A 60,948-nucleotide genomic window follows, 5' to 3' on the forward strand; every position below is an offset into this window, starting at 1 on the left:
TTTAATTTGCTTTGACTTCATTTTAACTGCTGTAGCAAAGGCATATCTCAAATTTGGATAAATGAAATGCTTCATGTTATAATCACTGCTGTTATATACTGCCATCTAGTGATTAAAAGTGGAAATGCTGGGTAACGCTCACCTCTATAACATTTTTAAAGACCAGTGTGTAAACCTGCCTGCCTCTATGCACATATGTATATAGAGGCTGGCTTATTTAAAAACAAACAGGAAAAAAATTAATTACGTGCCTCATCAAAAACAATTCTTTCTGATAAGTTTCTCTTTTGTGATTGTTTTTTCACTGTTTTGATGATTTTTTTTTTTTAAACCACAGATTTCTTATCTTTTGTGTTTCATTAAATATCAGAAATATTTCGTGGAGTTACAGTTGTGTTGAAAGAGTGCTGTGAAATATAGACTATTCATTGATTAGCGTGCATGTTTGATACTCACGCCACACTGATGAAGGCTGCGTTGCCGCCATAGAGGAAGGAGCGGTTGAGCACCTGCAGGACGAAGGTGAGGTACTGAAGAGGCAGGTATGGGGTAGAGGCACAAATGGAAAACAACAGGCACTGCAGGGCCGTCAGGAAGAGAGAAAGCACCGTTGCCCGCAGGTCCACCTCCTGCTCGCTCTCCCCTACAAACACAATAATGACTTTATGCCCTTTATGAATCTGCACCAGCCTGAGGGTCTCAGACTCTACAGATGAGACTGAAGATTAAAGTGGACAAAGCTTTGCAGACTGTGTCCTCCGAGTTACCAGACAAATCTTTATATACTGTATACAAGTTTCCTTTCTTCTCCCCTATCATTAGTCAGAAATAAAGTAAAACTATTAAACAAAACTTCAAACAAGGTATAAAAAGACTGGTTTAAATAGCATGCACAAAAACTAAACCATGACATCATTTCATGTAAACCCATCACTGAATGGATTTATGAAAATGAGTCAATCCACACAGGGATGGGAGGTGTTGTCTTTTATTCTACATCAGTATTAGAGTCATGGTGTTACCTTCAGCTCGTGGTTTGCCCTTGTGTCTGTCCATAATGAGGCCGTTCCAGGGAGCACACAGCACGCCACATAGCTGGGTGATCGCAAAGGCATTGGTGTACTGACTCACTGCAGAGACACAAACAAGATGGATAAAAGGCAGAGTCCACCAAAATATGAGACATGAAAGTTCAAAAGGCATCAAAAACATGGAGTTTTAGTTTGTAAATCACTGCACTTACTGTGTAACCTCAGAGTTAAAGATAAGCCAGTTTATTAATGAAGCAGAATTTAGACACTGATGCATTTTCAAAGTACCTAATGCATGTTGATTTAGTAAAATTACATTCAAGTGCTTAGAGCTGAGACAGTGAGTGATGTGGTGTTTGTGCGATTACCCAGTGAGGACTCTCCAGCTGTGAGCCTCTGCAGCATAGGGTTTAGGGTGCCAATGAACAGGTAATGCCTGAGCTGCATCACTGACAGCCAAAGCAGATGCCACATGAAGAACCTGGACAGCAAACAGTCACGGAAACTCTTCTCTGAGAGAGACGGGAGATCACACAGATGAGGAAAAAAGGCAAAGAGATAGGTAAAAATCACTGTGGATAAGTATACCGCGTATGATCGGTTCATTCTTTTTCTTTCCAAGTTGGGCACAGACCTTGCTTTGCAGATGCATCCTTGTTGAGCGGCACTTCCTCTACCTTCTGTGCATCTCTGTTTTCCGCCACCTCACTAATCCGATTGTCCGATTTACCACAGGTTATCCTGAGGTCAAAGTCACAGTGGGGTTAACGGCACACAGAATGGACTGAGCGAGTTCTTTTAGATTTACTTTATGAATTGAGTTTATTGGAATTTTAAATTTTGCAGGATGTTTGCATGGAGATGTGGGAAAAAAAAAGAAAAAAAAAAAAAGAGGTAAAAGTTGAGCATTTAAAGTATTTCCTTATTACAAACCTCATTCAGCCACTAACACAAATACACACAAGTCATTTTTTCCCCCCTATCTCTAAGTGCTTTAACCTAGCATTCACTCTCAGACAGATGCATCAATTTGGGGTTCAGTATCTTGCTCAAGGATATTTTCGAGGTTTGGTGGTGTGTTTCCTGGCACCTCTAGTCTGCATGTCGATCAGCAGACAAACGTTTCTACCTCTTGAGCCACAGGTGAGGAAAATTATGCACAATTCTAACATTTCTGCTCTTATGATCAATTTTAGACTTTGTGTTTATATTGGCGGGGACTCTAGTTCATTAAAAAAAAAAAAAAGCTATCCTCATACTGAGGTTTAACTGTTCTGTTGATTTTAATACAACAGTACGCTTTCATGGATGTCCTCGTCATCATTGACTGTAAAGAGCTCTCTTACTCAGCTTACTGAGTAAGAGCTTTCTCAGTAAGCACTGGATGCATGTTTGATCTGTTTCCTATGAAAACAGGAACTCTCTATGAGGAAACTATTCCGACCACAGCGCTACACTGATTCCTCTTCTTGATTTAGCTATGGCACTCTCCTTTAGCACTAGCTCTGCCCTCCTTGTCCACTCCAGGGTTTTGTTCATTGGCAGCAACACAAACACAAGACAAACTAATCAAAGTAAAATTTAACTCATGCATGATCATTTCATGCATCTTCACTGCAGTTTTTATTTTAGCAACCATGCTGCAAGGTACATTTGGCACTTTCCAAACACATTGGTATGTAAATGTAAACTGACTGGTCCTTGCATAAAGCTCAAACAGAAATGCACTATATAACATTTCTGATTCACCCAGTCACACTTTTTCTGCATCCAGGTGCTTTCTATCCAGCATTCCCACTGATTAAAACTGCGCATCCCTCCTTCTCCTTATGGTCTTTTGTTATTTTAGAACAAATACACTTTGTACTTGAAGTGCAAACGTGTCTGTGACGTCTGCCGTGGATTCATACCCGTATGTGTAGTTATCCGGCAGCGGGTATGGAATCGTTTTCCGAGGCAGCAAGAAGAAAGTCCTGAGCAGGTGAACGACGCTGCAGGCGGACAGAAACAGGAAGGAGGAGCGAAGAGCGATGCCACGTTCATGCAACAGCTGCAGGAGAAGAAGAGATGTGGTGGTGATCATTGGTACACGAGACAGCATCAATATATCCTGCTGATTCTTTTGTGTGTAAATGTTTCTCACCTTGATGACGAGGAAGAGTGCTGAGGAAGAATCAAAGGCCCCGTTATAAAGAGTGATGATGGTGGAGCGATGTGAGCCAAACAGGTTTCCTACCTTTAGGAAAATTGAATTAAATATCAGTGTGGGGGCTCTCTTTAAAATTCTTAGTTGATATTGGTCCCCTCTGCATCCATCTTTCTGTTGGTCAGGGTAAAAATACTGTCTATTGTAAGTTTCTGGACAAAAACACACATTGTCTCTGAAGCACAGACTTTAAGATTTAATTAAAGAGGTTTAACAAATTGATTTAAAAATTACAGCCTCTTTATAGATTTCAATTCTCAGATGCTCAAAAATTTTCAATGTGAGTATTTGTTGGATAAAAGTCTCTTGCGGTCTAGATGCTCTCCCAGACCTCGTGTTATTAACCAGTGCAATCATCTGCGGTCTTTAGGCCTTTTAGTTTTGCCGAGCTGGCTGCAGCATTCCTCCTTTCCTTGTCTATAACAATGTAGCCGTCTGCAGATTTGGGCATACCTAAAGTTTTTGCTATCACTGATAGATACAACTGAAGGCAACAGTCTCTTGTACTGAGAGTTCCTGTGAACAGCGACCAAATGCAAATTCAGTATTTGTACCAAGTTTATCTATTTTCCCCACGAAGGGAGGGGAGAGTAGATAAACTTGGTTCAGTTTTTCAGTTAGGAGTCTAGTGTGCACAGCTGAAGATTATTTTTAAATTCTGTGCTATGGTAGATAACAGCTCGAGCCGACGCAATTTTAGTGAAAATCGTGTCAAAGTCAAACCAAATGTGAAAAATGCAGCTGCCTTACAGCAGTGAGCTACAGCATAAACAGTGCTCCATCTCCTGAACCTTGAGACAGTTTAATGTTTGTCAGTTAGGTTTGAAGCTGAAAGTCTGCACTTCAAATGACACCCAAGTTGTTTGATTTAAAAATCCAGTGCGCGCTGTACAGAGGCAAAACTACAAAACCTGTCACTGTCCAAACACTTGGCTGTAGGTCTTGCTCGAGGGGGAATGTAGAATATGGTTCAAATTCATAAATCATCGTGGCCTCCCCAAGAGGGATTTGTGCAAAAACAAAAAAAGTGTGGTGAAGGTGGTTTCTGTGTTTTGGCTTTGTTGCAGTTTGCTGATAGCCTGAGGAAAGAGTGGAACGTCTTACATTCACAGAACACTCAGATCATAAAAGGTCACAAAGTCGAACCTCTTTCTTCACACACAGTGCTTTACTGACAAAGTGGGCCATAGATGAGTCAGTTAGCAAGTTGTAATCATGTGTCTTTCCAGCTCTTTCAGGTGATCTACACACAGAGCTCACATGCAAAAGCGCATTTCAGAAGTCGAGAGGTTTAAAGGTTTAAAATGTGACAGGTCTAAAAAGGTTTTACTTTCCCAAACAGGAAAATGATCAAACAGACATTCTAGAAAAATATGAGGGTTTTTACAGTTTGGGAAATAGTCAAACGTATAATAAAATTTATTAAAACTGCCTTATGTCACAGCAGTAATCTTAAACTGATCTAGTACCTGCATGTTGGTCATCAGAAATAAGATGCCACCCACAGCCAGGAGGGAGAGAGCTGGGAAGAGCAGGATGGCCAGAACTAAAAAGGAGAAAGAAAAAAAACAAACCATAACAGCTGTAACATTTCTGTTCCTGTTGATATTTATATTTATTTACTCTGATCTTTATTTGAGAACTCTCACCTGAAGTAGAAAAGGCCACCATCACCGTACCTATGGTGTAAAGAAATCTGCAATTGAAAAGTATCATTTGTTATTCGTGCCACACAATTTGCTAAAACAATTTTATGCATTTTTGATCATTAGTGTCCTAATAACTGTACAGCACTTTGGCAAACTGGTTGTTTTGAGATGTGTTACATTAACACACCATCATTCACAAGCAAGTAAATGGGCTTCTGGTGCTGTTTGGAGACCTTTAATTTCCTTTTCTTGGCCTAAGCATCCTCATCTGCACTTGGTGCCTCTTATGCAACTACTAGCATTCCTTGGCTATTTATTTTCACCCCACCCTGTTTAACTGGAAACATATTATGGATCTGTTCAGTGCCAGTCTGTTATCGTGGATTTAGATATTTGGGGCAGAACGCTGCAGAGGTATGTCTGGTGTTCTATTACATGATTAACTTTGAGGAGGGAGGATAGCTTAGTGTTGGATTCCGAGCATCTGGAGGAGGAAAAAAAAAAAAAACATTACTCTGTGATTAATCGTCTTTCCATTTTCTTGCCTTCCCCGCTAAATCTGACATTTGATTGAACTTTAGACGGCATCTCTGGCAGCAGAAGAAAATATTTCCTCAAACTGAAAATGGCTTACTCTACTTTCAAAACAATCTTTGGCTATCGCACATTAATGTGAGTTTTTGTTAGAAATCACGAGGAAACTCAAAGATCAGACAGAGATAGAAAAATAATGCTCATTTCGATTTGGGTCATGGGGTCAAATTCAGATGTTAATCTTTGTGACACCAGTCGCCTAATGTGGACTGTTTTATTTACGTCCCTAACATGTGAGAAGCTGTAATTAAAATACCAGTCTTGTTACTGGAAAACTGTGGTTCCTCCAAATCTGCTGTCAGATCGGATATCCAAGTATTTCAGGAAATTCATGCATCCATCATTCTGTGGTAATCTGAGTTATGGGCCTTAAAGTCCAAATTTGCAGCGCAATAATTCCTGATATCTTCCCTAACAAAAAAAAAAAAAAAAAAAAAAAAGATCTCAAGTAGTTTTCTAGATAATGGAATTTAAAAGTGGATTCTCAAAAACAGATGCTATAAAAATGTCTAACCACCAACTTTAACTCTTGAAATTCAACATGGGAGTAGGGACCAGAAGTTTTACAAAAGTCCTATTAAGGAGTGGATCCTTCCTCTGGAATTGTCAGGAAAATCTGGGATAACATTTTAGTCAAAATATGTCTATTTACCTAAAAACAGACGACCTTTGCAGTTAGGAGGTTTTTTTTTTTTTTTTTTTTTTTAAGTCCATTTTATTTGTGGACAGGATATATTAGAATTACCTGCAGAATTTCAATAAACCATCACATCTCGAGGAAAAACTAATTACAAGTTGCACTGTGCAGTTGTTGCTCAAAAGTTATGACATCTTATTGGTACTGTTTACTACTTTGTCACCTCATTTATCTTAACATGATTGTTGAGCTTTTAGTGCCACATACGAGTATATTTTTCATATGAATGTTCTTGATTAGAATGATTAATTGACTATTTAAGGTGCTGGACTTACATTCCGTAGAGCCGAGTCACTGTAGTACCAAACCGGTCAAAAAGGAAACCATTCGGCAGCGTCAGAAAGTTGTTCATAAAAGAAGCAATGGTGAAAATAAGCGAGAACTGTTCATCCTGTTCGGTGCAATCTGCAGAAACAAAGGTTAGAAAAGACAGAAGCAACAGGTGATCGACTAATTTCCATTCTTCAGCCATTTTCAATTTTTCAGTTATTTTGTTGCTCAAAGTTGTGAAGGTGAGAACATCAAACTGACCTAAAACATGTGTTCCATTGACTCCTGTGCCGTTGACACACAGAGAGCTGAAGTACCCTTCTTCCTTGAGGACAAACACAAGAGAAGCCCAACCAAACACGGCTCCAGCGAAACACAGGCACTCCACCAGACCTGTGGTGAAGGTGAGGCAGCGCTGCACCGATAAACCGCTCCCAGACCCTGGCATGGTCGCACAGGCTCAGGCTCACACTCGCAAGTACGTCACGAACTTGTACACATTCAGAGTGGGCTTCACTCACAGCACCTGCTAAAAGAACCAAACCAAAAACTGCATTTTATTCCTATATTTAAAGAAAAATAAAAAGGATGTGACCATATAACAGCAGTCATTTATTTTGTCTAGCAGTCGTGGTTTGTTTTCATTCCAGGCCTGTTGCTGCATGCCAATCTCTTCCTTATCCCACCTTCCCTGTTTCTCCATCCCTTCCAAATTGAAACGGAAAGACTACAAGAAAGCTACTACAAGAAAATTAAAAAACCCCAGAACGCCTTAAGTCAAAACCTTTTCAGCTGCGTAAGAGCTGTAACTGAAAACATCTGGACACAAAATGTCCTGCTCAAGATTAGGTCACCCCACCAGAGACACATATTGCATAAATTCTTAGGTTACACAAAAAGAAGTTATTCTTACTAAGATTAACCTCGTGTTGCCACAAAGAGGAAGTATTCCACATAAACAAAACTCTGTTGTTCAGTTACGATGACTTCCAGTTCATTACTGTCTTGTACTCACAGTTCAGCCTCCAAGCGTCTCCACAAATGCTCTTAAACCACAAGCTTGAGCCCCTCGCGCTTGCTTTATATAGAACAGCTCTTCCTTCTTCTTCCTCATCAGTTCCCTCCCACCGTTTTTTTCTCCCCTCTGCTCTATAGGAGAGAAAATAGTCTTCGCGGTGCTAGTGGCTAAAGAAAACAAACACTTGCGCACGTATAGCCGGCCAAATAGCAGAGCCACATACACTGTGGGAGAAAGTACAGATGTGGATGCTGGGAGGCTAAGACAGTTTAGCCAAAAGATCATGTGACTCAGACAGGGGAGGGGAAAAAAAAAACAAAAAACGTGAGTGAGTGCCGTGTGGAACCCTCTTTGTCACAGCTGGTGCATGTGGAAAAAAAGAAGATGTGTGATAGGTTTTCTCTCTTTGACAGGCTGTAAAAAGGATGCTGCAGTAACTCATGACTCTCCACGGTGCTCCAGGCTGCTGAGAAACAATGCATAATTAGCCCCTCGCTAAAATTAAAAGGAGGAGAGGGTTCAAATAAGGCTTCTATATAAGGGATTAACTTTGCACGCAAATCCCCCCCCCCAAAAAAAAACCCCGTCATCCAACAAGAACGCAAAGTCAAGTGGTGACACTGAGAGGGAAGAAAGAAAAAAAAAAAAAAAAAAAAAAGCGCGGATAGTTAGAACAGAAAGATTTCACTATTCTAATAACTTGTTACAATGGAGTGAAATTAGTAAAAAGTAAAGCGCCTGCAGCGTTTGATACTGTCTGACTCATTAAAAGAAGAGTCAAAGAAAGCTGCACACCACACTGAAAGATTCCAGGCCAAAAGCCTCTGCTATGTTCATAGATGGCCCTCAGTTTGAATTCAGGGTACAGACACCCTCTCTACTTTTAAGATTAGGCTTAAAACGTTCCTTTTCCCACTCACTCTGCATTTAATCATTAGTCATTCATCTCTGGCTCTCTTCCACAGCCTGTCTTTTATCCATTCTTCCTCCCTTACACCCAACTGGTCGCGGCAGATGACTTCCCCTCCACTAGTCTGATTCTGCTGGAGGTTTCTTCCTGTTAAGAGTGAGTTTTTCCTTCCCACTGTTGCCAAGTGCATCCTCGTTGGGTCATCCAATTGTTGAGGTTTTCTCTGTAGTTTTGCAGAAACTACTGTTCTTCTATATAAATAAAATAGAATTCAATTGATACTAGTGACAGATGAAAGGCTATTGGCAGACTTCAGCTTGTCTAGTTTCTAAAGATTGCACACCACGCTGAAATATTCCAGGGTTTTGGCTAATAGCACTTTGGGAATCATCCTGTTGGGTAAAAATACTATTTTTTGTCTATCAACCTGTTCTCTTTGGCACTTTTTATAGATTATAAAGATAGAAATGGGAATACATTGTGTTACTAACAGCCAGTTCCAAAAACAAAGTGCTTAAAGCTACAATTTAAAGCTGGTTCATGCCAAGTTGTCCGTTATGTGTAAGCAACACTGCTTCATCCCTTGAGTTAGGTTCATTTTAACGGTTGAATGATTCATAGGCTATTGGTAAGAAAAAATAAATAAATAAATAAATGAATCAGACTTTCAGAAATTCTCATCTTTGCCAAAAATGTGAAAAATAAATATTGTCACAAACTTACTTTTCAGAAGGTTTATTCATTTGTGCCCAGCATGATAAAGAAAAATGAGTCATTTCTAAACTTTTCTGCATAAGAAGCAAAGAAGTGAAGCACAATGATTCAGCAACATGACCTCCAGTGGGACATTCTTATCAGAAAGCTTATTCAAAAAAAGTTCCTACTGAAGATACACTCAGTTGCATTATGAGAAACGTGGGAAGTGGTTAGTATTTATCAAGTTTCAAAACAAACACAAAGTATGATTCTCACCCAATGTGACTTTTTTAAGTTTCACTGGTCAAACACCAACTAAACCACTTTAATAAACTACATAATATAATATGATCACGCTTAATCAGTTTGACTTTCTCACAGTCTCTCCCCTGTAAGTGTGCATGAAACTAACGAGTCTGCAGCAGTGGCTGGGTGTCCTCAGGAGTGGGCTGATACACCTCATTTCCAGTTAACATATTTAAGCTTGGTCTCCACCCTCAGTCATTGCCATATACTGTAGTAGTCCACTAATAGTAAAGTCCCTCAGGCCACTTGAAACCATAAATATACAAACTTGTTTATCTAGCATCCCTTGCTCGGATTTGCATTTTCCCCTTTTAGGAAGCCAAACATGGGAAAAACCTGTAAAACTTGCCTGACCCACTCACTCACCTGAATAAGATGTGCTCAGTCGTGTAAAGGACTATTCAAAGATTCTGACCAAGTTCAGGTTTGTTGGAGTGCTTTGTTGTCTCACATAATTCTGTTCATTAAATCCAAATATTCCACAGCGCTCGATTCCTCAGTGTGAACTCTGGCACAACGCATATGCTAGTGGAGCACATTGCATGGTAAAAAAAAAGTGTCACGCTCCTTTCAAATCAGAAGTGCTTTCATCCGACAGCGTGCCATTTTGCAGATATTCAGGCTTACTGCCCAAGTCACGGTCATAAAACACCAGAAAACACACTCATGAAGTTCACACACATTATTACACATCCCAGTTTTTGTACAGCATCCTTAGTATCAGGGGAGCAGTGGTTAGCACCATTGCCTCACAGCAATACAGTTCTGGATTTGTATGTAGCTGCTGCTAGCTAGCTTTTTTTATTACATTGCTGGTAATTCTAAATTGGTAAATGAGCATGACTGGTCATCTCTAGACCTTAGCCCTGTGATTAGAGTAGTTTACCCCGACTCTTGCCCTGTGCTAGAGATATGTTCCACTCGCCCTGCAACCCTGAATTAGACAAGCTGAACATAATGGCTAGACTAATATCCTTAACCTATTAAATAATTCATCTTCTACAGTGAAGGTGAACCTTCAAAATATGTCTTTGGTTTCTAATACATGAGACAAAATTCCATATTATAGCTTCAAGGATAGGCCTTTGTTTTTAGCATCCAAATATTCTTTAGGTCACTCTATCAAAAAGGTTTGCATGAGCAAAGTTCAAAAAATACACCACTGGAACAAGTTCAGTAACATCCATTCATTCTCTGCACTCACCTAAATCCCTCATGCAGGTTTGAGGTTTCACAGTCTTGTTACGACTTTAAAGCTAATGTGCAGTTATAAGAGATAACTAGCTTACCTGATTATTTTGATTCAACCATTTTTCGACACAACACTGAGTTTTATACAAATTGCACTAATCACTCTTTCTCTGTTGCTTGCATTAAACTTCGACTGCTCCAGGTCTTCATGGTTACTCAAAGCAGGTGGCTGAGGGAAGAGCTTGTTTGAAATACAGAGGCTAATGGACCAAACCATTTGTTGTGATACCTGTGGGGTTCATGGATTTTCTTTGTGGTGAGTTTAGTTATTATCCCTGTGATTTTTCCCCTTTGCATCCATAATGGTTTGCTCCACTACTCTAGCTTCATGGTGCTCTCATGTGTTTTAGCTCTCTTTGTTAAAGTGAGTTTTTTTTAAGCAGTAATTTATGAGCAGTGTTTTTTTTAGTTTGCCCTACTTATTTGCTAAATTTATCTGACTCGCATTAAATAGTATTTTTGATGCTTTTATTTAATTTTGATTTAAATAAAACCCACTTTTTCAACAGCACAGCTTTGCCTGCTTGGTCCCCTACAGTCACTAAGGCAGCCTGCACTCAGACCCCAGAGATTATCGATTATAACCAGAGGGTGATTGATTTCCGAGTGTCAGTTTTCTATAGTTTGAGGTTGTTGGAAAGGATGGAGAATGGCCACAGTGACATTACTACAAACAAATAAAGTAATTTGAGTTCACCAACATGTGATTCGTTTTTATTTGCATTTTTGGGTGTGGGATGCCAGGATGTCACTGTTGCTAAAGCAAACGAGAAATCACAGCACATATTGTTGTGTGATCTATGTCAGTTACAAAACATACTGTTTAAGGTCATTCTTATTACCCTATTGTTTTTGTATCAATGGGTTTCTGCTGCTACAGGAAGTTAAAGAGGGTGTTATGAGAGGGCAGAGATGTAAATGGAAGTATTACTATAAAAACACATATATATCACCATCACTACTCATCACAAGACACAGCTCACACACTCATGGCTTGACACGCAACAAGCTTGAGCGCACTTCCTGAAACCAAAGCTTTCTATGTGCATGTGTAAGTGGAGCTATAGCCTCACTGCAAGGATGACCAAAGGTCTTGAAGCACATGACCTCTTTCTGGTGACAGTCCAGAGTCACTATAGTTTAACGTCCCGGTAGTCAAAGTGGACTCCAACTCTAATGGTGAACCTAGGTGACATGATACGCAGGAAGTGAGTGTAACAAGTAAAGAATGATGTGCCACCGTACATTTTATTCACACGAAGGATGATGATGCAGAACGAGACCAAGGGCACATTTCTCTTGACTTTCATGTTTCTGTTCTGCTGCTGTGGCAGATCAAACCTCGCCAATGAGAGACAGATCAAGTTTCTACCTCTACCTCACAAATGACTAAGGAACTACAAACACCACAGTTACCATTATTCGGCACAAATCCCAGGAACAGTCATATCCATGACACACAAACTAAATGTATTTGGTGCGTACCTTTTCTCCTAGATCCTCCATTATATGCTGGCTCACTGCAACCACAATTCAAAGCAGCTGACAGCTGGCATGATGTGTCCAGTGTCCAGCCTTTTGTTGGCCCACCCCAGCATTTTGAGACATGCTACATGAGCTAATGCAAAGTTGTGCAAAATTCGTGAGCCAACGCTCATTTCTTTATAATTTAAGCCAGAATTTCTCGGAATTGTTAAAATTACCCTTGAATAATAGTTTCCAAGGCTTTCTGGAAGTTCTTCTTTGAACATTTGCTGCTTTTTCGCTCATTTTCAGTCCAGTCCAGTCCATGAAATCTTTGTTAAGCCACTTAATACTGACCTATGAGTCAAGTAGGGCCTATATAAAAATGCACCTAACATGCATGAAACATTGTTGCAACTACACATAACAGACCTTTTAGTAAAGAACTAATTTTAAATTAGATATTAAGGCACTTTGTTACAAGCAGCCTGATGCAAAACAGATATTTTGTTCCCATTCCTTTAGTCAAATCTATGAGGAATGCCAAAGAGAACACACTTTGATGCGCATAAAATAGTAATCAGAAATGGTCTCAGTGGAGGAGCCATTTTTAAATAAGGGAAATGTCGAAAAAATGATGAGGTATGCCACATTACACAAGAACTGGACTGAAAATCAGCAAAAGGTCTTGAGGAGTGATGAAATTTTATTATTTAGTTATGGATGGGCCTCACGGGTCTAAGTTCACCCAGTAAAGTCACTGTGGCCCTTCAGCTGAAGTCTACTGATACACATTAACACTAAGTTACAATAATTAATACAATTTGGTAATGAAAAACGTAAACATCCATATTGCTGACAAAAGTGAGCTCAGTTATAATTATTCAGTTAAAAGTAGTTTAGTGCTTCTGCAGCAGTCTTGGTGACTATCATGGCTGAGGATGACACTGGGCGGGCGGGACTATGCAGGTCAGATTCATGCCTCTTGGAAACTACAAAGAGGTCATTCTTCAGCTTGTGCAGCTATTTTAAAGCACAAAGAAACAAGAAAATTGCAAAAGAAATCGAATGGAAATGTGAAATGTAACTTTAACTATTCGATGTGTGGTGAGTTTGCTGTATTTGTCACGAATTAGTAAAATGTCTTAGTTTAAACATTTGATAGTTCTTCTATATTCTAATGTGAATAAAATGTGGGTTTATGAGATTTGGGAATCATTGCGATATGTTTTTATTTGAATTTCACACAACGTCCCAACTGTTTCTGAATAGGGGTTGTAAATCAGCAATCATCCAAACTTTGAGAACCAGTGAATTAATAATAGCATTATGGCGCCCAAAAATGTCCAACTGTTTTATTCATGTGATGTGAACCGAAATAGTGGAAAGAAATAGGTTATGTTTGACAATCACTTAACAAAATGCCACATCCTGTTGGGAAAATTCAAACAACAGCTCAGGAATATAAATATCAAATGGTAAATGGCCTGTATTTATATAGCGCTTTACTAGTCCCTAAGGACCCCAAAGCGCTTTACATATCCAGTCATCCACCCATTCACACACACATTCACACACTGGTGATGGCAAGCTACGTTGCAGCCACAGCCACCCTGGGGCGCACTGACAGAGGCGAGGCTGCCGGACACTGGCGCCACCGGGCCCTCTGACCACAACCAGTAGGCAACGGGTGAAGTGTCTTGCCCAAGGACACAACGACTGAGACTGTCCAAGCCGGGGCTCGAACCGGCAACCTTCCGATTACAAGGCGAACTCCCAACTCTTGAGCCACAATCGCCCCTATCAAGAAGCTACTTTTAGCCGCTCCGCATGTTTTTAAAGCGTGACCGTACAAAGCATTTTTCACTTTTGATCCACCTCCTAATGCAACCAAAATGGATTTGTGTTTCCTCCAAACTGTACTTGTTAGGCAAATATCTAAACCACTACACTGTACGCCACACCAGAATGATAAAAACTTAAAACTTGGAATAACTTTAGACAACAAAAGCACATAAACATTTGTAAACTGTGCTTTTCTTAAAAACAGCCAGAGTTCACAGGACAGTATAACAGGCTGGCACTCGATTGGCAATAAAAATATTAAATAGCATCAAAAAATACACATAGTAATCTTAACATTAAAAAGTTCTCTTAAAGAACTAAACCCACATCAACATCCATTGAGCACTGATTCGACCAGTGCTGTTTACAGGCTTTGGCCTGGCCACTGTTATTTTCTCAAGACCCAAAGACATGGTTGACCTGAGGCAGATTTTGGAGTTTGATGTTTGAGTTTTAAAGATGAGAAGCTCCTCTCTCCAGAGTGACTGGAAGAGTTAAAAACAGACGAAAGGCAACACTAACATTTCCAGTTCCTTGTAAATGTAACCAAACATCTCGCTGAGAGGAAGATCCACGATCCGGAAAGGCACAGTAAGCAGCACTGACCTTCAGACAACTGCCACTGTATCAACTCTGACTCCTGGCCATGTGTGCTCGACTGTGACTGCCAGCTAAGTTAATGTTAACTGGCAAAGTAAACAAAAGAAACAATGTTGTGCGACCAGAAGTTATGTTATTCAAGTGTCACTCCCCAAAAGTTAAGGCAGCAGCATTTAATTATTTTGCATTATATTTATTCATTATTATCTGCTCCACTCACCACTGTCTGCTCTAGCCTTTTTCTCCTCTTCCTCTTTTTCACTCACAGAACTTTAAATCCTCTAAGTTTTCACTGATTGGTTTTTGTTGTTGTCTTTTGGTTTGTTTAAACAGGATCATGCACGTCACAAAACGTGAGTGACTGGAGTCAGGTGGGGGCTTCATAGGGAGTCAAGGTCTCTCCTACTGTCACTGCAAACTTTGACCACCACCCACCAATCAACAACTTTGCAGGTATTGATGAATGGATTTTGTTACAGTTTTTGTTGTAAGCGAGGCTACAACAAAGCTAGATTTTCATCTGAGTCTGCAAAGAAAAACACAATCTCTTTAAAACTTTTGTCAAAAGGATGCATTTCACTATAAGATCAGATCACCAAAGAGGACTTTGGTAATAATGTGCTTCATAAAAGTGATGCTGGAGCTTTTTGGGTGTATCTGGAAGTTTAGAAATTTGCCTGATTATGAATTGAACCAGGCGCAGGTGTCATAATGGTTGCCTTTAGGGCTATGAGCTTTAGGAAAAGTAAATGAGTGTTCTGATAGAAAAACACAAGCATGTATATGATTATTCATGTGATTGGATATAAACATACACACATGCATAAATCAGTATTTTAGTGTGAGTCTTCTGCAGAAAATGACTGTGATCAATCCTCAGAAGTGATGGAAATCTGTGTGTGCTGTATTGCATAACGGGCAGTCAAACACACTCTTCATTCGTGCCAGTCTAAGTGCCAACATCAGCAAACCGTTGGACAGGAAATTGTCACATGTCATCGCATTTATATTTCTTTAAAATTCGATCCCCAAATAGAGAAACCATGGGACATCACACTCACTACTTCCTCTTTCTAAAAACGTTTAGGTAAAAGAAAAAGTTAGTGCCACATGTGACTTATGAGATTAGCTGGTGACAAAAATTCTAAACATAGGATTTTGTCACAAGATTTACAGTTTTATTCTTTAGCTTATGTGTACTGTTCAAAAATGCTGGCAAAAATGCTGGCGAGTTTGGCTTGCACTGTCAGGTTGGATGAGGAAGCTCCTCAACTGAACAGGTGTGACGTTTGTTTGTGACTTCTGAAACCTGAAGTTTGGCATTTTGCCTGCCACCAGGATGTTTTTAAGAACCATCAGTCACGAGTCAGGGGGTGGATCTGACTGTTGATATGGCGGCAACTTCTCAATAACAAGTGAGCTTGAACCTAAAGCACAATCTGCTTTATTTTCTACTGTGCTGTAAAAAAATGATGATCATGTTGTAGTAAATAAGACTTAAAACTATCGACTGAAGCTGTAACCAATCAGGAAAGTATCTACTGAGTTCTTAAATCAAGTGAGCAGTAGGGTAATGTTGTCAAAGACTCCTGCACAGTTGAAACAGCTTCACTTTTTCACACCAAGAGGCCAAATCTTTGTTATTGCATGCGAGGGAGTCAAAATTGAAGTGAATGAGAGTACCTATGACTGAATGTGAAGGTTCACTGGTATGAATAAATCAATGACCATGTGACCTTTGGCAAACGGACAAACACAGACCTAGTTAATGTTTAAAAGTTAAAGAACAGGCGTTTTTAGCTCTTTCCCCCATAAAGATGACTTCTGACGACATTCCCCTGCCCACCCTTAATGATGAATTTTCACACTTGATCTGAGTTTCTGGGATTTTCCAAGGCTAGCTGCAGAGGCAGAGATCGCCCTCACTAAATTCTGATGCAGACCCAGACTTTTTTTTTTTATAAGCAAGCCTGAAACATGACCGAAACTGCTCAGTTCAGAAAACAGCTTCAAGAGTTACTCCTATCAGGTTTTAAAGAGTTCGAAAGATGCTAAAACTCTCTAAATAACAATCTGTTTACTGACAAAAAAGCATTCATATATGCATAATTAATGCTAATCATTTTTTAGTTTAACTCTTTGGACATATCTGTTGCTGAACACCAAGAAAACCCTTCCACACACATGATCGATGATGTAGTTGATGCATAAAAATGCAGTTACTTGAAGTTTATAGGACGGTAAAGAATCTTCTAATTTCATTTTTTTATTCCTTTTAAGACCACAACCACATTCTTCAGATAAACATTGAAAAATAAAGAGAGGGAGCTGTGGATTTTGTCCCAATCAATAATACTGATATAGACTTGGACACAGATATCTCGGCCTCATATTTTAAAAGCCAGAACGATTACAGCAGGAAGAGCAAAGCAGCAATAGTCGCCCTTTTTGTTTGTGACAACAGGAAATGGGTGTTGTTTTAAGACAGACTTGCAAAATTAGGAAACTATTCCTTAAGCACACATACATTCACACACCGTCACTTTATTAGTTACACTATGCTAGTACCTTTTGCCTACAGAACTACCTTAATTCTTTGTGGTACAAGTTGCTGGAATCCCTGCTCAGAGATTTTGGTTCATATTTACATAACAGCATCACACAGTGGCAGCAGAATTGTCTGGTCATGGTCAGCAATAGCGTTCAGGTGTTTAAACAATGCTTACTTGGTAGTCCAAATGTTGCAGCAGAAATCGATAGTCATCAGACCAGGCAATGTTTTTCCAATCGACTATAATTACTATTCAGTTTTGTTGAGCTTCAGTTTCCTGTTCTTAGGTGAAAGGAGTTGTACCTGTTGTGATCTTCTGCTCCTGTTGCCCATCTGCTTCAAGGTTCTGCATACCTTGCTTTATAACCACAGTTTATTTGCATTACTGTTACCCTCCAATCACATCACATCTGAATGACCGTTCACCTCTGACCTCTGACATCAACAAAGTGCTAATGGTTTGTTTGTGCTCTGGCACAAGCAACCACGCAACCTCCAAAGACACTTACATCACATAAGTCTGACCACATCTTTAGATTAGGTCAACCTTAAAAATCGTTAAATTTAAAACAATGAGTGTAGTTGCATGTGATTCTACTAATCAGCTCTTACTCTTTTTATTTGCTGTATGCGCTTAAAAAATACAAGAGGCGTCAGTGTGTTTTTTTAAGCTGTAATCTATTACAGACAGTGTCACTGCTGCTCGGTGCAGTGTCTGCACAGCCAGACTTGTATGATGTTGATGCTCTGTTTGTGTGCACACACAAAACTGCAGGCAGGCCTGCCCTCATTAGAAAACAGCTTCGAGTCTATTTTTAGTCTGCAGCTTTGTCTGAAGTCTTTGTAAGAGGGGATATACACTTACGTGATATTGTGATCTCCTGCAGCGATCCCATTGTCCATTAAATCCACACATTGTTCGTCCTATAACATGAAAGCAGCCTGGAGAAAGGACTCGGGAGGATTCTGCGCTCTCACACACCCTCTTAGTATATGAGTACTAGCTGGTTTGCTGCTCCCAGCTCTGGTCTTTGCTCAGGTCTGAATCCTCTACAAAAATTAATTTCTTAAAAAAAAATCAAATATTTTAATTAGAAAAACTTTAAATACTCTTTAAAACTTGCATTTGCTCGTCTTCACTAAATTCAGCTCCTTGTACTATTCATCTGTCTCATGATGAACTACTAGCTATGTGTTTGTTTGATATGAATACGCCAGCTCACGAAGTGTGCCTATGGTCCTTTTGCGCCACCGTGTGACCATAGGAAAAAAAATGCTCTGAATAAAACGTTACAATATTGTGTCCCTCAGGTGCGAGGGTTATATTGAGTTCACGGAACAATATAGGATTACATGTAAATAAGAATAAAGCCTCACTGGTTTGCATGAGATCCATCAAAAGTGTTGGAAAGCTGGATAAATGAATACATAAATTAAGAATAAAAACAAAAACAACAAATCATTTGCGTTTTTGATACTGACATGTTTACTTCTTCTTGAACGACCTACTTTGACTTAAGAAAATGAGTCAGATAATTGCCTGAAACCACATTTGATCCTGCTCCCTCTATCTCTAACTATAGCTGAGTACTTCTTCCACTGACTTACATTGTAATGTACTGTGATGCTGAAACATCCTCTTGGTATTTATGTGTCCTTTTCCTCCCCGTTCTCCAGCTGTTTCCGGCTCCATAGCTGAATGTTTTTACTGCTGAATCTTTTTGTTTGCTTGTAGTTGTTTACTTCTTTCATCATTCTCACTCTAACTCCAATTCTCTGGTCCTCTCGTTGAATAGTTATTGAAAGGGATTTCTTCTCCTCCTTCCATCACCAGTACTATATTGGTGTGATACTGTGATACATTATTTGTGTTTTGTTTTACATTTTTTTATTGACGCTGAAATTTTCAAACAGACTAGAAATCTGATCAAAGGTGATGCTGTGCCTCAATTTACAACAAAGATCAACAGAACAGTGAGAGGAGAAAAAGGTGCATTAAAGTTGGATTAAAGTTGCATTTGGTTTCAATAAAAATATCATCATCATCTTCATCATCAACAGCAACAAGAAAAAGAACAAACACAAATAAAAATATGTTATCTTCATTCAAACACCTGAGCAGTTTACGCTGAAGCTTGATTCACTTTTCGGGCAGGTGTTTCTTTTTTAGTCATTAGGCTCTGATTGGTTAAGACTGCCCTCTGGCAGCATTTATAACCCTTCACCTCAGGCAACTTTATTACTGGTAGCCTTCAGAATGATGACGGCAGACTACTTCTTGGGGTATGTAGCAAGTGGATTTTAATTTCTGGTCTTCTGGCTTATTATAGTTACTTAATGATCTTTTACAAATGTTTTAGGGGTTCAGTCCTTGTCTTGCTGATCATGCATATATGCAGCCTTCCTCTTGAGAAAGGTAGGTGAAACTTTTCCATATATACAAACTGTATTGCTTAACTTCTATTAATGTTTCCTTCTCCCTCAGGCTATTATCCAGGCACTCCTTATCGGAGAGGTAACACAAACACTGCAGGTAATGTTGCCTTAAGCCAGGGTGGCCCTTATGCATACCCATCCTCTGTAGTTGTACCTTACAATGCTCAGTATGGAGGGGTTGCAGTGCAGCAGCCTGGTGTCCCTCAATATGCTGCCCAGAGCTTGCCAGTATTATACACCGGCTCCAGTTCTTCTGGTCCTGCCCAGGCTGGAGGATACACAACAGGTTCCACACAGGCTGGAGGATACACAACTGGCTCAACACAAGCTGGAGGTGCTGTTCGACCTGCAACTGGTAAATAATGGAGTATTTCATGATACACTACAAACATTGATTGTGAACATTACCAGCAAGTCTTGTGTGGCTTTCTCTTTCAAAAGGTTCAAATGTTGGCGTTTCTACTGGAGGAAGCAGCGCAAATACTAGTGCTAATGTTGCCCTAAGCCAGGGAGGACCTTATGCATACCCCTCCTCTGTAGCTGTGCCTTATAGTGCTCCATATGGAGGTGTTGCAGTGCAGCAGCCTGGTTTCTCACAATATGCTGCTCAGAGTGTGGCAGCACCATACGCCGGCTCCAGTTACACTCCTCCTGCTCAGGCAGGGGGAAGCACAGCTGGCTCTGCACAAACTGGAGGAACTTCTCAACCTGCAGCTGGTACCTACTGTGATGATGCAGTATAAATGCAATCATTAGGATCTCCTGACCAGAATCCTTGGTAACCTTGGCTTAAATTTTGCTTTCCTTAGAAATCAACTGGGCTGTTCCACCTCCCAAGCTCAGTGAGGAATCAACACCCAACCCTCAAAGCCTTGCCTCTAGCACAGCTGATGAGCCTGGTGCTCTTCTACCACCAGTACCTGCGTACCAACCAGGAGAGTTGTCGCACTATGAGAAGGCTGCTGAGGCTGGGGACTACCAGTCAGAGACAGAAGAACTAGGTCGCAGGACTGTCCCAGCTACGATGGAGGCTATTGCTGCTGCGGGTGGACTGGCATCCCCAGGCTTTGCCACGGGACAGTTTGGAGTGGGTGGACTGTGGGGTAGTCCGTATCCTTCTTTTGACTTCTTGTTCCTGACCGGCCAGTACCCTGTGGGCACAGTCAGTCACTTCAGCCAGGACTACGAACAGGGACGGGACTACGCTCACAGCACTCACTACCTGAAAGATCACCCCTACCCTGGCTTTGCACAGTCAGTGGGGACTGTTGGAGCAGCTCAGAGCCTTCAGACTCCCAGCTTGTATGTGAGCAGTCCAGTGGTGGGAGGTTACTACCAGGTTGGCGCCCAAACGGTACCTGCTTCTTCCTACACAGGTGTTACGCAGGTATGTTTCCTATAAGATCTAAATTTTACCACAACTGCATGTCGTAATTGTACTTACACTTCCCTCTTATCTTTCAGATAAGATACTAGCTGAATCCAATCAGCTTACTGAACTGGGCAACACAATGAACTGGTTAATGCTGCAATAGGAATGACTCCATGTGATGCAATAAACTTGGTTTTCAGTGTTTTGAAACAGTGACTTCAGTCTCCTCTGTAGCGTGCGTAGTGGATAGTAATGAAGCTTTACACCCCCCCCCCCCCCCCCGCTACTCAGCAAGGCTCTAGTGCCTGTTCACAAGTCTGTTGTTAAATGCCACTACTCAAATTACTCAATGGGTCAATTGGTGTAGTCAACCTTGGATACTTAATCGTTTAGTCTATAGCTTCTAGTATCTTTGGTGTCTGATACAAAAAGCAAGACCCTGATGTAAAGCCCCAATGAGTTCAAAACTTGGGTAGACTTGCACAAATTTTTAAAACCCTGGTGGACTAATTGGCATGATAAAGGTAAGCTAACAATTCTAGGCATTTAATTTTTGTGGGAAATTAAAGCACTTTAAATAACTAAGACTTTCCAATGGTTGTCTAATAATAAATTGCTTGTGTCATGTTGGGAGGCAGACTTATTGGAATTCATTTTACTAGTTTGCCATACCAGTAGTTCCTTTTCAGGCATGTGACTGGCTTGCAAACTTCAGATTCTGTTGGCATAAAAAATGAACATTTATATTGCATGATGTTGCTGCATTGGAGTAAAACCATAGGACAAGCCTGCTGCTTATCTCAATAAGTTGGTGTCAATGTTTATATTATGCTGCCCCCAAGTGGCCAATGAGTTTCAATAACGCTCCTGTACACCAACTTGTAGCACAGATGAATGCTGTGGTTTCTGTAATCAGCATGTCAAATGAACATGCAACAGTTTGCCGTCAATGATTTGCAGACACTTCCACACAGGTGTTAACAGCATTTATAAATCCACAATACTTTCTACTCTCTCGACTTGATGTCCTCAGCTCCATGTGAAAGACTAACAGCAGCTATGCATTACAGCTCCACTTTTCACATTAACCACCATTTATGAAGTAACTTTACTGCAGGCCACATAAGACCAAAACAAAGAGGAAGACTATTTTGCTAATTTCTAGTTCCATCTTTATTTGTGGATTACTAGAGTAGCTTTGCATGATGCAGTTTAAAATAATCCTTATTTTTATATTATAGTGGTCTTGGTGCACCTCTCAAGTTCATTTCCTGTCTGCAACAAGAAATTTCAGTTCCCTTCCCCCTCCCTTGAAATTAATTTCCTTTGGACTGGCTGCCTCTAGCATGAAAAAGCTTTGAACAGTGTTCGGGTGGGGCTTCTTCTGAACTCACAGCCATAGATGTGTGCCATGAGATGGCCATATCAATGATATCAGTTTTTATTGAGATAATATGGAAATGAGCAACAACAAAAAACAGTTTAAACACTGGCTCATAGAGGTGACTTGCACACATAGTTCCCTCAATATTTGAAACTTTGTAAATATAAAAAATGATCATTCACCACTGTAACTGTAAATTAATAATTTATTTTATTGGCACATAGACAGACTCTTTATTTTTAAGATTTGTGTTAAAGCTCACATTTTCAGCTCCACCAAGGGAGGTGTTTGCCTTGTCAGGTATCTCGGGCTCTGGAGGTGTATGTTTTTGATTTGTGGTTATTGTAGAGTTTGTTGTTTGTTTACTTGTTTCTCACTTCAGTCCAACCCCCAGTCTTCTTTGTGTATCGTGTGTTGTCTGGCTTTTTATTTGCTCTTCATTACTGCGTCTCACTGTTCTGTAACATCCCAGCTAGTCGTAGCAGGCGTCTGTTTCTCTTGGATGTGTATTCCAGTTAAAAGGAAGTTTGTCCTCTCTACTTTTAGCAAGTATTTTACCACATGGGATGATATGATCCTTGAGGTTATTGCTCTAATATTGTAGGGTTTACCTTACAAAGACTACCATGAGTCACTTGTTGTGAACTGCAGCTTCTCTCTGTATGCTGTTCAGAGTGAGCCAACAGCAAATGTAGGGTCTGGTTTTGGAGCTGTTCCTATATTAACTGAACTAAATTATTATAAGAGATCTTCCCTTTTTCCCCATCCCCATGTGTTGCTCAAGAGCAGGGGTCAGTTAACCTTATTCTATTTCACCTATATTTTCATGCGAAAGTACTTTGTAACTGTAGTTGGTCTTAATCTGTTCTGAGGTACTGTTATCCGCACTTGTGGCATGTGATGTGTTTTATAAGGGTCACTATGTTATAAAAAATATATAGTAATTCATTTTAAGCAGTTTCATTTTTTGTTGTTATTGTGAACAACAGCTGTACATTATTGAGATTTAAGCTCTGTTTATGAGAGATGGTTTTAGGACCTGCATGAGACAAATTATTTTATTTCCCATTAAAGTGAATTTTAATTAAACTTCATTTTTATTGCACATTTCTTCCTAACAAATGTATAATGTTGCTGAAATGTCCAAAAAGCTAGAAGTCTAATAAGGGTTGTATTGGCTCAGTGTTCGCACATCTCACAGAAAAGGTCAACAGAACAGTGAGAGATGAACTGGATGCACTGATGATTAGCATAAAACTGCTTAGATTTCCACAAAAATGGAATCATCTATCCAAATAACAAAAACAAATGCAAATGAACCCTTGTTATTTTTCAGAATTCGACGTCTATACCATGTGAGATTGTTGTAGGGTAGTCAGCAGCTCCTCGCACCTAACAGGTGTAACTATGAAGCGAGAATAATGATTCTGCAAGCAGGTCGATCTCAAAGCTTTACATGTCACAGACGTGGCTCTGTTTTTACCTGGGAAATCACTGCAGTAACTTATACTGAACGCTTAACCTCTTTAAGCCAGGTTATGTTGACAGTTTCCATTTAAAAGTGTTACGTCTCCACTGATTCCTTTATTTACAGCATGTTTAAGTGCCCTAAAGACTGTCTGTTGGCTAAATATGTTTTATATGTGCACACTGTTAAGCTGTACCTTTAGTACCTTACTAACACCATAAATAAAACCCAGCTGTAGTTACAGCAGCGCAAATGTACATCACATTATCACTGGGATGTGACATGTGATGCACAAAATGTATAAATGCTTTTATACTTATACTTTATACTATACATTTCTGCCACATGAATCACTTGTCTTATTTGCATCAGTGTTGCATTTTAAATCTTTATTTTTCATACTATTTCTAGATTTTACCATCATTTTATTTTCATCATCTGATAATGTCTTTGATTGGACTCGCTGTCTTCATATAGTAATTGTTGATTGTTGAAGCCCAGTTGATAGCCACTGTTATGATACTCGTTATCTTCGACTCAAGCTTGAGTCACCTTTCCAGCAGGTGTACTCCGTTACTTCGTTAAGCTCTGATTGGTTAAGACTACTTTCTCGCAGCATTTTTAACCCTTCACCTTTGGCGATTGTTCTACTGGTTGCCTTCAGAATGATGACTGCAAGCCTCTCACTGGGGTATGTGGCAGGTGTAGTTGGCTTTTTACAATTGACTGCTTTTTGTAGGCACGTGATTCATATTTTCAAATGGTTTCAGGGGTTCCCTTTTTGTCTTGCTGATTGTGGATATATGCAGCCTTCCTCTTGAGAAAGGTAGGTGAAACATTCCTAAACATACAAAACTTTGTGATAAATCTTCATTAATTTCAGTTCTTTCTCACCCAGGCTCTAATCCCAGCACTCAATACAGGATGACTAATGTAAACACTGCAGATAATCTTGCCTCAAACCCAAGAGGAACTTTAGACAACTTGACTCCTGGACTTGTTCCCTACAGCCCTCAATACAGAGGGGTTTTAGTCCCAGCATATGTCAGCTCCAGTGTTTCTCAACCTACTCAGGCCGGTGGATACACAGCTGGCTCTACATTAACTGGGGGTACTGTTCAGCCTGCAGCTTATAACCAGTGAAATATTTCATGAGTTTAAATGTGCATTGCTCGCATTACAAAAAGGTATTCTTTCTCCTAGGTTCAAATATTGGTGCTTCCTCCGGTAGCAGTAACACAAACACTGCAGGTAATGTTGCCTTGACTCGGGGAGGACCTTATCAATACCCATCCTCTGTGGTTGTACCTTACAATACTCAGTATGGAGGGGTTGCAGTGCAGCAGCCTGGTGTCCCTCAATATGCTGCTCAGAGCTTGCCAGTATTATACACCGGTTCCAGTTCTTCTGGTCCTGCCCAGGCTGGAGGATACACGACAGGTTCCACACAGGGTGGAGGATACACAACTGGCTCAACACAAGCTGGAGGTGCTGTTCGACCTGCAACTGGTAAATAATGGAATATTTCATGATACACTACAAACATTGATTGTGAACATTACCAGCAAGTCTTGTGTGGATTTCTCTTTCAAAAGGTTCAAATGTTGGTGTTTCTACTGGAGGGAGCAGCGCAAATACTGGTGCTAATGTTGCCCTAAGCCAGGGAGGACCTTATGCATACCCCTCCTCTGTAGCTGTGCCTTATAGTGCTCCATATGGAGGTGTTGCAGTGCAGCAGCCCGGTTTCTCACAATATGCTGCTCAGAGTGTGGCAGCACCATACGCCGGCTCCAGTTACTCGCCTCCTGCTCAGGCAGGGGGAAGCACAGCTGGCTCTGCACAAACTGGAGGAACTTCTCAACCTGCAGCTGGTACCTACTGTGATGATGCAGTATAAATGCAATCATTAGGATCTCCTGACCAGAATCCTTGGTAACCTTTGCTTAAATTTTGCTTTCCTTAGAAATCAACTGGGCTGTTCCACCTCCCAAGCTCAGTGAGGAATCGTCACCCAACCCTCAAAGCCTTGCCTCTAGCACAGCTGATGAGCCTGGTGCTCTTCTACCACCAGTACCTGCGTACCAACCAGGAGAGTTGTCGCACTATGAGAAGGCTGCTGAGGCTGGGGACTACCAGTCAGAGACAGAAGAACTAGGTCGCAGGACTGTCCCAGCTACGATGGAGGCTATTGCTGCTGCGGGTGGACTGGCATCCCCAGGCTTTGCCACGGGACAGTTTGGAGTGGGTGGACTGTGGGGTAGTCCGTATCCTTCTTTTGACTTCTTGTTCCTGACCGGCCAGTACCCTGTGGGCACAGTCAGTCACTTCAGCCAGGACTACGAACAGGGACGGGACTACGCTCACAGCACTCACTACCTGAAAGACCACCCCTACCCTGGCTTTGCACAGTCAGTGGGGACTGTTGGAGCAGCTCAGAGCCTTCAGACTCCCAGCTTGTATGTGAGCAGTCCAGTGGTGGGAGGTTACTACCAGGTTGGCGCCCAAACGGTACCTGCTTCTTCCTACACAGGTGTTACGCAGGTATGTTTCCTAAAATGCCTACATGTGACTATCTGCATATTGTAACTGTACTAACTCTTTCCCTCTTCTTTCCTTCCAGATAAAATACTAGCTGAATCTCAAAGGCATGAGCACAAGTTTAATCAATAAAGTCTTATAAAATACTCCTGGTCACTTTTCTTATTAGTAGTGGTGTGGAACTGGCTAAGGTTGGAGAAATTCCATGTACTGTAACAACTGGGCTCAATTTCTGTTAAAAGGCCAAATGCACGCCTGCATTTAAACCTGCCCATGTGGGGTTTATGACCTTAAGGGAACTACTTGGGTTTTCTGTTGGCAACCCGTAGTGGGCCATAAGTGGACACTCTCACTTATGGCCTGGTATAAGCAAGTTTAGCCTGCTCACTCTCAGGAAGGGCATCCAGTGTGCTAAGTTGTAGATCTCTGTTAAGGTGGATCTTACACTGGCAGTAACCTATATAAGTATTTAACGTTAAAAATACTGGAAGGGTTTACTTTCCCTGGTGGGGATTGCAAAGAATGTGGCCACACAAGCAGTACAAGGGAATTCAAGTGACTGAGAAGCCTTTCACCTAAGCTACAGACAATAATTTGAATACTCCACATACATACACATCCTGTCATCTACTAGATTATAGGAGGGTAACTATAAATAGCTGAACTCTCCCTCCCTTTGCCACATGGCTCCTCCTTTCACAAACATCCAAGTTACATTAGCTTTTTTTTTTTTTTTTTTTTTTTTTTTTTAGTCATAATGTACAATAAGGTGTTGACTTTTTTTTTTTTTTTTTTTTTTTTTAAAGTCCCAAAGACGTACACTGACAAGGGGAAGACTGAAGGATGTAGCACCCCCAAAAAAGATGACAGATAAAGTAATGGAGGGAGATTTATTTTTAAAACCACCTGTGTTGTGTTGGAGTTAATGTGAACCGTTTTATTCTATGCCAGCTAACTCAGAAGCTGTCCTAACTTTATTTAATTTCTACACACACACATTATATATACAGGGTGGGCCATTTATATGGATACACTGTAATAACATGGGAATGGTTGGTGATATTAAAGTCCTGTTTGTGGCACATTAGTATATGTGAGGGGGCAAACTCCTCAAGATGGGTGGTGACCATCTTGGATACAACTTTTGTTTTTTCAATAGGAAGAGGGCCATGTGACACATCAAACTTATTGGTAATGTCGCAAGAAAAACAATGGTGTGCTTGGTTTCAACGTAACTTTATTCTTTCATGAGTTATTTACAAGTTTCTTTGTTCACAGCCATTGACATGTCGAAGAGGTTAACACTTGAGGAGCGGATCGAAATTGTGTTGATATCTGGTGAACGCAGTAACCGGGTCATTGCAGCAGATTTCAATGCAAGACACCCTACGAGACCACCCATCTCCCATGCTACAGTTAGCAAACTGCTAAGTTTCGTGAAACTGGTTCAGTGTTTGATTTGCCAAAATGTGGATGCAAGAAAACTGTCACTAATGAAGAAACATCAGTGGCTGTCCTAGCTTCATTCAGCAAGAGCCCACAGCGTAGCACTCGCCGCATGTCACTGGAGAGTGGCATTAGTCGAACATCCCTTCGGCGGATATTAGCTACTCACAAATGGCAGCCTTACAAACTCCAGCTACTGCAGCATCTGAACGAGGATGACCCAGATCGGCGCACAGAATTTGCAGAATGGGCAAAACAAAAATTGGAACAGGACCCTCAGTTCATGCAGAAGATTTTGTTCAGTGATGAGGCAAACTTTTATGTGAATGGTGAAGTTAACAAACAAAACCACCGCTATTGGTCTGACACTAACCCACATTGGATGGATCCCTCCAAGACTGTTGGACCAACAAAAGTGATGGTTTGGTGTGGTATATGGGGTACAACGATACGGGTCCATTCTTCATCAATGGAAACCTCAAGGCCACTGGATATTTGAAATTGCTACATGATGATGTGTTTCCCTCTTTATGCACTGAAGCTGGCACGTTCCCTGAGTTTTTCCAGCAAGATGGTGCACCGCCACATTATGGGTGCCAGGTCATTCCTAGATGAACAGTTTCCTGGAAAGTGGATTGGTCGTCGTGGGCCAGTTGATTGGCCCCCAAGGTCTCCCGATCTGACCCCCTTAGACTTTTATCTTTGGGGTCGTCTGAAGGCAATTGTCTATGGTGTGAAGATACGAGATGTGCAGCACCTGAAACTACGGATACTGGATGCCTGTGCTGGCATTTCTCCTGCGGTGTTGCTATCAGTGTGTGAAGAGTGGGAGAAGAGGGTTGCACTGACAATCCAACACAATGGGCAGCACATTGAACACATTTTATAAGTGGTGAGAAACTTGTAAATAACTCATGAAAGAATAAAGTTACGTTGAAACCAAGCACACCATTGTTTTTCTTGTGACATTACCAATAAGTTTGATGTGTCACATGGCCCTCTTCCTATTGAAAAAACAAAAGTTGTATCCAAGATGGCCGACTTCTAAATGGCCACCATGGTCACCACCCATCTTGAGGAGTTTGCCCCCTCACATATACTAATGTGCCACAAACAGGACTTTAATATCACCAACCATTCCCATGTTATTACGGTGTATCCATATAAATGGCCCACCCTGTATATATATATGATACCTGTGTGTGTACACATACATACACATACATATATGGTACTAGGGGGAGGGGAACTGCAGTGAGTTTAGAGCGAAATGATAAATGGACCATTTGATTCCACTCAAGAAAGAAAGCCTGCTGTAAGGGAAATTATGTACATTCACTAAGAAAAGACCTTAAAAAGTCGCATTTGGGTTCAGGCCTGAAAAATTTCTTGTCAGGTACATTTTTTTTTCCAAAAAAAAAAAAAAAAAAAAATATATATATATATATGTGTGTGTGTGTGTGTGTGTGTGTGTGTGTGTGTGTGTGATTTAAAAAAAACATTTCAGGTGGATTTTATTGCTTTGAACAGAGCTGACATAGCCCACTCATGCTGATTTGTGTTTCATGTTTGCTTTTCTTGACCTTTTGCTATAAGTACATTTCCCAAATGTTGAACTGTTGCTTATGATTTTACTAATTTAAGCATCCCAACAGTACAGTACTCTAAGTCACCACACTTTACAGCAGTGGTTCCCAAACTTCTTTTGCTGGGCCCCCCTTTGTTTTACAAGAAAATGTTCGCGCGCCCCCCCCCCTTTCTCGCGCGTGCGCGCGCGCACGCACGCGCACACACGAACACATCCTCCAACCACACACAGCCATATTTTGCTCCATTGCGGTTTATTTCACACCTCAAACATTTAGTAAACAATTAAGCAAATACGAGTAATCTGCAATAAATTACAGGTAGTAAGAAAATAAACTACTAACTCTTTTACGCTACGTCCACACCTACACGGGTATTTTTGAAAACGCAGCTGTTTCGGCCACACATAAACGGCGTTTCGAATCACCGAAAACGGAGATTTTTTTTAAAACTCCTTTTTTGCGTTTATGTGTGGACAGAGTTCGTCACACAACGTCAAAGGTATGTGCCTTTTTTCACGTCACGCTGTGCGCCATGTTATTGTTTACATGAGATGAATTGCAGAATGGCAGATAGAGACAAAATACTGTTAATCTGACTATCTGCAAGTTTTACATGCTTACATATACACACGCAGTTACTGTCCCTCCATTTAGAAAGGCAGAGGCATCACGGTGTGATTATTTTACATGTAGTTGTTTTTTTCCTGTGTAATAATATTCAACATTGCTATCAATACATTTTTCAAAAAATGCCTCTCTGTGCAAAATGGGTTTAAAAACATAAACAGCTGTGGGATACTGTTTGTCCGTGATTTGAACCGGGGGAACAAATCGTGGCAGGATCAGCCTGATATTATTTGTATCCCGCTGTAACTTTACTGTATAAAGAGCTAACATCTCCAAAATTTCAGGAGTAGTTAGTCATTACAACAAGTGTTTGTAAACTAAAAATCAAGATTGTGGGATACTGTTTGTCCGTGATTTGGAGAGCCCAGCGCGTGCTCCCCACGCAGGGAAAACCAATTATGCAGGGGAGACCTACCTCGGCACTTGTGCAGGTGAAACCAAAGGGCAGATATGCTTCACCATATTTTCTAGTCTTTGGCTTAGAATGAAGTTGGTTTGGAAACATATTCAGCGATGCTTCATCTCCTGCTTTGCGTTTGTGTGGGTGCCCTGTGCTAGCAGTGTCCAAGCGTTGTTTTTTGTTTTTGTTTTGTTTTTCGCTTTTCATACCGCGCCCCCCCTTGCAATGGCTCTGCGCCCCCCCTAGGGGGCGGGCCCCACACTTTGGGAAGGTCTGCTTTACAGTAAGAGCTTGTAAACGGGACAGGTGGTAGCTAAATTGTGTCTATATTTTGCTAAAAGAGAGAAAGCATCTTTAATGGTTTCAGTGCTTATATATATATATATATATATATATATATAGATATATGTATGTATGTATGTATATATATATATATATATATATATATATATATATATGTATATGTATATGTATGTATGTGTGTGTGTGTGTGTGTGTGTGTGTGTGTGTGTGTGTGTGTGTACAACCATGGTTTCCACAGCAGACGCAGCTGTCCGGCCTGGAGGACTGAGCCTATGTCACTGTAACTCTATTTTGGGAACCTGTGTTGTCCAAAAGGTCAGATAAAGAAGCACAGGAATCCTTACAAAGCAGAGGGCGGGGGTGTCGGGTGAAGGCGGATATTCACAAACCAACAAACACACACACACACACACACACACATGTCTGGTTTGCTATCCTCGTGGGGACATCCCATTGACATAATGCTTTCCCTAGCCCCTTACCCTAACCCTAACCATTAAAAATGAATGCCTAACCCTGACCCTTACCCTAAACCTAACCATAACCTAATTGTAACCCTGACAGTAAAACCGCATTTTGAGTGTGAAAATTGCTTTCAACCCCGAGGGGACCTGGATTTTGGTCCCCACGGTGCAGAAAGTCCCCACCAGGATAGTAAAAGTCAGATTTTGGTCCCCACCAGGATAGTACGAACCCGTACACACACACACACACACACACACACACACACACACACACACACACACACACGTGTTAAAACTCAGGGCAGTGTTGCTGAGAAGGGGAGAAAGGAAGACAGGAGTAGTGGGACACAGAGACATTAAGAGGGGCTCCTGTGAAGAGGATTCACCTTTGACTGAATTAAAACGTTAGTGTACCAAAGTCTGATCTGACCTCTAATCCAGCCGATACACACACATTTATGGACACCATGGATGGAGAATCACCCAAACAGGACGCATCCTGTTCCACAGAATCAACCAATCACACTGACACCAATAACAACAGCAACCAGGTCTGTATTATTTATTTATTTGTTTATTTTACATGTTCATTAACATTTTCACATTCACCCAAAATGACTGTCCATCATGTTCTGTACTGAGAAAAAGCAGTGAGAGTGTTCGTGGCTGTAGCAGGTGCTGTGTTGGGACAGCAGAGCAGGAGAAGGGGTTGTTGGCTGCATTTGCTACACCTGTTCTTACTACTGGCTGAAGAATGACACATACACACATAAATACACACTCACACACAAGTTATGCAAAGTAGTGCACATGACACACACTAAGCCACACATACAACGTTGGAGTTTCCTATTCCCACTGATGAGTCACTGCTGTGATGCCTGACCTGGTGTGACTGTTCCTGCAGGAGGTCATTAATAAACAGGGTACATGGGCCTATTTAATCATGATGATAGCAAATAATAATGTATGCATTACATTCTTTTTAATATGAGGATTTTTAACATATGATGTGAAATCATTGGTTTTAAAACTGTAAAAGGCCAATTTTCCCCTTGAAAGTTCAAACTCTGTTTGAGGTATATATTTATAATACTCAACAAATCCCAGAGCTCCAGGTCTCACATTACAAGGACTGTGTTATCCCTTGAGTAACATGTGGAAAGTCTACTTTATTTATACAGCAGCTTTCATGTAAACAGCTCAAGCGGTTTCACATAGCAAGACCATGAAGAACTGAAGAACACAGAAAAATCACAAAGAATAATTTTAAAAATACAAATCAGAGTTGATGAAAGGCATATCTAAAAAATACAACACACAGCAAATGAACTTATGGTTCGAATTACAAATCTGAAATAAATAAAATAACAAACAATAAACTTTTGTTCATTCTTCATACATTTTTTCATGAGAAAAAAAACAGAAAAATTCCTCTTTAAAAGACTGAAAAGAAGAAGATAGTTATCAGAAATGTGAATAACTGAAAGAAAAGAGGAAGACTATCCTCTGAGTCATGCTGAAGAGAAAACATGTGATGTAGTGCCCCCACAGACAAATGACTATGAAGAAGCTTCTCCCTTCTTCACAAGGGGTCACCACAGCGGGTAAATCCGGATCTCTGGCAAAATTTTACATGGGATACCCTTCTTCACCCAAACCCAGAGGGATTGTGTGTCTCATTCTGGGATTGAACTGGGGATCTTTTGCTTGTTATTTGACTGTGTTAATGTTTGGAGAGTGAGTGGAACTATTCACACAACATCTGCATGCATACATAGCAAACAAAATTGCTGTGTAACCTACACTGTTACTTACACTGAATACTCCACCTTAAACTCCACCTTGTCTTGATGCCTTGGCATAAGGCTAGAATTTAGAAGTGATAGAGCTATTGTCACAGACATGTATTACAAGTGTTTGTCACATATTTATTTTTGTGCAGGCCGGTGAGCCAGAGGTGGTGGAGAATAAAGACTTGGGGGAAGGAGCAGAAGGTCAGAGGGTAATGGAGACTGAGGATAAGGCTGAGGAAGATACTGTATCAGAAGAGGCAGAAAAGGAGACGTCAGGAGACACAAAGAAACCTCAGAGTGTGTCACAGTCTGGTGAAGGTGATACTGAAGCAGCTGCACAAGCTAAGGAGAAAGCATCTACTGGTGCTGAGGTGAAGGATTCTGAACGTGGAGGAAACGGTAAAGAGGAGGAGGCAGAAGAAACCGAGAAAGGAGGGCAAGTGGCAGAGATCCAGAGTGGTGAGACTGGAAAAGACGAAGAGGACATGAAGGACAAGGAGAAAGAGAAAAAGGAAGAAGGTAAAGATGTGAAAGAACAAGAGGCAGAGAAGAAAAAACAAGTGACGGAGGTAGATGCAGAGCCAAAGGACAAAGGAAAGACAAAGGAAGCAGAAAAGCAGGCAAAGCCCAAAAGAAAGAGTGGTCCCCCCTCCTCTTCTCTCTCTCGACCAAGACCCTCTGCACGCTCCATAAGAGCGTCTGCTAAAAACGACATCATCGCCAAGTTCCAGAAGGGCGCACCAGAGTGAGTAACTACATGATGCTTAGTAGCTCAAATTAGAGTGTGATGGTTAAAAATGTTCCTCAAGAGGTTAAATCAGAAACTGTGTTGCAACACTGCTAGGACACCAATACCTCGCAACTTCAAGATTCAGAAGTCATCTGCTGCTGTGGCTACAGGAGCTTCAATCAAACAGAAGATACTTCAGTGGTGTCGCAACAAGACTCGGAACTACGAGGTGAGCTCAACGTTAAATCTTTATCTAATGTGACACATCCGCATTCTAAATCCAGAGATAAAAGAAGACATAATTTAAGATGCTCTTCCCACATGTCTGTCTCTTGATCGTTTTAGGGCATCAACATAGAAAACTTCTCGTCATCCTGGTGCAATGGGATGGCATTCTGCGCTCTGATTCATCGTTTCTTTCCAGACGCTTTTGACTACAGCTCACTGAAGCCAGAGGAGAGGGAGAAAAACTTCACTCTGGCCTTCAAAACTGCAGAGTATGGATTTCTTCATTCTTTCTTCTCTCAGTTCAGTTCAGCACATCATCACACATGAAAGATAAAAATGGCTAAGACTGAATAACACAATTACAATATTTAAGAGTCAGAACTTTACATGCAGCACATAATATAACAAGGTCACGGTGAAAAATACAAAATGAGAACTGCTGTGAAAAGAATGGAACTAAAATAAAATTCAGCGTGTTGGCTGTCCAAAAAATAAAGTTTCAGGAAAACAATGTATGGAATGACACTGTTAATGTAAATGCACCTGGTTAGAAATCTCTTATTCATATTACTATGAATGACTGCCACCTTTTCACCTCAACTTTATCCTTTCCCCTCCTTTGTGTATCCCTGACAGGTCCTTGGCTGACTGCTGCCCTCTGCTGGAAGTGAGTGACATGCTCATGATGGGTAACAACCCAGACCCAATGTGCGTGTTCACATATGTCCAGTCCCTGTGCCACAGCCTCTCCAAAATAGAGAAAGAGAGGAAGGACAAAGAGAAGGAGGAGAAAGAGAAGGCCGGTAACGAGGAAGAAGAGAAGGAGAAAGGAGACGATGCAGCAGGAGAGGTGTTGCCAGAGAAAGATGAGGAAGAGTCTGCTGAGAACGAGACGATGAGCAGTCAGGAGGATAAACCAGTAGACGGTACAGAAATGGAGGGCACTAATGAGGAGGGGAGTCCATCTAAGAGCTGTGAGGTGGAGGAAGGTCAGAGTTCATCAGTCGAGGCAGAGTCTTAGACAGACACTGGCAAACACAAAGACTGAAAAGACCAAAAAGATTGTTTATGGTACTACAAGGAGCAAGTCTTAGTCTGGCATTGTTGGACTGACTACTGTCGGAGTAATGAGGTACAACAAAAAATCACTCAAAACTAAAATACTGGTGATGATGATGTCTCGTAGTTACAGCGTGTTTGAAAATGTACTTCTGTGTGTGTTTTTTCCATTTACGGATATGCTGCATTTTATGTTGTTCTGAGCACGAATAGCAAGAAATTGCTGTGTATCTATGAAAAAATAATAATGAAACAAAGATCTTGTGAATTAAAAAGCTGCTTGTGCAATAAGAAAACCTTGAGAGAGTGTGTGACGGATTTACTTTTTTCATAATACACATGAAAAGGTTAAACTATTTCTGGTCAGATGTTAAAATTTTAAGTTGTTCCAGATTGTTACTGTGAACAAGGTAACAGTGGGGAGGGGGTTATGACACTGTGAAAGATTGTGTGGGCAAATGTTCAGGGCTTTCAGGCAGACAAAAGATGCTACAAGAGCTGTGAAAAGCTTCCAAAAGAAAAGTTGGTCTGCTAATGCAATTTATAACACTATCCTCCATTAAAAGAATGTAAACAACAACCCAAAGCAGGTTTCTCTGGGCCAGAGCTTCTTTAAGAGGGACTGAGACCAAGTGTAGGTTTATCCAATTGAAATTTAATATTGATTTTGTTAATCGTAGATCCCCCACATCCCCCAAACTAAAGCGGAAAGCGAACAGCTATCATTACTCCTGTGATGGTACTGGGGAAACATTAATCTACTGTATATAGATGAGGTAACTCCCCCTCACATGTGAAGTCATCATTATGTTTAAATATGTAGAGAGATTGTGGAGGATCATATGCTACCATCCAGATAACATGTTCTTTCCTGGAAGGCCTTTTTAAAATGTAAACCCATTGAAAAAATTCGCTGCATCGAAACAAACTAATACCACAAAGCCAACTGTTGAGCAACTAAAACTATATCAACCAAGAATTGCCTTTAAAAACTACAGAAATTGTTTTTCTTCAAACACAAACGCCAAGCAAACATCATCACCAGCCAAACATCACCCCCCACCTCCCAGTGTCCCTGCTTTCTGGGTATTACGGTAATCAGCATCATGCTACCAGGAAGGCCATTGTGTTGTCTCTTTTGTTAAGCTAACCTACTGACCGCGTTGCGCCTTTTTTTCAACACAAATCTCGTTGGCAGCAAAGTGAAACATGTCCACAAACATGCCACCGGTTAGCCTGAATCTGGAGTCACAGCTTTTGTCCATTATGGACGTGCTGGTGAAAGCGGCGGTGACAGAAATCAGCCAGCTGTTCTCGGAGAGCTCGGCGTCTCTCCGTCTGCATTTAACCCAGAGCTTGAAGGAAAACGAAAACCTGAGGACGAGGATGAAGGTTATGAGGAGTGAGCTCTTCTCTCTCAGGCTACAAACCAGAACTAATCGACCAGCGAGCCGCTTTTCTCCCATCAGAGGAAACATAACCAAACCACGAGCTAAGCCACAAGGTAACGATACTTTCACTTTAAAAGTACTTCATACTCGAATAACAAATAACACTCCGCCCCCGCCACTTATATAATTAACTATTAAATACCCACTGCTAGTTACTTCAAACTAATAACGTATAAAACAGCTGTTTTAGCTAGTTTAACGAGTTGATTATGAAAATGCAGATGTGCCGAGTAGTATCGCGCATCAGACACAGCTGGCCCTGGTCATGTGACACAGATAACAGAACCAGCGGGTTTTTTATTGTGGTGATAAAAGTTTATTCGGCTTATTAAATGTGAATTCACTCACTTACTTAAACTTAATAATGGTCAGCTAAACCGAAACATAAATAAATAAACAAATACACAAATAAATAAAGATACATTTCGATACGCTTATTCAAAGCCTCAGTCTAAAATAATTGTTAAGTGGAATTTCCGCTTAAAGTATGTGATGCTGAATTATAACAAGTCCAACCTCAACTCAGAACATGTGTCTGTCCCTTTATATACATTTAGTCTTCACCACAATCAAATCAACCCATAAAGAATCAAAGACTCTTACTAGTACTCTGTGTACACAGGTTATTTATGGACATATTCTATAGGACAGATGTTATCATAAATCACTAATATGATTAATTAAAAATCAATGTCTTACATGATCTTTTATATTACTTTTCCTTTATAGACATTTTTTTAAAGGAAAAGTAATGTTTTGTCACTTTTATTGTGTTCACTGTCAGGTAAATGTGTGGCGTAAACCACACACACCGTAGAGAAATGCCATTAATTCCCTGAGTTTTAAGTTCCATATCATATTTGGTGTCGACATGTCAACTTGTTTTTTTTGCAGACACAGAACATAAACAGATTTCCCTAACATTTGTTATGTGTCATTAATTGACTCTTTTACGCTCTGCCTGAATCTGAGGGTTGATTAATAGCATACCGACTTTATATCAAGCTTAAAGTCAGAGCTGTCTGTGTCTCAAAAGTGGCTGGATTGCTTAATTAATAATTTTCTGCAGCATTAATCCCTTTTCTTAGTTTACAGTTTTATTTTTTATGCAATTCAATTCAATTTTGAATTCAGTCTTATTTGCATAGCTCCAAATCACAACAACTGTCAGCTCAAGGGCACTTAATTAATGTCTTTTTTATCACCAGTTTATCATCATCCTCTAACAAGACCTTTGGCTGGAGTAGGCGACACTCACAGGGATCATTTTGTGCGAAGAGGAATCATATGACATGTGAAACACTCGTTTTTCTGTGAGCGCACACAGAGCCCGCTTTTGTGATGCTTGTTATCTCCACTGGGGGTATTAGGTGTTATTGAGCCAGCTAATGCAAAGAAAACCTGGCTGTGTTGAACTTCCTTCATTGTATTCCTGTCAGCTCGTTTCAGCAAACACATGTGACACCAACAGGGAAGTTGCCCCCCCCCCCATCTCTTCTTGACTCTTAAAATCTTTCGTTTTCAGCTCGTACAAATACTGATACCAACAGATGAACAAATAGCTAACTAAAAGTAAATCAAATATTTAATAAAAATATAGAGGACCTGTCCATATTTGGTATTACTAACTGCGCAGTAAGGCAAATATTTGTTGAGACCAGGATGTCTAAATGACTGTGACTCAACTCTTCAAAAGTGCTGTGTTTACGTAGTAATAAATGTTCAGGTTTTGATCAATCTTGCGGTAAAAGTAACACGGAAACTAGTTATAAAAACTAACCATTTTCTGGCCACGCCAGAGATCAAACCAAACTGAACTGAGGGTATAAACTCAAAAAAGAAATAATATTAGAAATATTAAAAAACGATCAGCTGTAATAACTCTGGCCTGCACAATATGAGGAACCTGCATAGTGCTGCAAAATTGTTCTGTATTTCAAAGACTTTATAAGCTTACAGTTTCTTCTGCTTATCCAGTTCAGGGTTGCAGGGAAAACGTTCACATTTAGACTGTAGGTGTGACAATGAATCTAATCTCTGGACTGTGGGTGAAAGCTAGAGTACCTGTAAAGAACCCACGCAGAAAGAACACACAAACTCCACATAGTCTGAATTCAAAGCAGGATCGTCTTGTTGTGAGATGACAATGCTGACCACTGCACCACCAGGCCTGTCACGCTCTATAAGTGTCAGCGAATAAAAATGCTTTGAAGCGTGCATATTCAGTGTGGCTCTGTAGTTCAGTGATTTATACATTTACTAGCATTGCAGTTAACATTGCTTTAAATAAAACTAACCACCACAAGTCTTTCCTGTGTGGTGCAACAGTACAGCTAATATATTTATAAAACAGTTGTGGGTTTGAGGACAGTAAAAGTATGATTGTTGCTCTTCTGTGACTACATCAACACCATCTGTGGTCACAATTATTTAAGTTACCCTCAAAGTAGTAGGGTCCTGGGTTCAAATCTAGAGGGGGCTCTTCTCTGTGGTTTCTCGTGCTAATAAAAAGGTTGCTGCTGCTTATCTGGGGACAGGACACTTTCGCAAAAGACATTCTTAATCTAAGGAGTTTCACTTCCTGGTTAAATAAAGATTAATGAATAATAAAAATGTCTTTTCCTTTCCTTTCCTTCTTCAGTTCTCATCAAATCACAAGTGGCTCAAAAGGCGGGTGGGGAAGCTGCTTCTATCGTCCTGCAGTCGGAGAAAAAGACCACCTCCTCTGCAGCTCAAGTGCAGGTACATGCAGTCCATAAATGAATAGCAGTAGCTCTGTTTGAAATCTAGTTTGCTCATGCATAGCTGTCCTTAATGTGCTAGTGTGCAGATGTGGAGAGTCCAGATGTCATTCTAATCAAAGATGAGGATGATGTGGGTGGATGTGGGCCAGATGTTGGTGGTGAGTAGGATTTTTAAGTGAACTTAAAGGGCTGATTAATTATTATTTTTATTTGTATTTTATGTCTTTACTTGTCATCACTACAGCACACAGATTCTAAAAGCCTAGATTGTCTATCTTCTATCTTAGGGCTGAAAAACAATTAAACCAGGCAAGCCGAGAATAGGAGGAAGAAAGTAGATCAGACGTCAAGCACCTGATAGAAAGTCTCTCTTTCTAAATTACACACAAGCAGTTCCTCATTGATGAGTGCTGAGTAAGACTGGCCTAAGCGCTTCTGTTTCATAATGGCCTTTAAAGATGCTATTCTCTGTCTTTTCAGATCAGGGTGACTTTAGAAACCACAGTCTGCAGGGCGGTGTTGCAACAGGAGCTCAGAATTTGGAGCCAGCTGGTTCCTCTTGCTCGACAGGTGATAATGAGGAGCTGAGAATCGTGTGCGTTCACGGCCGAGGCGAAGGGCCTCTACAGGATGAAAGTGACACCCTCTTCTCTGCGTCTGAGCTTCAGGCTTTTAGCTCTCTGTCCGACCACAACGTCAGCCACGACAACCTCCTGAATTTCACCACCGGCGCAAGTGACAGAGCTCCAATGAGAGTCACACAGGATAACAGTGCCGGACTGGTGAGAAACAACCAACTTGAAAGAAATAATTCCACACAAATGGCTCCGACAGCATCGAACCCTGGATTGAAATCACCACTAGTAGTAACTGAGGGTCAAGTGGGGCACCCCAGCCACATGAGCCAGTTCCCACAGCAGCAGAACGTCTTCCCTCACACCGCCAACAAATGGCTGGAGTGCAACTTCTGTGGCGAGCACTTCCACAGCCGCGAAGACCTCATCGTACATCGCGCGAGTCACACCGGGGAGTCTCCGGTCCCTTGCTCACTGTGCGGCAAGTCGTTTGTCAACAAGACCACACTTAGCATCCACATGCGCATTCACACGGGCGAGAAGCCGTACGCATGTGCGCAGTGTGGAAAACGCTTCACGCAGAACGGCAGTCTGAAGATCCACCTGCGGACACACTCTGGAGAGAAGCCGTACACCTGCAGTCAGTGCACAGCCAGTTTCAACAACCCCAGCAACCTTCGCAGACACATGATCACACACACCAACGGGGCGCTCTGACCCCAACGGACTAGAAAGACTTGATAGACTTTGCAGTTTAGAAGCACTTTTACTGTCATTTGTGCCACAGTGTAAAACTGTTTTGGATCACGCGCACTTGTAGATTCCAGGTACGCTGACACAAACAAGCATGATCGCTGTTCAGATTTTTTAACTATAGGAAAACCGGCTTTCTATTCTCGAGCGTGCACAACAGATCCTCAAATGAAGACACTGAAATAAAGAACCATGTCACAGTTAGCAGTGGGTGACTGTGGATTACTTCTGTTTTGGTCTATGTTATTTCAAAATGGGATATCAATTATCATTTAAAGCCTGGACCACAAAATAATTGCCAGAAAATGTTTAATGAAATTACTGAACATTCGGACAAGTTTTTAAAAATAATATTTGAATACTAATTTGCATATATGAGTTTAACTTTGTTTCATATTTGCTCATTTTTTGTGTTAGTACCTTAAAAATGTCATGTGCAATTTATTTAGGTTTGTCAGGAGGAAAAATTACACTAGAAATCTCAGAAATTGCTGTCAAATGTGATACGCTACGCATTAAGGGGTTAAAGTCTATTTTATAGCAGACTTCTGTATCGATAAAGCACCACGACAAGACTGTTTGTGGCCAGATTTGAGCATTTCTGAATTTTATTTATGCACCACATTTAATACAGTGTTATAAAGCATCCCAGCTCCATGATTTGCCCACTGCAGCAAACTGATATTTATTAAATTTCTGTTTTCTGACCCCAGACTCTGTTCTAGGAAGTACGTTCAGCATACCCAGGTTATTCCCTTTATCTGGATTCACTTATCCTAACACTGGTAATCAGGATAAGCAGTCACATGAAGCTGGTTATCAGCTGGCTAATTTAGGGTTTCCTCTCCGTGTTCATATCAAAGGGGTGGTGTTGGCAGCATCTGACCAATCACAAAGATGGATAAGTGACAGCAGAGTGGCTGATTTTACACAAAAAGATCAAACTGTAGTATTAGAAAACTATGAAGCAGTTACACAATACAAACTGAAAGTAACACAGATTCTGCAGACAAAGCAGCAGCAGGACTGTGTGTATGCTTCAAGTGTTTTTGTTAGTAAGACTGGAAAACACCTATTGTTTTTAATAATATAGCAAGTTGAAGCCAGGAAAGAAAGCTGGCCAAAAATGCAGACTGTGTAAGTTAACAGATCCATCAATATCACAATTCCGTTTAAAGATCTGATAGCTGATAGGTGGTGATTTTATACCTGTTGATCTCTAATCTCAAATATAACCCACACTGGTCTGCAGCATGAGTTACCATGGCGATGTCCAACCTGCAAGAAGTGAATAAAGGTTAACCCTGAAGTTACCGGGCTTAGTTCAAATCCACTGATGTAAAGCTGCTTTTATATACTATAGGGATACTTTTAAGTAACTGCCGAGCTTCCTCAAATAATAAGATTTAATTCAGTCTGAATTTTAAACAAATTGAGAACGAAAAACACAAATCATTACTTATAACAGTTGTTTTTACATGTGTATTATTTCCTTTAAAAACGCACTACCTCTACTGTTGTCATTTTTTGCAGGTCTTTTCCTCTTTTTTGTACTTCCTGGATAGATAGGGCAATAATATGCTAGTCAGTGTGGATATTCTGAATAAATATAGTTGCTTTTTTACTCGATGCCTGAAGAGTTTCATTTTGCACCTCTAGAGTGCAGTGTTGTGTCCCCCGCCCCCCCAGCACTGACAATGTCTTAAGGCCTGGTCACACTGAATCACTGTGGGTGGGGGGACTCTCAAGGAAACTGGGGGAAATTCCTCACATTGTTCCTCTTTCCACCCTACCCACACGTAAGTATTGCTTAAGAGTTTGTAGTTTGTTTATTTTATTTTTTTCTTTGATTTTACCGAAAGCTCTGGAAAGTCAGACTGTATTAAAAAAGAGACTGGACTCAATAGTAAAAATTAAAATAAAAACAAACCCTTAGAGGTATAGTCATGCATTGAGCCTTAAATCCTTTAAATAGTTGTGGTCAAGCATGATTCATGTAAAGAAGCATGTTTACCAGCAGACCAAGCGCATGCGTAACATGTGCACGATGGCCGTTGATAGCGGTTTTTAATACCAGTAGTTTTGGCGACTTGGTGAGGAATGCTGTTGTTGTACTTCCCCATGAAAGCGGTGCTTCCTCCCAGACTATTGTTCTTGGGCAATCAATGAAATGACATCAGTGTGTGTGTGTGTGTGTGTGGCCACAGAGGGGAATGAATGGGAGGAGATAAGAGGCGGTGGGAGGTAGCTTCTATATTCCACAACACAATTTAAATCCCTCACTTCCGTTTTCTTGTAATAGTCTTTCTCATACCAGCCAGTGTATGTTTCATCTGGAAGGGGATACTTTATATTTTGTCCCTATTCTGATAGCAGACTGCTGAGCGACTGCGCCCACCTCGTAAAAAACACCTGTATGAGAGGAGGAATTTTGTGTGCGCCTGCGTCTTTACGGTAGCCGTTGATCCCGCCCTCTCTTTTGATAGAAAACTCGGTGATGTCGCTCGGTCTTTAACGAGCTTGACCCAGAACCCGGAGAAGGAGGGGGAAAAAGAGGGCAGAAAACAGTAAAAAAAAAAAAAAAACCGACCGTCTAGAAGGGGCAGGCTTTTCAAGAGCAGGTGAGTAAATTCGTAAATGTTACCATATGGCTGCGTGTGCTGGGGGTTGCGTTTTTCCCCCCTCCATCAAATTATGGGTGCACTGCAGCGCTGGCAAGGAGTGGTCACAGCATCGACTCTCCACGGCTAGCTAACGATGCTAACTTAAAGTTCAAATCGAGACCCTCCATTGCTAGCCGTGCAGGACTCAAACAAGCCTTTGGTGCCAGGAGATAAAACAAAGAAAGCCGTCAGACCTGCCTGTGAAGGACGCTTTAACCGAATATTCCCGTGCCTAATCTGTTTTTTCTACCCTAACGCTAGCCTGGCTATTTTTTGGCAGCGATCTGGGACGGCTATGTGGGTTATTGTGATGCTAACGCTGCAAGACAGCCAAACGAGGTCATGCGGGTGCTGAGCGAGCATTCACGCCAACTTGGTCTGATTTGATCTCCGGCGTTGTCATTTATTTGTGTAGTAGCGCCAGCGCAACTACAGAGTAAGTCAAATGCGTGGTCTTTGTTCGCCTTTTATTTATGTCTCCGTGTGCCAGCTCATCGCGTCGCTCCTGCCCCACGCTGCTATCTTAACGCTAGCAAATCAATTCCCGACATTGCGTGGGATTTCAGAAGGGGTGCTAGCAGTTAGCTGATCTTGCAGGTGATAGGTTTTGGGGTGTTCAAGCAGATATGGCAGTGTGATGCTCGAGCGTTTTTTGTTTTTTGCCCATATGCACTTAACTGTGGTTTGACCTACTTATCGTTGCAGCTGATGCCTCCTTTCTGCGGGTAGCATACATATTTTTCAGCTGGCGAAGGGAGCAGATTGCACAGGCTTGACGGTAATTACGATTAGGAGCTCTCCCGTGTCCCGGAGCATAATTGGAAACCTGTTTGGTTAGACGTGTATGTATATGTTGCAGAACTCTCTGAGGTTAATGGTCTTCAATTTGCAGCCTGCCACACATCCTGGGATTATTAGCTTGTCAGCCTGTGAACCTGTTGTGTGAGTCCTGTGTGGACTTGTTTTTGTTAGGAAAGTGCCTGGGTGGGGATAACTGTCGGCCTGTTTGTGTGCCTGAACTCACAAACACTGGTTTCATTAAGGCACAAATGCACACAATGTGTTTTACACGGGCTTCGTGTACCTATCACTTTACCTGTAGCTGACTCATGTGCTCCAGGTGCCGCCACTAATAAGTCTGTCTGCAAGTCCTTGTTTGATTGTTGATGCGTGCTGCCGACACAGACTACAATTGTGTCTGCTCTCTTGAGGTGTACAGGTTAATCCCCGAAGGGCCGTGTGTGTGTGTGTGTGTGTGTGTGTGTGTCCATCTACGTGCGTGCATGTGTGTGTGTGTGTCCATCTACGTGCGTGCATGTTAACTGTGTGTGTATGTGTGTGTTAGGATGTAAGTGGATTAGGAGGCTAAAGCTTCAATCCCATTACAAGGAATGCCCAGCTTAAACTACCACCAGTGGCATCAAACTGACTTAAGAGCAAATTGCAGTTAGTTACTTTGAGATGTGTGAACAGATGTGCGTTTCAGCAGTGAATATCTTGTTTCAGTGGGAGCTGGTGCAGGTGCTTCTGTGCTGACTAGATTTTAATTAAGTGGACAGAGGCTATATTGTTGCTTACATGCGAGTATGATCAGATATCCCCTGACAGGAGTGAGTGAGTCACGTTGACTGATGGGTGCAGAATCAGATGGAGCTGTCTGACTCGTGGTGTGTCAGTGTTCGATCAGATGTTGTAGTTGACCTCAAGGCACGGTACTTGACATGTTGAACCTCTTTTACTTCTCCTTGTCATGGTCGACTTGGAACAGTGTGGCTCTTTTAAAGAACAAAATAGGAAAACTTGTTTTTGTAGTTACATAGACTTTTTAAAAATGTGTATAAGTCCATGTTGTGACTCCATACCTGAAGTCCACGTGCAGGGTTGCTGCATTTGTTTCCTCTGCCACTTTACCTTTTTTCTTAGGTTGGTCTTTCTGGGCATATTTTTTTGACATCTTATTACAAGGAAACGAGAAAACTCCTGAGCTTATTTTATTTATATTTTATATATATAAAAAAAAATGTCAGACCACAATGTCTGAAACCCAAGAGAAGATGGTGATCTGATTCAGTGGTTAGACCACTCTGCTTCTTGAGTCAACAGCCCAAAAATAGACTGATTTTAGATGGAGCCTGCAAACAGTCACCGCAAACATTTAATTTGGTTGCATCAGACATGAACTAGTCTTTTAACCAGTCTGAGGTGCTCAGTTATAAAGTTACAACGTCTGCTTACTCGGATTTTGGTTAGTGGATTTATTAAACTTTTAAAAAGTAGAAACTTTGAGTTTTCAGGTAGTTGCAGGGGGTACTTTTGGGACCAAATAAAGGAAAATGCGCTAAAAAGCAAAACAATAATTTTCTTGTTTTAGTATTATTTAAAAGCATAACTGTGATTAAAATGAATGACTTTGTACTTGTAATCTCTCGGAGATTCGAGTGAAAGTAATGTTTGATGTACCTCATGTGAGAACAGAGCACGTAACCGTCCAAAGTTTACGACGTGCGGACACGCCACGTGTTTGCTGCCCTGTGCATGATCTGGCCTTACACCTAATGACAGCTAACTCATAAGATCATTTCCAGTAGCTAGAGCAGCCGTGATGCTGACTTTCTCACTTTCTTTCTCACATTTAGCATTAGAAAAGGGAACTCATGATAATGTCAGTGTGTCAGAGTTTTTCTGATGTTATCCCAGATTTCTATTTAAAAAAAAAAAAAAAAAAAAAAAGCTCTAGTAACTTCTTATTTTAAAATAAATTGCGATGACTTGGCTATGCAGGTTCATAAAAATTGGTTCCCAAAGTTCACAAAAGCAGAACAGAGACCAGTAAATGGAGAACAATATTGGCAGGGTGGGAAGTGCCTTGTGGTCGTGTGATCAACATATTGACCACGGGGGATTTTCGCCGCAGCAAAACACTCTGTTGATGAAAGAAGACAACCATCAGCTGGTGGTTTATGAAAGTGTACCTTAGGTAGGTTTTCAAGGTTTGTGTACAACTGGTTCTATTGGGGTAGAGGATTTATAGTGAGCCAAAGACGCCATTGTGGACCTCTCCTCATCTCTGATGTCGAATTCATAACATCCTGTTTCTCAGGAAGTGGCTATGAGGGGAAAGGGGAGTGGAGCGGCAGTGGGACGACATTGATTGTTTTCATTGTTCAGCGAAACTCTGCGCTGACTTTCAAGGCCAAAACTAACAGCTGTGAGAGAGAGAGAGTCGGATGGAGGACAGAAGCCATGCGCATGTAAAGAGTGACATTATAAACACAGATGCGTGCAGTCAAATGTGTCCAATGATCTTTTTCTTGCTCCCAAACTCTTTTCACACTTGCGCCCGTGCTCTCAGTTGCACAAACTTCTCATTGTTCCTCCAGCCTCCCGGGCTGACAGCTGCAAATTCCCTCCTGGCTGTGGTTAAACCACAATAACACACTTGCTCACACACAGTATATATACACACACGCACACAATCACATTCTCGCCTGCCAAGAAATATCCATCATGGTTTATAATTCATCTTGTGCAAATGGCATTAGTGCTCATTAGTTCAGTAAGATGGCCTACAGACGGGTAATGATAATATTAATGATTTTAACAAGCCAAGAATTGAGACTATGCGAGTTTATCACAAAACTGTGGAAACAGAGCAGCTTTAGAGACTTGGTTAGTTTACGTTCCTGTGTTTGGGTCACAGTGACCAGTAAACCTGCCTTGAAGTACAGTAAACACAGTAAACACTGATCTCTGAGTGATTATTAGCTAGTGTCCTGCTTAGCCCGTTCCACACTGGATGAGTGGGTGGGCTGCTGTGCTGAATTGGCAGGAGACAATGCTAGGAATGCAAGATTAGCTTTTATCTTTGATTCAGCACTCCTTTCCTTATCCCCCCCCCAAGCTTCACCCTCTCATTCCCTCATCTTTCCTACAAGTCCATCTGTTTTATTGGTTTCCAGCTCTTTAAAGTCTGTCCATCTCAATCTCTAAAGGATGAAATCAGCCCTGTCTGGGCTGTGACCATATAAAGGCATGTGGGTAACAGGACAGCAGTTTGTGATTTGCTCAGGTAGGAGGTTATGACTCTCTGTGAGTCAATGAGGTGACATCATATCGCTTCCTGGCAGCCAGCCTTATCCCACATGCAAATGCTGGTTTTGGTTCTCGTGGATTCCTTTGTCTTAGGAAACACTTAAGCCACGCCTGGTTTCCTCATCAGGTCATCCCACTTTCCCTCCCTCTTTTCCCATGCTGAACACAACCCATTCTGGGATTTTATTTTATTTCTTTTAAATGTCATGTGTGCTTTGTTAGTCATTATTTTGAAATTCGTACAGGAACAGACAGGCACTGCAGGCGTCATTTTACTAGGTAAAATGAAACTGAGAAAATGATCTTACTATGTGGTAATAGTGTGTGATAATAGTTTTGTTTTTAACTATTTTCTTTATAAACTCATGCAGTGTCATGAAAGTAAAACAATGAGTCATTCATCATCACATCTTGAGCCCCAATGCTTGCTTTGTGCTCTACACCTGCTACCTGAAGTGTAAATGCAGGGCCCTGTTTGTCGTTCAAACTTTCAGCTGTGTTCGTGCATGTGCGCCAGACAGTGTGACTGAAATTTAGTCACCCCCCCACCTCGTCCAACCGGTCATGCAGGTGTGTGGCAATAGCGGGTTTATTCACCTCATGAAGAGCTGGGCCGCTGCAGAACAGGGTGTATCACCAGATAAGAGGATCTGAGTCTCCACTATCCAGTTGCTCGCCTCTGGTATAACAATGTCTCTTTTATTTTTAAGGTACAATAACAAAGGATATAGAGGGAGGGGATATAAGGCAGTTAGGAGATTTGTGGATTATTGCTCGGAGCCACAGGTAGGATGAAAACTGATTAGAGAGAAAAGCTTGGATGAAAAAAGGGCAAAAAGAAGAAGAGGTGGTAAGAAGAACATATGTTAGAATCTCTAAAACCTGCTTTTGCTTAAGCTCTTTATGCCGACAATCGATGTTATCCAACCTAGAAATAGCTGCAGGTTGTTCAACTTTCCCCAGCTAGCCTCCATACTCTGGCCAAATGTTGAGTAAATACAGGGTGTGTCCAAAGGCTGAAACTACTGTATATCTGTCTCCCTGCTGTGCCTTCCTCCTCACAGAGCGAGCAAACAACCCCCGTTGACACGCATGTACGGTATTCTCACGGTGTTGCTGATTTTCAAGCCGATGCGTCTTCACTAAAACACTTCTTGCCCTCTTTCCTCCACCTCTCCTTTCTTTCTCTGCAGTCCATTTCTACCTGCTTCTGGGGCTCGGTGGTTGGGTCACTTTCCACACATGAACAACTAAAGCGCCACTTCTGACCTTGGTGTGATCTCTCACCTCTTCTACCAAAACCCTGCCCACAGGTTAAGGTGTGTATTTTGGATTTTCTGTAAACCCAGTTTAAAGGCAGATGGTGCATTTTTAGTGGTCAACCCATAAGGAGAAGTGTGCACTTCTCTTTGGGGTTAAAGGTTGTGAGTTGTGGTGTTAAGCTTCCTGTTAGTAAAAAACCTTCATTCTCTAAGGGTAAAGGTTGTTTTTCTATTTATCACCAGAAATTATTCTACTTGAATATGGGGGGGAGTGACTCATCCAAGGACAGCATTTAGCTTCTCTCTGCTCTTATCTGAAACTTTATCCATGAAATGTCTTGTGATACAAAGATGCTACTACATGTTTTAAAAACTTTTCTTGGCGTCTTATTTCTTGTGTGGTATCGGACAGTGTCAAAATTTAGAGGATATCTTCGTTTATTGAATGATGGTGTATTAAACTGCACGCAGTCATTGACGTAATGTTGTGATAAAATACTACATATCCACATTTTATGATTTAACAAACTTTTATGGTTAAGTGCTATAAACCTCTGCTACCACTTCCTCTCTGCTGCAGTTTACCAGTGAAGTTGGGATTTCAGGGTTTTTTTTTCTTGTTTTAATCCTTTGAACACGGTAAATTTTCCCATGCAGAATTTAAATTGGTTGGCCATGCAAATATATTTATTTTAGCCAAAAAATACATTTATTTTTTTAAATCAGTTTTCCTCAACTCATCTCTTTTTTTTTTTTTTTTTTTTTTTTTTTTTTGTATTTTGCAAAAGTTCTCTGTTACAAAGTTCTCTGCCTGCAGGCTGACCAGTCGCTGGTACTGGTTTTCTAAACAGTCTCTCATTCAGTTGAGCCCCATAGGATGTGACTGACAAGGAAAATGAATCAACTGCTCTGTCTTGTATTTGTCACAAAGTGCTTGGAAATGTGACCGAGTGCAAGAGGAACACCTTATTTTTATTTATTTATTTTTTGTCTGTGTGTGTAGAATCCTTGTCTGTTGCTGTTGATGAACTGTGAATATGTGGGAAATATTGCTCATAGTTGTGACGTGGGGGGAGATGAATGAAATGGACATGACAGGAAGTCTCTTCCTGTCATGTCTAGTAAAATTCTAGTGTGTTGGGAAAGTTCTCTGGTTGACGTTCAGTTGGAGGCGTGTCTTTACGCTAACCGTTGTAATTTCATCACTGAAGCCAAATCATGAAGCGAACTCTTGTGAAATCCCTAAGCTTTCTAAGAGACCTCTGTCTTAGTTACCAAACAAGATCTGAGGATAACCACCTCCCCATTCAAATCATGCATCAGCTGGATCTCGCTGTACTCTGTTTGGAGAGTGTGTTTTTGTTATACACCCTCTCCCACTGCTGTAGCCTGTTTTAGGGCTGTATGCATGTGTGTAACGCCCCCTTCTCTCCCCTTGGGGCTGTGTAGTGTGTATGGAGCAGTGCGAGAGCGCAGCGGCTCTGCTGGAGTCGGTCAGGGAGCAGGAGGTGCAGTTTGAACAGCTGACCAGGGCGCTGGAGGAGGAGAGGAGGAGAGTGGGCCTCCCTGCCACTAGCCCCTCAACCTTGGGTCGTCCCCTCCCTCACACACAGGTAACTCCCCAAAGAACCCAAATATTCCCATCTTGAGTCATTTCAACACCTCTACATCTTTGATTGTATGGATCATTATTCCCTCCATCCAACCCTTGGAGTGAGTTCATGCATCGTTTGTCTCTTGACATTCATCCATCCATCACTCATCCCCTATCTCCTCGGTCCCACCTCCTCTCATCCAGTGCTCGGCAAGGGCGTTTCTCTGCGTCATTCTTGTAACTTTTTTTTTTTTTTTTTTTTTAGATCTTTCTTTATGGACTCTGATAACATGTCTGACTCGTTAACTCTCATCTGCAAATTGATCATTACATGCCTTCAAAACCTATCAGCATGCCTACAGTGTCACTCACCGGACGCACTCTGACTCACATTCATTTTCATTCTCCCCTGCTGTGGTATTTCAGTCATTTTCTTATCCCTTAACAGCATTGTGCATGTGTTGCATAGTCCTCTAAACAAGTTTTCTTCCCCAAGTTTTTATTTTGTTTTTTAAGGTCACGAATTCTTTTCTTTTATGATCACGTCGCATCCTCAGTGTTCATTTGTTTTAAATTCTACTAGATGAATGGATGTTTAAAAGTCAGTTTTCATTTCTGCTGTATGCATCAGTCTTAACTATCTGTGTGTTGGTGCTGCATGTTGTATCTATTAGACTTGCAAATTTGTGTGTTATACGTTAGAAATTGTTATGGCTATTCCACAGAGCTGCCAGGTTTGGCAGGAAGCTGACAGGTTGGCTTAGGATGGCTTTTCAAAATGACAGTGGATAAATTTTGACCATTTGGCCATTAACTTACACATTTTAGCTCTGATGCTGTCAATGTGTCATTGTATCTGACAACTGAGAGCACTTATGGAAGCAGAATTGCTAAATGGCAATAATGGATTTTGTGCAGATGTTATAAGAAAAAAACAGGGACTAATATAAGTAGGTATATTTATTTTTTTACATTTATTTAAAGCTTTTTAGAGGTTTAGCTGTGCCTCCCACTTGGTTTGTTTTCCAGACTAATAATTTATGTGGTCCCACTGTTATCTTGTGCCATTTTTCTTTACCATAGCTCTTAACTATCACAGTAGCAAGTTTGAGCAGTTAGAAAATAATGGACCTGCTTTTGTTTGTTTGATCAAGTCACACTTCTACAGTAGAAGAGAAATGTTGGCACACTCTTGTAAGCAGTTCTTAAATGTTTTCCTTCCTTTTTCAGGGCGTGCTGACATCGATTAGATCTCATGTTTTGTCTTATGAAAATCCCTGAAAGCATGAAGGCTACAAAAACTTTGTGATAGCTGTCAAAGCTTTATGATAAAGGCACACAGTATCTGTTCTGCCATTATGGGTTCAAATGCATACCAGAGTTGTTTGTAAATCAGATGGTATTAAAGGAAGGACCAGCTCTAGAGGAAGTTTGTGCTTCCTTTACGGTGTATGCACAGTCTGCACTTCCAATCTTCACATTGCTTTTAAAAAAACAAAACAAAAACACAGCCCTGCTTCCTTGTGGGCGCACAATAAAACGCAGTAGCATTGCAACAAAGTGGAAGAAATTGTTAAAGGTCTTTAAATATTTTTCTGGTCAGCAGTATCAGTAATACTGAAACTGAGTGTTGAAACGCTAAACAGCTGCTGAGAAACGCTTCCAAAATAGCTGAGTTGTGCTGCGCTTGCATGTGATTGCCACTCACCGAAGAAGTTGCATTGCTAGAGTGTTACTCTGGTTTAGAAAGAAAGTGTCCCAAGTCGTACACTGTGACAGCCTTTGATTATATAAGAGTTTAGTGCAGGAGGAAACGAGGTGTGAGGATGACTGGCTGCATTCCAAAATGTCCTCCTTCGTGTCTGGCAGTGATTCACAGACCATAAACATGCAGGGACGGTTTGGTCAGCACTGAATGTGCTTCAGCAGCAGTAATATCATCTGAGTGGTTAAAAGTAGACAGCACCGACTACTGGGAACTGTGCCTTTACCCTCAATCTTGTATATTGTTTCAGTGTAATAGTATATTTAATTTTCTTTCCTGTGCATTTCAGTCATGTTTTCCTCTTTCATCCCAGAACGGGCGTTTAGGGGATGCAGACATAGAACGACTGAAGCTGACAGACACGTATATAAACGGCACACAGGTATGTAATTGTACAAAGTTAAGCACATATAAAAATAATGTTCTTTTATCTATGCTTAAATATTTACGTGTGGTGTCTTTGCTACAGTACAGGATGGTGGACCCCGCACATGGCGCTCTAGATGAGAGCTACACGCCAGAGGATGAATCTCAGGAAGTGCATTCAGTCTTTTCCGAAGAAGGAACCACGCGGCGGATGGACAATGGGGTATGTTAATCTAGCGCATGTTTCAGTTTCACCGATGATATCAGACGTTATTAAATTTTAATTTTGCCATGAACATTTTAAAACACTGGACTGATCTCACTATGCCACAGATGAAGAAACCGATATCGCGCACAGTCCTGCCTACTGAGTCATTGTCCATCGATGGGGGCTTGTCAGTGCCTGGTATGGGTGTCTACAGCGCCACATTGGACCGTCCTTACAGGCAGCCTGGTGGAATGGACTACCCCACTGCTACAGTACCCAGAAACTACCACTATGGTCCTGTGGGTGGTTACGATGACTATCGCGGAGGTCCGCCATCAGAGGCCTACGCTAGTCTGAGCAGGGGTTCACACATGGATGATCGCTACAGGTGATTGATGCTTCTGGACAGTGTCTTGACTTTTAATGGTGACTGCTTTGCCCTACATTCAAGCATACACGTCTTTACAAGCCACAGTGTAACGGAAGTTTCCATCACTGCATACAGGGGAATAACTTCCTGTTTTGCCTCATTAATTATTTAACTTTTTAGCCCTTGTTAATACTAATAGACATGTTTTTCCACACTCAATAATTCAAAACTAAATATAATTCCCTTTTTTTAAGCATGCTTTTTGTAGTGCATGTTCTAAATAATCATTCAGTCATGTGTGAAACTGACATGAGCAGAATTTATAGTTGACAGGCCTTGAACTTGACACCATAATAACATGATGGTAACATATAGCCAGTCTATAAACATCTGTTCCGCATTTGTCCTCAGACCATGAAGTATCAGGCAGAAGCCGAGATGTGACATCAGATAACACGTGTCGATCTGTTCCACATTAGCAGCACCTATCCTGCTATCTTTGTCAATCTAACACTGTCTTTTCTTTGGAAAAGAAAGGATTAAGCTAACCTGACTCATCACTTTCATAACTGCCATCTTTACTCAGGCCAATGGATGGCTACAGGACTCTGGACTCTGGCTACCGGGCTCCAAGCCGCCAGCAGCTCGACCCGTACGCAGCACAGCCCCAGGTGGGTCGGGGAATGAGGGCCATGGGCTCTGCGATGGAGATGCGGTATGGGCACGGTCACTATGGTTTGGAGGATGATCAGCGTAGCATGGGATATGATGAATATGGAATGGGGCCTCCACCCATGCACCCTGGAGGCTATGGTACCATGCCACGCCTGGGACCGGGGCCTGGGGGTATTGATAGACGAAGACTGAGGTAAAATAAAAACGTACTGTTCTGCACTAAGTCAATTCACAACATTGCATAGTTTATTTGATAAATAAACACTCTTGATAAATGCTTCCGTCCACTTTTACAGGAGCTGCGAGGACACTTTGGACAGTGACATAGGCAGCGTTGAGCCATACGCCTGGGCCGTCCCGATGACGATGGAGAGAGGAAGCATGGCTTCTTTGGACAGCACATTGAGAAAACCTCCTACTTCGTGGAGACAGCCAGAGCTTCCGGAGGTTATCGCCATGTTGAATTACCGCCTGGACCCTGTCAAGACCAACGCTGCTGCCTTCCTCCAGCACCTCACATTCAAAAACGACAAGGTAAAGCAAACTCTGCAGTTGTGTTTCTGGTAGTTCTCTCTTTCTTTGTATGCTGAGTTGTAGTGTTTCTTCTGCTAATTTCTTTTTTAAAGGAAGTATCTAATTATGTTTGTAGGTTAAATCAGAGGTGCGCCGCCTAAAGGGCATCCCAGCTTTGGTGTCGATGCTGGACCATCCTAGTAAGGATGTGCACCACTCAGCCTGCGGGGCTCTGAAGAATATTTCATATGGACGAGACCAAGACAACAAAATCGCCATCAAGAACTGCGATGGCGTACCTGCTCTGGTCAGATTACTGAGGAAAACGCACAACCAGGATCTCACAGACACTATCACAGGTATCACTGTTATTTAAAATACTTGTGGTTTTTGTTCTTTTTAATATATGTAGCTCTTAAATGTTATTACTATTTGGAAGATTTGTGTGGTGGTTATATTTTCTTATTTTAAAGGCTCAACTGTCTCTTTATTTTATTCTAATATTCATTCTATATTATCCCAGGCACCTTGTGGAACCTTTCATCCCACGATTCGGTTAAGATGGAGATTGTGGACCACGCCCTGCATGCCCTAGTTGACGAGGTGATCGTTCCGCACTCAGGCTGGGAGAGAGGGAACAGCGGAGGAGGAGAAGAAAGCTGCAAACCACGCCATATGGAGTGGCAGACCGCCTTGACCAACACTGCTGGCTGCCTTAGGTATGCAAGAGATCAATGGATGAAAAGCAGAGGAAGTTGAAGAAGGAGAAAAGGAAGCTTATTTTAAGGAGAAAACATGCAATTATGTGCTTAACTTCTCTCCCTTTACTGCAGGAATGTGAGTTCAGAACGCAGCGAGGCCAGACGAAAGCTGAGGGAATGCACGGGGCTGGTGGATTCACTTATGTACATGGTCCAGTCACAGATCAACTGCAAAGATGTGGACAATAAGGTTAAAAATTCACTTATAACTGTCCCTTTTTTTTTTTGCAAGACAGCAGTGCGATTAAAAAAATAAATAAATAAATAAAAATCGGGCCTCTTGTCCCCATTTACCCCTTCTTCCTATAGCTGGTGGAGAACTGCGTCTGCCTCCTGAGGAATCTGTCCTATCAGGTTCACCGTGAAATCCCCGGCTCTGAACAATACGCAGAGGCCATACCTGTCAACCAGGGACCGGCTCCAGCCAGCAAGGGCGGCTGCTTTGGCTCTAGAAAAGGCAAAGGTTGGTGTTTTACAGCTACTCCATTATGTCAGATTTGTGGTTGAGTGAGTGGCAGTTACTGGTGGGGTTGAGCTTTTTGGTGGCAGAAGACCCTTTCCCTGTTTTTCACAATCTACCACTGTTTCCCCCCTTTCCTTTTCTCCCTCCTTATTTCTTCCCACCCTATTTCACTTCTTCCTTTCTCTGTGCTCTGTTTAGATGAGTGGTTTTCCAAAGGTAAGAGTTTGCATTTGGTGTTCTCACGAACCTGCGAAGCTGTCCATCCCTCTCATCACGTTATTTTATTTTATATCTAATGCATATTGAAACACCTGGAGAAATAACGTTGAATTTACACGCATTCCACAGGCATGATCACACATAGCATTGCATGCTGATGGTGCTTGTTCCACTGGTTGCATGTTGGACCAGATAACAGTAGAAGACTGAGAATATGAAAATGGTTAACCCCCCTCCCAACATCACTTATTCTGTCTTATCTGCTGTTTCTTTTTCTTTTTTCTGCAGGAAAGAAGGATGTAGATGATGGAAGTGCAGATATGGTTGATATTCCAAAGAGAACGACACCTGCCAGAGGTACTGTTTGTGTGTCTGCTTCTCCTTCAGATGATTTATAGTTGATCAGGGAGCTTGTGTTCATATAAAAGCACACAAATCCTCTTGTGTATTAAGAAGTGGTCTCTATCATCTCAGTCGGTGGAAATCAGCGTTTATATACTGTAGGTGTTATCTACACCCAGCACAAACTAAAACTCCTCTCTCTCTCTGTGCCAACTTTAGGTTATGAGCTTTTGTTCCAGCCTGAAGTGGTTCGTGTTTACACGTCACTGCTCAAAGAGAGCCAGAACCCATCAGTGCTCGAGGCTGCTGCCGGCGCCATCCAGAACCTGTGTGCTGGCCGGTGGACTGTTAGTATCATTTCTTATCAGTGATTCAGAGCTGGCTCTCTGCTATAAAAGGCTAATGTTTAATTTTGAACTTTAAAAGTGCATGAACCCTGAATAGTTGGGTCTGTCTTTGTTTTTATGTTATTAGATGATAACTAAAGTTGATCTGTTCTTTGTGCTTTTCATACAGTATGGTCGGTATATCAGGGCCAAGGTGCGTCATGAGCAGGGACTCCCCATGATGGCAGAACTGCTGGCTCATGGCAATGATCGTGTGGTTCGTGCAATGTCTGGAGCTTTGAGGAATCTTGCCATTGACAACCGTAACTGTGAACTGCTAGGTAAGATTGTTTCTTCTTGGCTGTTATCTATTATCTTAGCATCTGTGTCATTTTTCTAAACATTCGTTGCACTTGGGTTAAGAGTAAGAGTTTCTCTTGCAGGTTTGCATGCAGTGCCTCACCTTGTGGCCAACCTGCCTGGAGCCCAGAATCAGTCTGGGCGTAATCTATCCGAGGAGACGGTTGTGTCTGTACTGAGCACGCTCACTGAGGTGCTAGGCAACAGATTGGAACCAGCAAAGGTCCTTCGAGAGAAACGAGGCATCGAGAGCCTGGTGCTAATCAACAAAGATGGGTAAGTGTTTTCTGAGTGTAGAAAAGGTGCTTTGCGTATGTTTTTTGTCGTATAAAAGTAGCTGTTTTCTAACCGGTGTAAGCCGTGTGTGTGTTATATAACAGAAAACTCATCAGAGATGATAACAGCTCCAACCCTTATCTCTGGTTATCTTGCAGCAAGCGCTCTGATCGCGAAGTGCGGGGGGCGAGCCAGGTCCTGCAGCTCGTCTGGGCTCACAAGGAACTGCGCCGACCTCTTGAGAAAGACGGCTGGAAGAAGACTGACTTCATGGTTAACATTAACCCAGGCACCACTACCACTAATGGCCCGAGCACTCGAGCTAACGGCACCTATGAAGACAGCACTACGCCCCTCCTGGACAGAGGTGAGCAGAGAAAGTATTTACATTAAATTTTGTAGGAGGGTTATTTATGAAGAGTTTTACAGCTTGACTCATGAATTGTTTTTTCTTTGTGTCAGGGGAAAAGAGGGACATGATTCCCCTGAATGACATTGGCCCTGGTTAGTAGATTTCTTTTGTTTTTGGGGGGGTTTTGTTCTGCCTCAAGATTAAATCTTTAGCAAATTTTAACCTGTTTTCGTCTTCCTTCAGAGGCCTACTCTACACTGGACCAGAAAGAAAGGAGACACACTCTGGATGAGACCACAGACACTTTACCGGTACTTCAAGTCACTGTTAACATGTTGAATTGCTGGCTTAATGACACTAATCCCTAACCTCCTGCACAGCTCTGAATATTTCCTGATTGTAACCTTTTAAAACCTCACGATTACTGACACATATTTTCTCACACTCACTTCCTGTCCACCTTCTTTCTTTCTCTGTCTTTCTCGGCTCCTCTCTCAGCGAGGGGTGTATGGGGGCAGAAAGGGCTCCCTGCCTCTATTGGACTCCTACGATGGTTAGCCCTCCCCCATCCCCTCTACCCCCCTCTGCATGTAACAGCATGGTATGTCCAACTGACCTCTATTCCTGCATGAACTTTATGAACTCCTTTTTGTCTCTAATAACTGAAAACCTCAGTGAAACCTGGTCCAAGTCTGATTGTGAACTAAAACAGGCAGAGGTGTCGTTGTACTGATGCTTAAATATGAGATACCCTGATGTGTTGTGTATTCATGCTGGTATAGTATGCTGCTAGGTGCTCCTTGTGCATTGTCCTCTGTCATTGTAAATCCGAACCCCGGGCTGATCAATAAATAATAGCATTTAGATCCTCAGAATAATAACTGTTTATGCATTAGTGTTGTCACAATACCACAGTTTTAAAAGTTACTCAGTCCTTTTAATAAAGGCCAAAGTTTGGCGTCAGTTTTCTACCCGTTTGCTGTACATGATCTCATGGGACTGGGTACAAATGGCATGAAACTTCGGGCCCATTTTGTGCCTTATGCGTGCATTTATGGTGTTAAATGCTATGCAAAAAAGTTACTGGTCACATTTGTTGTTTGTGGCAAGAAATGGCACATGAAAATCAAAACGATTCTGATGAAATTGATGATTCCCAAAGCAGTTTTGCTGTGACAGCTACTCTAATCTTTGTCCCCCTCAAAGTCATTTACAATCAGCTGCTGGAGTGGATTTAAGAATGTCGGGAAGTGTTAATGCTTTTGTCATGTTGTGAAATATTTGTCTGGTTTTCGGAGATCCATTCCACTGTTGTGGGTTGTTATTTGTGTGTGAGAGCACACTCTTGTGGTTGTGTCGGCTACTACAATAACAGACACCCAAGAATAGAAATGGGTTTCATTGATTTCTTTGAGTTTGTGAGGAAAGTAGTGTCAAGAAGTGCTATTTCTTAACAGCTTTGTTGGGATTACTTTGTAAAATGTTTCTGACTGCATGACCAGAATGGTGAGGGTTTTAAATAAACATGTTTGACAGTTAAGACTCGTAACAAATCAAACACAGAGCAGCCCAGTCTCTTGTTTAGAGTCGTTAATGGATGATTGACTTCAGTACAGACCTCAGTTTATTATGGAATAGTTTTATGTGCAGGGCAGCAGGCCAGGAACTAGAATCTAATTTAACTAAACTAAAAAAAGTAATGTGATTATAGTAGCCTCCTGTTGAAAGGTCGTTTACTGTGACAACACTAGTGTGTAGCGTGCCATACTTATACCACACAAGTCTTTGTGTTGCTTCCTTGTTTGATGTCTAAATCAGCCACATATCTTTTGTACTTATGTTTTTGTTTTTTTTTTTAATCATTGTTTCCCTCTCTTCCTCCAGAAAAACTGATAGTTTGCATCACCCAGACTGGGCCGTCCCTGCCCTACCACTGCTACTGAGGAGAGAAGATCCAGACTCTCCCTCTCCTCTCACCCCTTCCTTACCCCATTTCTCTCTCTTATCACCACACAGATGGGATCAAAACATGGGGGCGGGGGGGTTGGCATCCAAAGAAAGTGGTTGTGTTGCAGGCAAAGACTTTCAAGCAACACGCGCGCGCGCACACACACACACACACACACACACGTGCAAATTCAGTTGTAGCAGCAGAAATGTATTCCGTTTATAACTTATAATTATTCTGTAAAGGCAATCACCTTCGTTGACAATCATTTGATTCTGGTGTTGTCCTCCGGCTTGCTTTTCTTTTTTCATGCTGTTAATTTTTTTTTTTTTTTTTCTCTTGGCAATGTTGTTGTCATGTTACAGCCACCTGACATTGGCCCTGATAAGTTTGTATTTAGACATTTAAGTAGGGTATATACTGTATATAAAAAGAAAAGGGGGGTGACTGCAGTAGTTTTGGCTCATTAATTTAAGTCATCCCTGTACTGGGATCATTGGGAGGTTGGGACACACCGACAGCCCGCCCTGTAGATTGAGAATGTTTATATAGGAGTTATTTTCCTGTCTAGAGTTATTTTCTCTCAGTTGGGATGACAAGAAAGGGCAGGTGTGTGTATATTTATCATACAGTAAACCTGTGGGCGTGTGTGCACGTGGAAAATGAATATGGACCTTTTGAATGATTGTTTGTTGATCCAGATGACACCACATGTTTATTCCATCAGTCATGCTGTCTTTTTTTTTTTTTTTTTTTTTTTTTTTTTTGTAAAGTTGTGTGCTCCTCTTCCTGTGAGGAAGCTGTTCTTGTTTTGTTCCCTTTTGTCCCTCCCCACATGGAACATTTAGGAGAATTTCAGCTGCTTTATTTTAGATTTTCCTGTTTGGGTTTAGCCAACTAAACCAGCCAACACTTCAGACCTGGTACTGAGATGAAGCTGTGAACAAACACTACTAAGCCACTAAAATATTTCGACATACAGCTTCAGAAGGCCCTTAACCATTCCTGTACACCTGCCTGTTCATCTTTTCTTTTTTTCCTTTGTCTCTTTTTTTCTTCTGGACCAGCTGGAGTGACTTTTTGGAAGAAATTTAAATATAAAATTCTGTAGCTGTTTTTTATACATGCTTGTCTGTATTAAAACATTTGGGAGGCTTCTTTACTCAGAGGAGACTCGAGTTTTAACAGGTTGGGAGAGATACAGGTGTAATTTAAACTGGGAGGCTGGCAGAAGGCACATTTTGTTTTTGGGTTTGGTTTTTTTGTATTTCTTTGTGCGTCTGTTTCTTTTTATTTTCTGGAGGTTTATATGTATGGGAGTGGTGGATGAGAGCATTATGCAATTTGTTCTACTTTATAATTCCACTTTTACAGCAGAGTTGTTTTAAAGGCAAAAGAGACCAATCATCTTTTTTTTTTTTTTTTGTTTGTTTGTTTGTTTGTTTGTTTTTTACTCTTCACACACATAGTATATTTGTACTGTTGCCTATCCATGTAAAATTATGATGTACCATTCATTACCTGCCTTGGCTCTGAGAAGTTGCTTTTTTTTTTTTTTTTTTTTTTTTAGTGACGTATGTAACTGGTTGTTTTTTATAAATAAAGATCTTTTCCTAGACAAGCTTTGGTAACGTGTGATGTGTCTGTGTGCTGATGTGAGGAAGGACTCGTGTGGATAAACAAATCTAATTAAAGAGGGGAAATGCATCTGTGTAATTTCATCCCCTCTTCTAAAGGCAAGTGGCAAATGCTCATAGTTGGTGTGTTTGATATTCACTCCCTCACATCTTTAGATCTAATTAGTAGTGCTTTCAGTTGGGAAATGCTTTTTATTTAGGAGATTAACGTGTTTGTCTCTTAACTTAAGACCTCAAACTGCTCGCGCCTTGTGCTCAAGCCTTGTTAAAGCCAGCTAACTTTCAAGCGCCACAGTAAAGCTGAA

The 60,948-nt window shown here is 41.3% G+C and overlaps 4 protein-coding genes across 10 annotated transcripts in view; 3 read left to right on the forward strand and 1 right to left on the reverse strand.

The window, feature by feature from the left end:
* Positions 1-7,940, reverse strand: part of slc43a3b (solute carrier family 43 member 3b) — a 12,910-nt gene extending 4,970 nt beyond the window's left edge. Inside the window, exons 1-11 of the mRNA XM_063496983.1 lie at positions 7,463-7,940; positions 6,709-6,976; positions 6,453-6,582; positions 4,887-4,933; positions 4,707-4,783; positions 3,175-3,267; positions 2,942-3,081; positions 1,666-1,772; positions 1,400-1,543; positions 1,023-1,130; positions 457-643 (exon numbers count right to left, since the gene is read on the reverse strand). Of these exons, the coding sequence (XP_063353053.1) occupies positions 457-643; positions 1,023-1,130; positions 1,400-1,543; positions 1,666-1,772; positions 2,942-3,081; positions 3,175-3,267; positions 4,707-4,783; positions 4,887-4,933; positions 6,453-6,582; positions 6,709-6,895 (1,220 nt within the window). The 5' untranslated portion in view covers positions 6,896-6,976; positions 7,463-7,940. The remainder of the gene's footprint in view (positions 1-456; positions 644-1,022; positions 1,131-1,399; positions 1,544-1,665; positions 1,773-2,941; positions 3,082-3,174; positions 3,268-4,706; positions 4,784-4,886; positions 4,934-6,452; positions 6,583-6,708; positions 6,977-7,462) is intronic.
* Positions 7,941-31,582: 23,642 nt separating this feature from the next.
* smtnl1 (smoothelin-like 1) lies at positions 31,583-34,890 on the forward strand. Its single transcript, XM_063483250.1, has 5 exons — positions 31,583-31,666; positions 33,061-33,656; positions 33,756-33,870; positions 33,987-34,138; positions 34,506-34,890. Exons 1-5 carry the CDS (start codon positions 31,583-31,585, stop codon positions 34,888-34,890), a joined length of 1,332 nt encoding a protein of 443 aa, XP_063339320.1.
* Positions 34,891-36,038: 1,148 nt separating this feature from the next.
* LOC134636648 (zinc finger and SCAN domain-containing protein 2-like) lies at positions 36,039-42,053 on the forward strand. Its single transcript, XM_063486728.1, has 4 exons — positions 36,039-36,432; positions 39,021-39,121; positions 39,203-39,281; positions 39,604-42,053. Exons 1-4 carry the CDS (start codon positions 36,138-36,140, stop codon positions 40,413-40,415), a joined length of 1,287 nt encoding a protein of 428 aa, XP_063342798.1. The 5' UTR covers positions 36,039-36,137; the 3' UTR covers positions 40,416-42,053.
* A 737-nt stretch (positions 42,054-42,790) lies between these two features.
* LOC134644201 (catenin delta-1-like) lies at positions 42,791-60,614 on the forward strand. 7 transcript variants are annotated; one of them, XM_063496995.1, is made up of 22 exons: positions 42,791-43,072; positions 48,400-48,525; positions 49,918-50,081; positions 52,141-52,209; positions 52,297-52,416; positions 52,527-52,789; positions 53,358-53,639; positions 53,743-53,980; positions 54,096-54,318; positions 54,483-54,678; positions 54,793-54,910; positions 55,030-55,183; positions 55,382-55,399; positions 55,691-55,759; positions 55,964-56,091; positions 56,261-56,411; positions 56,514-56,706; positions 56,865-57,073; positions 57,169-57,210; positions 57,302-57,369; positions 57,557-57,611; positions 58,943-60,614. In XM_063496995.1, exons 3-22 carry the CDS (start codon positions 49,923-49,925, stop codon positions 58,999-59,001), a joined length of 2,814 nt encoding a protein of 937 aa, XP_063353065.1. In that variant the 5' UTR covers positions 42,791-43,072; positions 48,400-48,525; positions 49,918-49,922; the 3' UTR covers positions 59,002-60,614. The 7 variants fall into 7 exon arrangements, with proteins under 7 accessions (XP_063353065.1, XP_063353092.1, XP_063353083.1 ...); XM_063497005.1 differs by lacking the exon at positions 42,791-43,072 and adding an exon at positions 43,171-43,550; XM_063497022.1 differs by lacking the exon at positions 55,382-55,399.
* The last annotated feature ends 334 nt before the right edge of the window (positions 60,615-60,948 follow it).

Source organism: Pelmatolapia mariae, linkage group LG2, assembly GCF_036321145.2.
Source record: "Pelmatolapia mariae isolate MD_Pm_ZW linkage group LG2, Pm_UMD_F_2, whole genome shotgun sequence".
Taxonomy (NCBI): Eukaryota; Metazoa; Chordata; class Actinopteri; order Cichliformes; family Cichlidae; genus Pelmatolapia; species Pelmatolapia mariae.

Excerpts from the sequence above, each read along its gene's own strand:
- LOC134636648 (XM_063486728.1), top strand. The coding sequence starts at position 36,138 with ATGTCCACAAACATGCCACCGGTTAGCCTGAATCTGGAGTCACAGCTT. Across the intron at positions 36,433-39,020 it reads ACCACGAGCTAAGCCACAAG|TTCTCATCAAATCACAAGTG; the intron begins GTAACGATACTT and ends TTCCTTCTTCAG. Across the intron at positions 39,122-39,202 it reads CCTCTGCAGCTCAAGTGCAG|TGTGCAGATGTGGAGAGTCC; the intron begins GTACATGCAGTC and ends TTAATGTGCTAG.
- smtnl1 (XM_063483250.1), top strand. The coding sequence starts at position 31,583 with ATGGATGGAGAATCACCCAAACAGGACGCATCCTGTTCCACAGAATCA. Across the intron at positions 31,667-33,060 it reads CCAATAACAACAGCAACCAG|GCCGGTGAGCCAGAGGTGGT; the intron begins GTCTGTATTATT and ends ATTTTTGTGCAG. Across the intron at positions 33,657-33,755 it reads TTCCAGAAGGGCGCACCAGA|GACACCAATACCTCGCAACT; the intron begins GTGAGTAACTAC and ends CAACACTGCTAG.
- LOC134644201 (XM_063496995.1), top strand. The coding sequence starts at position 49,923 with ATGGAGCAGTGCGAGAGCGCAGCGGCTCTGCTGGAGTCGGTCAGGGAG. Across the intron at positions 50,082-52,140 it reads GTCCCCTCCCTCACACACAG|AACGGGCGTTTAGGGGATGC; the intron begins GTAACTCCCCAA and ends CTTTCATCCCAG. Across the intron at positions 54,911-55,029 it reads GCAAAGATGTGGACAATAAG|CTGGTGGAGAACTGCGTCTG; the intron begins GTTAAAAATTCA and ends TTCTTCCTATAG.